At 43.0% G+C, this 72,089-nt stretch overlaps 2 protein-coding genes across 3 annotated transcripts; both read right to left on the bottom strand.

Moving 5' to 3' along the window:
- Positions 1-12,028: 12,028 nt before the first annotated feature.
- Positions 12,029-20,355, bottom strand: LOC133420687 (alpha-tectorin-like). Its single transcript, XM_061710451.1, has 12 exons — positions 20,105-20,355; positions 19,791-19,950; positions 19,616-19,694; positions 16,855-16,917; positions 16,514-16,713; positions 15,405-15,536; positions 15,131-15,315; positions 14,376-14,530; positions 14,045-14,284; positions 13,751-13,922; positions 13,515-13,637; positions 12,029-13,188 (listed from the first exon to the last, which is right to left on the bottom strand). The coding sequence occupies exons 1-11, from the start codon at positions 20,246-20,248 to the stop codon at positions 13,515-13,517; spliced, it is 1,653 nt and encodes a 550-aa protein (XP_061566435.1). The 5' UTR covers positions 20,249-20,355; the 3' UTR covers positions 12,029-13,188.
- Positions 20,356-20,648: 293 nt separating this feature from the next.
- On the bottom strand, positions 20,649-50,214 carry LOC133420688 (uncharacterized). 2 transcript variants are annotated; one of them, XM_061710452.1, is made up of 8 exons: positions 25,780-25,878; positions 25,032-25,063; positions 24,710-24,776; positions 22,891-23,012; positions 21,515-21,727; positions 21,289-21,366; positions 20,924-21,023; positions 20,649-20,812 (listed from the first exon to the last, which is right to left on the bottom strand). In XM_061710452.1, exons 3-8 carry the CDS (start codon positions 24,753-24,755, stop codon positions 20,685-20,687), a joined length of 687 nt encoding a protein of 228 aa, XP_061566436.1. In that variant the 5' UTR covers positions 24,756-24,776; positions 25,032-25,063; positions 25,780-25,878; the 3' UTR covers positions 20,649-20,684. The 2 variants fall into 2 exon arrangements, 1 of the variants encoding a protein (XP_061566436.1); XR_009770614.1 differs by lacking the exons at positions 20,649-20,812; positions 20,924-21,023 and adding an exon at positions 50,180-50,214 and having other exon boundaries at positions 25,780-25,914.
- Positions 50,215-72,089: the final 21,875 nt, after the last annotated feature.

The raw sequence follows: 72,089 nt of genomic DNA, 5'->3' as shown, positions 1-72,089 counted from the left end.
ATGGATGATGGAAGGATGGAGGGATGATGGATGGATGATGGATGGATGGATGATGGATGGATGATGGAAGGATGGATGATGGATGGATGGATGGATGGATGATGGATGGATGATGGATGGATGGATGGATGGATGGATGGATGGATGGATGGATGGATGATGGCTGGATGGATGAGTGATGGATGGATGATGGATGGATGATTGATGGATGGATTGATGGATGGATGGAGGGATGGATGGATGGAGGGATGGATGGATGGATGGATGGATGGAGGGATGGATGATGGATGGATGATTGATGGATGGATGGATGGATGGAGGGATGATGGAGGGATGGAAGGAAGAGGAGGAGGAGGAGGAGGAGGAGGAGGAGGAGGAGGAGGAGGAGGAGGAGGAGGAAGAAGAGGAGGAAGAGGAGGAAGAAGAGGAAGAGGAGGAGGAGGAGTAAGAGGATGATGAAGGTCAGGGTTCAGATTTCTCCATTTTCCAGGTTATACTATGAAGTCTGTACTGAATGGGTCATGTGACCAGTTCTGGGTCAGCCTAATCAGTCAACAGCTGAGCTCCGGTTGCCGGGCAACAAAACCTTAAAAAAAAGCTTACTACTGTATACAGAGAATATACAGAGATTTTTGGTTTTGACAAGCCTGAAATAACTTCACCTTGTAATCAAACCGTAGCTCTTAGCAGAAAAACGAAAACATTTTGAGAAACAGAGAACCTACCAGATTATCTAAATGTTATTTTCATACAGATATTCCTTAAAATGTGTTAGTAACGGCAATTCGAAAACAAAAGTGAGATTTTTTTTAAGAAAACTTCATTTAACATGGGAGTGAATGGAGAGCGATACAGGATTTGGCGTGTCTGTTGGGCCCCCCGTTAAAATTGTGTGCACACCACGCCTGTCAAAGTCACATTTTATGAATCTCAACATCTATGTCTACATTCTGACCAAAAAATATCTTTCTAGCTTTTACGGTTTGCCCGTGAGCTCGAGTTACAAATAAAAATTATGATCATTTTTCGAAAGTCTCTCCACTCTAATGAATTAGAAGCGCACTGAAGATTTGACAAAAAAGTGATTTCCAGTCCTCGCTTGAGCGCTCATATCTTGAAAAGTGTACATTTTAGGAAAAAACAGTTCCAGGTTCAGAGAGAGAAGACAAGTTTTCCTCCGTTTTGAAGTTTGAATGACATTTCTACGTGCAACTATGAGGAAGATACGTGACTGAGAAAAAAGGTGAATTTCGTCTTTTTTCTCCCATCCGCTTTGAATGGCGCCATAGGAATACATGGGAGAATGATCTCCCCATTAGTTTGGAAATTTGGAAATGTTTTTGCACTTCGTGCAAAAACTATTTGTGCCATCGCTCTGAAAATCCACAGGACTGTAGTTAAATTCAGGGCCTACAACTTTCTAATTTGGTTCAGAATTTTTCGAGTAACGGTGTGCGAGTGGTGAGGCCCCAAAGTTCACGCAATGCATTCCGGATGGGGCAAAAAGCGCACGTTTGTGCACGTTGCACAAAAACGTGCACGTCAATCGCTTATAAAAGTCATAGCACACGATTCCCGCTTAAGCCGCACGTTTCTACGTTTTTACTTTTTGCGTTTTCTCAAAGCTCTAGGAGGAGTAGCAAACCGAAAGTTGTCCGGAAGATGAGGAATAATAAACCCGCAGAATAACAATAGTGCCTCTGGCCTCCGGCCAGAGGCCAACTCCTCCTTGCTATTGCATAGCTTTGGAGGAGTCGTGCCTCTGGCCGGGGGCTGTGTCACTAACTAGACAAAATTCCCGGGAAATTTTGAAGTGCCACGGACTACTGCCGGATGATCGCGGGGCTTATTTGCACCCATGAAGGTCAAGGACTCGATATTGATTAATATGACATCATCCATGACTCTGTATGTCAAACCATTCAAAAGTTATTACAGAAAATATGTAATAGGCTAATAGAACCGCTAACAAAACCACTAACGGGACCGCTAACGGGACAGCTAACAGAACCGCTAACGGAACCGCTAACGGGATCGCTAACTGAACCGCTAACGGGACTGCTAACGGGATCGCTAACGGGATTGCTAACGGGACCGGTAACGGGGCCGCTAACCGAGCCGCTAACGGGATGGCTAACCGAGCCGCTAATGGGATCGCTAACGGGACCGCTAACGGGGCCGCTAACGGGACCGCTAATGGGATCGCTAACGGAACCGCTAACGGGGCCGCTAACGGGACCGCTAACAACCGCTAACAGAACCGCTAACGGGACCGCTAACAGGATCGCTAACGGGATCGCTAACTGAACCGCTAACGGGGCCGCTAACAGAACCGCTAACGGAACGGCTAACGGGACCACTAACGGGACCGCTAACGGGATCGTTAACGGGACCGCTAACAACCGCTAACAGAATCGCTAACAGAACCGCTAACGGGACCGCTAACAGGACCGCTAACGGGATCGCTAACGGGATCGCTAACTGAACCGCTAACGGGACTGCTAACGGGAACGCTAACGGGATCGCTAACGGGATCGCTAACGGGACCGCTAACGGGACCGCTAACAACCGCTAACAGAATCGCTAACAGAACCGCTAACGGGACCGCTAACAGGACCGCTAACGGGATCGCTAACGGGATCGCTAACGGGACCGCTAACGGGACCGCTAACAGAACCACTAATGGGATCGCTAACGGGACCGCTAACAACCGCTAACGGAACCGCTAACGGGACCGCTAACAGAACTGCTAACGGGACTGCTAACGGGAACGCTAACGGGATCGCTAACGGGATCGCTAACGGGACCGCTAACGGGATTGCTAACCGAGCCGCTAACGGGATCGCTAACGGGATAGCTAACAACCGCTAGCGGAACCGCTAACAGGACCGCTAACGGGATTGCTAACGGGACCGCTAACGGGGTCGCTAACTGGACCGCTAACGGGATCACTAACGGAATCGCTAACTGAACCGCTAACGGGACCGCTAACGGTACCGCTAACCGAGCCGCTAACGGGATCGCTAATCGAGCCGCTAACGGGATCGCTAACGGGATCGCTAACAACCGCTAGCGGAACCACTAACGGGACCGCTAACGGGATTGCTAACGGGACCGCTAACGGTGTCGCTAACTGGACCGCTAGCGGGATCGCTAACTGGACCGCTAACGGGACCGCTAACACCGATAACATTACCATCCTATAAAAACACCTTCCATCCCATAATAACACTAACATCCTATAAAAACACCTGCCATCCCATAATAACACTAACATCCTATAAAAACACCTGCCATCCCATAATAACACTAACATCCTATAAAAACACCTGCCATCCCATAATAACACTAACATCCTATAAAAACACCGGCCATCCCATAATAACACTAACATCCTATAAAAACACCTGCCATCCCATAATAACACTAACATCCTATAGTAACACCTGCCATCCCATAATAACACTAACATCCTATAAAAACACCTGCCATCCCATAATAAAACTAACATCCTATAATAACACCTGCCATCCCATAATAACACTAACATCCTATAAAAACACCTGCCATCCCATAATAACACTAACATCCTATAGTAACACCTGCCATCCCATAATAACACTAACATCCTATAATAACACCTGCCATCCCATAATAACACTAACATCCTATAAAAACACCTGCCATCCCATAATAACACTAACATCCTATAAAAACACCTGCCATCCCATAATAACACTAACATCATATAAAAACACCTGCCATCCCATAATAACACTAACATCCTATAAAAACACCTGCCATCCCATAATAACACTAACATCCTATAAAAACACCTGCCATCCCATAATAACACTAACATCCTATAAAAACACCTGCCATCCCATAATAACACTAACATCCTATAAAAACACCTGCCATCCCATAATAACACTAACATCCTATAGTAACACCTGCCATCCCATAATAACACTAACATCCTATAAAAACACCTGGCATCCCATAATAACACTAACATCCTATAAAAACACCTGCCATCCCATAATAACACTAACATCCTATAAAAACACCTGCCATCCCATAATAACACTAACATCCTATAAAAACACCTGCCATCCCATAATAACACTAACATCCTATAATAACACCTGCCATCCCAGAGTAATATGACATCCCCCATGACTCTGTATGTCAAACCATTCAAAAGATATTGGAATATAACGTATCGGCCAATCAGAAGAAGGGGCGGGGCTAATGTGCATTGACTGGGTCATGTGACCAGTTCTGGGTCACATGACCTGGAAGCCTGTATACTGTATTGGAATTACTCAGCTAGATTTTCGGTTTTGACAAGCCTCAAATAACTTCACCGTGTGATGAAACCGTAGCTCTTAGCAGAAAAACGAAAACATTTTGAGAAACAGATAACCTAGCAGATTCTCTAAATGTTATTTTTATACAGATATTCCTTAAAATGTGTTAGTAACGGCAATTCGAAAACAAAAATGAGATTTTTTTGAAGAAAAGTTTTTTTAACATTGGAGTCAATGGAGAGCGAGACAGGAATTGGCGTGTCTGTTGGCCCCCCCGTTCAAATTGTGTGCACACCACGCCTGTCAAAGTCACATTATTTGAATCTCAACATCTATGTCTACATTCTGACCAAAAATTATCTTTCTAGCTTTTACGGTTTGCCCGTAAGCTCGAGTTACAAATAAAAATTATGTTCATTTTTTCAGTCTAACTTACACTCTAGCAACTGACTCCCGTGCTCTAAATTTGACAAAAAAGTGATTTCCAGTCCTCGCTTGAGCGCTCATATCTTGAAAAGTGTACATTTTAGGAAAAAACAGTTCCAAGTTCAGAGAGAGAAGAGAAGTTTTCCTCCGTTTTGAAGTTTGAATGACATTTCTACGTGCAATTATGAGAAAGATACGTGACTCAGAAAAAAGGTGAATTTTGTCTTTTTTCTCCCATCCGCTTTGAATGGGGCCATACAAATACATGGGAAAAAAGTTCCCCATTAGTTTGGAAATTTGGAAATGTTTTTGCACTTCGTGCAAAAACTATTTGTGCTATCGCTCTGAAAATCCACAGGACTGTAGTTAAATTCAGGGCCTACAACTTTCGAATTTGGTTCAGAATTTTTCGAGTAACCGTGTGCGACTGGTGAGGCCCCAAAGTTCTCCCAATGCATTCCGGATGGGTTTTAGCGCGCACGTTTGTGCACGTTACGCAAAAACGTGCACGCCAATCGCTTATAAAAGTCACAGCACACGATTCCCGCTTAAGCCGCACGTTTCTACGTTTTTAGTTTTCGCGATTTCCCGCTAACGGGACTGCTAATAAAACCGCTAATGGGACCGCTAATGGGACCGCTAACAAAACCGCTAGTCATCTAACTTGCTCATACTTGCACGTAGAACTGTCATTCAAACTTCAAAATGGAGGAAAACTTCTCTTCTCTCTCCAAACCTAAAACCGTTTTTTCCTAAAATTTACACTTTTCAAGATATGAGCGCTCAAGCGAGGACTGGAAATCATTCATTAATGAATTCATTCATTTATTCTTTCATTCATTAATTCATTCATCCATTACCAGCTTCAGCTTCAGGGGCGGCAGTAGCTCAGGTGGTAGAGCGGGTCGTCCAATGATCGGAAGGTCGGCGGTTCGAATCCTGCTCTGTCCCAGTTTGCTGTCGTAGTGTCCTTGGGCAAGACACCTTACCCACCTTGCCCCGTGTGAATGTGTATGAAAGTGTATGAATGTTGGTGGTGGTCAGAGGGGCCGTTTGGCGCGATATGGCAGCCACGCTTCTGTCAGTCTGCCCCAGGGCAGCTGTGGCTACAGATGTAGTTTACCACCACTGGTGAGAATGTGTATGAATGAATAATGATTTCTGTAAAGCGCTCTGGGTGCCTAGAAGGGCGCTATATAAATCCAAGTCATTATTATTATTATTATTATTATTCAGCATCCAGCAGCATTCATTCATTTATTCATTACCAGCTTCAGCATCCAGCAGCATTCATTCATTCATTACCAGCTTCATTCATTCATTCATTCATTCATTCATTCATTCATTCATTCATTCATTCATTCATTCATTCATTCATTACCAGCTTCAGCATTCATTCATTCATTCATTCATTCATTCATTCATTCATTCATTCATTACCAGCGTCAGCATTCATTAATTCATTCATTCTTTCATTCATTACCAGCTTCATTAATTAATTAATTAATTAATTACCAGCGTCAGCATTCAGTCATTCATTCATTACCAGCTTCAGCATCCAGCATCATTCATTCATTCATTCATTCATTTATTCATTAATTCATTCATTCATTACCAATTTCAACATCCAGCATCTCCCCCCACAGGTGGCGATTATATATATATATATATATATATATATATATATATATATATATATATATATATATATATATATATATATACATATACATATATATACCATGAACCTGTTCCCAGCAGGACTGGGGATCATCTAAGGTCAAGAGGTCAGGGTTCAGATTCCTCCATTTTCCAGGTTAAAGTATATGAAGTCTGTACTGACTGGGTCATGTGACCAGTTCTGGGTCAGTCTAATCAGTCAACAGCTGAGCTCTGGTTGCTAGGGGCAACAACAACCTAGAAATGAGGAAGGTTCCGGACTGGCTGTGAGAAAACCCCAGCTTTCCTCAAATAACTGTCATTTGTGAGAAAACCATAGCTCCTAGCAGAAAAACAAAGACATCGTGCGGGAGACAGAACCCGGCAGATTCTGACAATCTTTATTTTATTCAGATATTCCTTAAAATGTGTTAGTAACGGCAGTTCGAAAACAAAAATGAGATTTCTTTGAAGAAAACTTTTTTTACATTGCAGTCAATGGAGACAGAGGCAGGAATTGTCGCTGCTTTAGCCATCGCCGTTTAAATTTTGTGCATACCTTGCCTGTCAAAGTCACATTATATGAATCCCAACACCTATGTCTACATTTTGACCAAAAATTATTTGTCCAGCTTTTACGGTTCGGCCATGAGCTCGAGTTACAAGTAAAAATTATGGTCATTTTCTGAATCTTTTGCTCACTCTAAACAATTAGAACTTCACTCTAGATTTGACAAAAAAGTGGTTTCCAGTCCTCGCTTGAGCGCTCATATCTTGAAAAGTGTACATTTTAGGAAAAAACAGTTCCAGGTTCAGAGAGAGAAGAGAAGTTTTCCTCCGTTTTGAAGTTTGAATGACATTTCTACGTGCAAGTATGAGAAAGATACGTGACTCAGAAAAAAGGTGAATTTAGTCATTTTTCTCCCATCCCCTTTGAATAGGGCAATACAAATACATGGGAAAATAGTTCCCCATTAGTTTGGAAATTTGGAAATGTTTTTGCACTTCGTGCAAAAACTATTTGTGCCATCGCTCTGAAAATCCACAGGACTGTAGGTAAAATAAGGGCCTACAACTTTCTAAATCAGCTCAGAATTTCTCGAGTAACGGTGTGCGAGTGGTGAGGCCCCAAATTTCTCCCAATGCATTCCGGATGGCGCTAAAAGCGCACGTTTGTGCACGTTGCACAAAAACGTGCACGCCAATCGCTTATAAAAGTCTTAGCACACGATTCCCGCATAAGGCGCACGTTTCTACGTTTTTACTTTTCGCGTTTTCTCAAAGCTGTAGGAGGAGTAGCGAACCGAAATCTGTCCGGAAAATGAGGAATAATAATAAACCCGCAGGATAACATTAGTGCCTCTGGCTTCGCCAGAGGCATTCCTCCTCCTTGCTATTGCATAGCTTTTGAGGAGAAGTGCCTCGTGCTGCGCACGAGGCACTCCTCCTCCATTGCGGAGCTATGGAGGTGTCGTGCCTCGTGGCGCAGCCGTGGCACTAACTAGACAAAATTCCCGGGAAATTTTGAAGTGCCACGGGACTACTGCCGGATGATTGCGGGGCTACTTTGCACCAATTAAGGTCAAGGACTCGATACTGAGTCCAATGACACCACCCATGACTCTGTATGTCAAACCGTTCAAAAGATATTGGAATATAACATATTGGCCAATCAGAAGAACGGGCGGGGCTAATTTGCACCAATGAAGGTCAAGGACTCTATACAGAGTCCAATGACACCACCCATGACTCTTTATGTCAAACCATTCAAAAGATATTGGACTATAACATATCGGCCAATCAGAAGAAGGGGCGGGGCTAATTTGCACCAATGAGGGTCAAGGACTCGATACTGAGTCCCATGACACCACCCATGACTCTTTATGTCAAACCATTCAAAAGATATTGGACTATAACATATCGGCCAATCAGAATAAGGGGCGGGGCTAATTTGTATATATAATATACAAATGTATATATTTATATATATATAGTTACTGACTGGGTCATGTGACCAGTCATGCTCAGTCTAATCACTCAGCAGCTGTGCTCTGGTTGCACCGGTAACAAGAACGTCGAACCTGAGGAAAGTTCGCCGTGAGAAAACCCTAGAGTTTTGCCTTGTGAAAAGTTGTCAAAGAACTCAGATTTGTGAGAAAACCGTAGCTCCTAGCAGAAAAATAAAGACATTGTGAGAGACAGAGAACCCGGCAGACTCTGACAATCTTATTTTTATTCAGATATTCCTTAAAATGTCTGAGTAATGGCAGTTTGAAAACAAAGTTTTTTTGAAGAAAAGTTTTTTTTACATTGCAGTCAATGGAGACTGAGGCAGGAAGTGGCATGGCTGTTAGTCCTCCAATTTAAAATTTGTGCATACCCCGCCGGTCATCCCAACACCTATGTCTATATTCTGACCAAAAATTATCTGTTTACCTTTTACGGTTTGGCCGTGAGCTCGAGTTACAAATAAAAAATCATGTTTTTTTTTCAGTCTAACTACACTCTAGCTTCTGAAAGTCGCACTGTAAATTTGACAAAAAAGTGATTTCCAGTCCTCGCTTGAGGGCTCATATCTTGAAAAGTGTACATTTTAGGAAAAAACAGTTTGGAGAGAGAAGAAAAGTTTTCCTCCGTTTTGAAGTTTGAATGATGTTTCTACGTGCAAGTATGACAAAGATACGTGACTCAGAAAAAAGGTGAATTTTGTCTTTTTTCTCAACATTTTCCCATCCGCTTTGAATGGCGCCATAGAAATACATGGGAAAATGATCTCCCCATTAGTTTGGAAATTTGGAAATGTTTTTGCACTTTGTGCAAAAACTATTTGTGCCATCGCTCTGAAAATCCACAGGACTGTAGTTAAATTCAGGGCCTACAACTTTCTAAATCGGTTCAGAATTTTTCAAGCAACGGTTTGCGAGTGGTGAGGCCCCAAAGTTCTCGTAATGCATTCCGGATGGGGCAAAAAGCGCGCCAATCGCTAATAAAAGTCATACCCATCGATTCCCGATTAAGGCGCACAAGGCACTCCTCCTCCATTGCGGAGCTATGGAGGAGTCGTGCAGCCGTGGCACTAATAATCTTTACGATTTCAATAGGGCTTCGCACAAGCCTTGCTGGTGCTCGGTCCCTAATAATAATCTTTACGATTTCAATAGGGCTTCGCACAAGCCTTGCTGGTGCTCGGTCCCTAATAATAATAATAATAAACATCATAGATACAATAGGGTCCTCGCACTTTCAGTGCTCGGGCCCTAATTAAAGCTGCAAGCAGCGATTAACGGGCCCTCGCACTCATGGCCACCGCCCCCATAAGCATATCAGAAATGACACCACCCACGACTTTCTATGTCAAACCATTCAAAAGTTAAAGCAGAAAAATGGGACAACCAATCAGAAGAAGGGGCGGGGCTAATTTGCACCAATTATGGCCAAGGACTCAAAACCATGTCCGATGACACCACCCACGAGTCTTTATGTCAAACCATTCAAAAATTATGGCAGAGAAAAGTTTTCTAGAGGGCGCTGTTCAGCCGTTAGGCCACGCCCATTAATGTAAACCATGAAATATCAAATTTATCGCCGGGCCTGGCTTGGTGCAAAATTTGGTGACTTTTGGAGAACTATCAAATATATAATATGGACCAATCAGATGAAGAGGGGGCGCGCTTTTTGGCGTCTAGCATCGCCACGGTAACACTTTTGAAAGAGAAAAGTAATGCTCGTAGTTGCAAGATACAGACGCACATTTTGATGTATAACACACCTGGGTGCACGTTACGATTCGGGCCGTATTAATTGCCAAAGGAATGGCATAATTTGCGCCAAAATTACACGATTAATTCAAAATGGCTGACTTCCTGTTGGGTTTCGGCCATGGCACCAAGAGACTTTTCTTTAAGTTGCGAAATGATACAGGTGGGTACCGATTTTCATTCATGTACGTCAAACCGTATTGTGGTGCTTGAGGCACAAAGTTTTCCGGGGGGCGATGTTGAGCCGTTAGGCCACACCCATTAATGCAAACCATGAAATATCAAATTTATCGCCAGGCCTGCCTTGCATGCAAAATTTGGGGACTTTTGGGGAACTATCAAATATGGATCAATCAGATGAAGGGGGGCGTGCTTTTTGGCGTCTAGCGTCGCCACGGTAACACTTTTGAAAAAGAAAAGTAATGCGCGTATTAGCAAAATGGAGACGCACATTTTGATGTATAACACACCTGGGTGCACGTTACGGTTCGGGCTGTATTAACTGCCGAAGGAATGGCATAAATTCCTTCCTGTTCGGTTTCGGCCATGGCGCCAAGAGACTTTTCTTTAAGTTGCGACATGATACAGGTGTGTACCGATTTTCGTGCATGTACGTCAAACCGTATCGTGGGGCTTGATGCACAAAGTTTTTTCTGTCTGAACCAATCAGATGAAGGGTGCAATTTATGCACTTTCAGGGCTCGGGCCCTAATAAGAATAATAAACATCACAGATACAATAGGGTCCTCGCGCCTTCAGTGCTCGGGCCCTAATAATAATATCCCTAACTTATTGTGAGTAGTGTATATCAAAACAAGTGTGTGTTTAGATCTTGTCTATCAAGTCTGGTGACGTAACTGTAGTTTGTCCAAGTGGTGTTGCCGTACGTTGCTTTCCAAGATGGCCGACGATGTTGGACGCGACTGCGCATGTGTGACTCAAATCGGGTAGCGACTCACATCAGGTAATGACAAGGATACATGTATATGGTTTTACCCAGAATCCCCTGCAGCAGCTCCATGAAGGAAGAGGAGACATGTCTATGGTTTTACCCAGAATCCCCTGCAGCAGCTCCATGGGAGGAGGAGGAGACATGTCTATGGTTTTACCCAGAATCCCCTGCAGCAACTCCATGGGAGGAGGAGGAGACATATCTATGGTTTTACCCAGAATCCCCTGCAGCAGCTCCATGGGAGGAGGAGGAGACATGTCTATGGTTTTACCCAGAATCCCCTGCAGCAGCTCCATGGGAGGAGGAGGAGACATGTCTATGGTTTTACCCAGAATCCCCTGCAGCAGCTCCATGGGAGGATATGGATACATGTCTATGGCACTGGCGCCCGGGTGCTCTGCGTTTATGTAGCTAAACTTGAGCTGCTTCGGTGGGAAGCAAAGTCCTTAGTAATGAGTCCTACAGACTCGTTACTCCGGCACTTTAAAACCAACATGTTGTACATTTTTTCTTTTAATATAATTTGTTCTTTTGTATTGCACCAATCACCACAACAAATTACTTGTGTGTGTTCAACTACTTGGCAATAAAATTCTTTCTGATTCTCGTTCTGATTTCCACAAAGAACTTATATCAGTCTGCCTTCACCAATGCTGCCGTTGGAGCATTTTAGAAATGTAAATTCCCCGTTCACTGGACCGACAACTTTCACATGCTCCTCCATTTCCACTTCTCTTCTACAACCAGAAAACGGTTAGAAGTAATAATATTAGATTAGATGCGGAGAAGGCTTTTGATTCAGTCGGATGGGACCTTTTATATATTTAGCTCTGGAGCGATTCGTTTCCATGATACATTTATAAAATGTAAAAACAAAAACAGAACACATGTGAGAGGCAACACAAGAAGGAGCAAAACTCTTTGAATTTTACCACCACCTTTTTATTTCTTTTTTTGGTCTTTGGATACAGAACAAACAATAAAAATGATAAAGAAAAGTAAAAGCGTGAAGAAACAGTGACATGTTTCAGCTTCAACTGAACTGTAACAGAGGCTCCTGTTTCAAAACACCAGAATATGTAAACTACTGCTAAAAAAGCACCTTGAAGTTTCTCTGAGAATCTTTCTGAGAAGAAGGACTGAACTTGTGTTCCAGATGAATCATTCAATGATCGCTGCACGGCTGCAGATTAAAGTCTTGCTGAGCAGAAAATGTATGTCACAAATGATGAATGTCCTTTTATGCAGACGACACCCCACTAAATCTTTCTGGTCTAAAAGTCTGTCCACCTTAAGAAGCTGACAGTTTTGCGGTTCATGCAGCGAGTATCTCTGTCCCTGGACATCAGAACACTCACTTCTACAGTTTGTGGTTCAGTCTGTTGGAATGAATTGATCTGTACTTAATTAGACTATAATGAACTGGTCTGTGTTTACTGTAAAGTGTCTTAAAACTTGGAAGAACTTCTTTTACTACCCTTTTTAATAGTTTCACCCTGAACAACACCTTTCTAAAAGCTGATTAATATGAAGGTATTGATTAATAAGATATGATAATCAATCTCATATCAGATTAATATCTGTTTCTTAATTAGACTATAATGAACTGGTCTGTGTTTACTTTAAAGTGTCCTAAAAGTAAGAAGAACTTGTATTACTACCCTTTTTAATAGTTTCACCCTGAACAACCCCTTTCTAAAAGCTGATTAATATGAAGGTATTGGTTAATAGGACATGATAATCAATCTCATATCTGATTAATATCTGATTCTACCTGGATGTTAGAATGTAGATTTGGTTTAAATCAAATGTAACACACTTCCCTTCACCAATTACGACTAAAAGAGATAAAAGAGGGTCTGTGACATGTGTCTGATGACAGTTTGGTCCTGTTCTCATAATTCTGTGTCTTTCGTTGCTGCTTTTTGTTGCTTTACGAGTTAACAAAACTTCACGGCAGCAGCAGGATCTGAGCTCTTCCTTTCACACGTCCGTGATCAGGATCAGGACCAGACACGAGTCGGGGATCCAGACGGGGGTCGGCAGCCTGTCAGTCAGTCCGTATCACCGTGGTAACCACCTGTGAAGACAGAATTAAATGACAGGATGAAAATGTGACTCGTGTCTCTTCTACAAACCCTCCGGTCTTCTTCACATCTCTGGCTTCTTTCCAATCACTCAGCTCCCTTTTCTGAGACTGGGAGCTTTTGTTGTCCCTGATCTGCGACTGTCCGGCTGCAATAATGATTACAATCATCTTATCTGAACCACGCATGCTTTTGTCTGATTTTATAGCTCAGGCCAGTCTGGTCTTCTTGAAACACAAACACCACTGAAAGTCAGCACACAAAACAAATAAACGTCATTACAAGTTGCACAACGATGTCACCACCGGCAGAGACTCACCTATTTAGTCCATGCCATGCTGATGAAGGCGGGAGCCACAGCTCTGCCAGCTGACCTGCCGTATCTGGATCTGGACAAGGCAGATCTGCGCTTTCTTTTCTTATCATCTTTCTCAGAACAATCCTGGAAGTTAGAGATGGAGAGACTTTAGACGACAAACATGGGTTCTTTTATTTGGAGTGAAGCTGCCGACAGCAAAACTTGACCAAGTTTAGAAGCTTTGCAGTGAGGCGTACCGGCAGGCATTTGTCGCTGTCGGTGTCGTCTTTGACGCACAGGTGGATTTGGCAGTGCAGGTAGACGTCAGTGGAGCTGGCCGTGAACTCAAACATGCTGAAAGAGAAAGAGCTGGAGGTTCCTTCTCCGTTTCCCTCCACCTGCACCGTCTTGTCGGCTTTGTTTGCACAGCTGTCCAAAAACAAGAAAAACACCCTTTGGTCAGCAGTGGCCGACAGCCAGCAGAAAGATGGTCCATGAATCCGCCCCGGGGAGTCTCAGCGCAGCAGCTGCCTCTTCAGAACACCACTCACCCATCCTTGATCAGGTCGTATTTCACGTCACTGTCGGACTCTTCCTGGCCGGTGGCCCAGCAGGAGTCGATCTCCATGACGACCAAGTTTTCATCCAGCCCGTCGCTCGTCAGCTTCACCCAGATCGTCTGGTCCAGCAGCACCTCGGAGTCCACAGCTTGTGTGTGGTCAGCGTCCGTGTAGGCGTTCATCGTCACCTTGTAACTAAAAGTACCGGATGTGACCTCCTGGGAGACGGAGCTGCAGAGCAAACACAAGCACAACGTCAGCCCGTCGGCCTCACAAACCAGCCGACAACAGAAGTAGAACCCAACCGGCAGCCGGGACACACCTGTCCTTGATTGTGAAGCTCATAGTCTTGACGTCTGGTTCAACGTGGACGCAGGAGAAGTCAATATTGACCTCGTTGTGGCGAGTGATGACATTGGAGGAGGAGCTGGACGTGGATTGGATGGTGTTCTTGTACGACACTTTGCCTTCTTCTTTCTGCAGGATCACATTCAGATGTTTGAGTGAAGCGGCTCATTTATGTTTCCACCTCCGTCATGTTGCGGTTAATCTATCTGTTAACAGTCTGTCATGAACTCGGAGCCGCTTCTACCTGTATGTGACGACACAGATGTAGAAGCCACCTGCAGCCACTAGAGGGCCCCGGAGCTCCCCTTTCATTTAAATATTCAGTATTTAGCAAAAATAACAACCTGGTTTATTTATAGACACCTAAATGCAAACATTAGAGAACTGCACTTTGAAATACCTAAATTATTCCTCAGATGTGTCGTCTGTTTATGATCTAAGAGTGTTTTCTTCTTCATAAATCCAGAATGTTTTTCAACCACACTTTGTTTTTATCTCAAAAGGCCCTCGTACATTGTTGTGCTAGCGTAGCTAGCGTCAGCAGGATTTATGTCAGTTACTGTATCTGGGTTTATTTTTGTAGCTCAGCTTGAATGTTAAAGTTGTACAGGTCCCTAAATGTGTTGAGCAGACAACCAACATGACTGCAAACATCTGTAGATCCTAAAGTGGAGGAGCCAGAGAAGCAGCCCAGCTGTGGCTGGAGGAGACTGTGGAGAGGGAACCCACCTCCACCTCCGTCCCGCAGTTGTCGTTGTCGAAGCTGAAGGTCACCATGTGGCTGTCCTCGTCCATGTCACCAGTGCACTCCGGGTTGTTGAGGTGAAAGACGGAGTAGTCGAGACCTTTCTCCGCCAGGAGACAACCCACCAGAGTGAGTGAAGCAGATTCACCTGTGCAGATCGTCGCATCACCTGAACATGAGAATATTGTGTTAAAAGAACAGTTAAATGTTGTTCTCCAATCCCTCGCTCCTGTTTGGTCGTTATAAAAGCTGCATTACCCAGTTTGTTGCTTGATTGTCTGTATTTGGAGGCAAAAATGCTTCTACAGAGGCAGGTGGGGATACCGCTGACCAGTCCACAGAACTCATGATCACTGCAGGGATTGTCTTCACAAGAGATCTGAGGCGTAGCTGCAGGGGGGGCACAAAGTTAGTTCAAACACATGCACGTTACTAATTATAACATGAACTACAAAATTTCAGGAAATTTTGATATGGGCATGCCCTACTGCCCATTCGTCCCCTCTCGCTGCTTTGGTTTGGGGCTGTAGTGGTTGTGTTTATGGTGGTTTTGGTTGTGTTTAAGGTGGTTCTGGTTGTGTCGGAGGTGGTTCTGGCCGAGTCAGATAAGCGTCCAAATTTCCGTTAGCTTAAAAATTAGAGAAGTTAAATATCTCAAAAACTGTGAATGAAATATGTTTTAGTACAACGCCTCCCAGGTTTTTCGATGTCGTAATGATGTCTGTACAATAAACCGTTGCCTAGCAACAAGCGTCCAAGTCCAAACTAAAATTTAAATTTAAATAGAAAAATGAAAATAAGAAAAAATAGAACGTTAAATATCGCAAAAAACGTAATAATTAGCATGATGAGGTTGTACGATCCGTTAGAGCCAATTGGGTCGAGTGTTTCTAAATAAACACAGATAAAGTTCCGCCGAGCAGTAAGTGTCCAAATTTTCGCCATTTTTTTTTTGTTTTTTGGCATCTAGCGTTGCCACGGTAACACTTTTGACTGACAAAAGTAAAGCCCATCGAGGCACGATGGAGACTCATCCAATGATGTAGGGCATGCGTGGGTGCACGTTGCGGTTCGGGCCGCATTAACAGACGAAAAAAGCGTGCGGAATAACAAGAAGAAGAAAAGGGCAACCTTTTCTGTATACTATTATATCGCCTTCATTTTCATGTTTTATTTTTTGGGGATTTTTTTTTTCCACATCAGAGCGGGGTCATGCTGTTCACCCGCTGATGAGCAGTGGGACTTGTGCGACTTTAGCTTGTTAGCAAAATGCTAGCAACATTGCCCTGGACGATTGCAATAGTGGCATGCCCATAATAAAAGGGAAAAGACGGATATGAGTTTTGATGCAGAAGGCTGAGTCTTACAGCACTGCTTGTCGGACCTCCATTCCCCCAGTTCGATCTCAGCCAGGCTGCAGGCTCTGGCGTAGGCCTCCAGGTACTGACACATGACGCCGTCCTCATCAGGATAGTAACACATGGTTTCCTTGCAGGCAGCTATGTAGGGGTCTGGGGTGACGGCGGCGTTACAGGAGGTGAAGGGTTCCTTCGTCAGGATGTCGCAGCTGCTCCAACAGAGAAGACGAGACAGAATGTGAGGTTTATCTTCCATCGGATGTCACAAGACCCAACCGGTGATTAATAGGAAATGTAGATCAGATCTCCACATAGACCGAGTGTCCCCTTGTCTGGAAGAATCTGCTCACCGTTCCTTCATCTCCTCACAGTTGTCTGTCGGGTCATTGGATCTTTTGGCCATAATATGACAGCTAGGGGGCGACAAACACCAGGACATTTTTGTAAGTTTTCCTCAGACATCCATTCATGTCAGACACGACACTCACAGGACTTTCACCTTCCTTTATGCCGGACTTTAAAATACAGAGGACCATCTATGGAACAATTTACCTACATCACTAAAATCAATATCTTCACTGACTTTGTTAAAAAAAAAAACTTGAAAAAAATCATTCTTTAGTTCAGATCAGAAACACTTCTGGAGTTGTTAAATTGTACTTTTTTCATGCAATTAACCTACATCTTCTTCATTTTTCCTATCTTTCAATAATTCAGTATTATTTTTCTTTTTCATGCTAAATTGTCTTTTTCTGTTTTATATTATGCATTTCTATATTGTGTTTTTGCTTTGAAGTCAGCTGTTACTAATACTAATACTACTATTATTACTACTGCTACTACTACTAATACTAATACTACTACTACTACTACTACTACTACTGCTACTGCTACTACTACTAATACTAATACTACTACTACTACTACTACTACTGCTACTGCTACTGCTACTGCTACTGCTACTGCTACTGCTACTACTAATACTAATACTACTACTACTACTGCTACTGCTACTGCTACTACTACTACTACTACTACTACTACTACTACTACTATTACTACTAATACTAATACTACTACTACTGCTACTGCTACTACTACTACTACTGCTACTGCTACTGCTACTACTAATACTTCTACTACTACTACTATTACTACTACTACTACTACTACTACTACTGCTACTACTACTACTACTGCTACTACTACTAATACTAATACTACTACTACTGCTACTGCTACTACTACTACTACTACTACTACTACTACTACTGCTACTACTACTAATACTAATACTACTACTACTACTACTACTACTACTGCTACTGCTACTACTACTAATACTAATACTACTACTACTACTACTACTACTGCTACTGCTACTGCTACTGCTACTGCTACTGCTACTACTAATACTAATACTACTACTACTACTGCTACTGCTACTGCTACTACTACTACTACTACTACTACTACTACTACTACTATTACTACTAATACTAATACTACTACTACTGCTACTGCTACTACTACTACTACTGCTACTGCTACTGCTACTACTAATACTTCTACTACTACTACTATTACTACTACTACTATTACTACTAATACTAATACTACTACTACTGCTACTGCTACTACTACTACTACTACTACTACTGCTGCTACTACTACTACTACTACTATTACTACTACTATTACTACTACTACTGCTACTACCCGTACTCGAGTTGTAAAATAAAATCAGGGGGATGGTGGATTTTATCAAATGGGGACAGATAATTTGTGCTGATTACAAATAATTTAATATATTACAAATAATAGCAGTGACCAAAACACCTGCAGAAATACTGCAGGAATGACATAGCAGCAGTTAAATGCAGCCTTCTGTAAGCTTTAAATATCCACTGGGCTTACATCAAATACATCAAAACACAACAATAAAAAACACTTTTCTGAACTTATCAATATGACTCTGTCCTTCACAGGATAAGTAACATGGATCACTGCAAAAACTCACAATCTTAACAAGAATATTTGTCTTATTTCTAGTTAAAATGTCTCATTTTAGTAAAAAAATCTCATTACACTTAAAACAAGACTCATCACTGGAAAAAACAACAATTTTCACCTGTTTCAAGTAGATTTTCACTTAGAATAAGTAGAAAAATCTGCATGTGGAACAATATTTTTTTTCTTGTAATAAGAAGATAAATCTTGTCCCAAATTGTTCTACTTATTTCAAGTGAAAATGTACTTGAAACAGGTGAAAATGGTCAAATAAGTTATTTTTCTGGTGTTATTTTTCTGGTGATGACTCTAAATGTTGAAATAGCATTAAAACCACATTCATTGATGAAATGACATAAGGGATGGAAAGGGGGGATGGCAGTTTTACAGGGGGGATGATTTGGACCGTTTTTATTTCAGGGGGGATGATTTGGACCGTTTTTATTTCAGGGGGGATGATTTGGACCGTTTTTATTTCAGGGGGGATGATTTGGACCGTTTTTATTTCAGGGATGATTTGGACCGTTTTTATTTCAGGGGGGATGATTTGGACCGTTTTTATTTCAGGGGGGGATGATTTGGACCGTTTTTATTTCAGGGGGGATGATTTGGACCGTTTTTATTTCAGGGGGGATGATTTGGACCGTTTTTATTTCAGGGGGGGATGATTTGGACCGTTTTTATTTCAGGGGGGATGATTTGGACCGTTTTTATTTCAGGGGGGGATGATTTGGACCGTTTTTATTTCAGGGGGGATGATTTGGACCGTTTTTATTTCAGGGGGGGATGCCATCCCCCCTCATCCCCCCTCAATTTGAGTACTGACTACTACTACTATTACTATTACTACTACTACTGTTGCTGTTTGTTTTATAAAGGGGAGGCATTTTCATGAGCCTTTTTGGCTTCCACCTTTCCTGCACAAATGCTTTATTTGACCATTGTTTTTACTGTTTATACGGGTTCTGTTTTATGTGCAACTAAACTAAACTAAACTGAAATCGGGACCGCCTCAGTTCTGGTTGTTTTCATACCACACACACTGTTTTTCTGCGAATCATTGATCAGACAGCGTCAGAGTCGCTCAGAGGGACATGGTACCTGCTGCCCTCGGTCTTGTTGGTTGAAGATGCTTTGTCGTCGTCTCCACACAAACCACCTGGTGGATGATAATCTCCTCCTGAAATAGTTCAGGAAAGAACGTGTGAGAAGAGCAGGAACATTCAGACTCACTAAAGTAAACCATGTGTCCTGAATGACACGTTTAACTTGATACCTGTAGTTTGCAGCTGCGCAGTGTTTCCATCAAAGAACAGAGTCACTTCTACCGAATCGTTCAGTTTCAGTTTGGCAAAGACTCCAGCTTGGGTCTTGCGGAGATCAAACCCACTATTAACCGAGAAAGGGCTGCTGAGAGACGTCACCACATCGTCCACCTGCATCACAGTGGAGGTGAAAGGTGAAGGACACAAATGAGTTCACAAATGTGTACTTAATGTGACCGTGTGGATGCATGGGAGCAGAGAACTTGAGGAGGATTTCTGATAAAACCCCGCTCCGGATCCAGGACTGTGCTGGAAGACAGCTTACCTTGACTGTCCCACCTTGTTCCAGGAGAACCTCAACACCATTGTTTTTCAGTGTCACACTGTCCAGAAAGCTCACATCTGCGAGACGTCGGTCCTTGTAGCTGGCCAGAACTTCAAATTCTGAGAATTCAACTCCATCTGACATCAGAGTGTACGTGCAGCGATCCTCCACAGAGGTGACGTCGCCGTCGACGTTGATCACAGTGGGTCCGGTCAACGTGCAGATCCTGTACGGGATGCACCTGATGGAGAAGGAGCACAAACATCAGGAGCTGCTGTTGAGGAACGTGTCCACCAGGAGGTTCTACCTCCCTGAAAACAGGGACCATCAGCAGCTTTATATAAGCAGAACGTACTTTATTTGTTCCTAATTCATACAAGTATTTATTGAAGGCACTTGTGAGAATAATTTATCTTCTCTGTGTACTGATCTCCATCTCTTCAGAGGTGGAACTCACTGATGAGATCAACTAACACCTCCATCTGCTGCTGCTTCACCACAATAGTGTCTTCTAAAGAGACTACGATGCTCACTGAATCTCTGCTCAATAACATTTGATTTTAGTTCACAGTCAGAATACTTACGTGAGATCAATATCACAATGTTTATTTGCAGGACAACCTTTAACTGATAAGACGCTGTCAACACTGCAAGTGTAATATCCACACTCTAGATCGTACTCATCCTCTCCAGCCATGAGATAAACACCTGAGGAGAAAAGTTTGTATTAATTTAAAAAAGATGAAAACACAAACTAACCAAAAATATTAAATATCTGACTCACGGAACCCTTAAATGTTATTTTGAGCCAACATTTACCATTCTCCATTCTGCATCCAGTGAGGATTCTGAAGTTGGTGGCACCTTTACCAATGGTAGTATATTTCTCCAGAGCGTTGGAGATATAAGCATTAATTTTCTAAACGGGAACAAACACAATCAATTAATCACAACCATGAAGCTGAATCAACAGATTGGAGACAAATGAAGATGAGAAGAGACAAAAGTTTTAATTACATTCAGAAAGTAAATTGTTATGATCTCCTGTTAACTGCAGTGTAAAGAAGACCAAATAAATCTAAAGAGTCTAATCTAAAGAGTCAACTTTGGATTAGACTTAAATATTCACATGTTCGTCATTGCATCATTTTGAAAGACTGAAACTGCTTATTCACACAACTCACATATTGACCATCAGAGGTCAAATCGTTCTGAATTCCCAGAACTGCTCGGGTCTCGTATTGCACAAGAAACACAGTTACCTGAAACGAGTGAAGAGAGAGTTTGATCTGAAGTGTTTCAGGAAGCAGTCACAGTTTCTTCTTTTTAGCTTTTTTAAAATATTAAACAGTGGAAACTAAAAATACTTAATAAGTGTGATAAAAGTTACAACCAAACAACAAAACTTACCGAACCTTCTCCCTTGGCAGCAGTCATTTGCACAGAGCACGTCATTTGTTCATCCATATCGGATATCGATTCATTTAATTTTCCCTCAAGCTCAGTATCACGTTGTGTAATTTGAAAAGTAACTCCTCCAGTGTTGTCAGGTAATTCAATGAAATCATTGCACTCTAAGTCGAAACATAACATTATGCGCCCATTGGGCCTGTCGAGCCTCGCCTGTTGAAAATCAAAGACACAAATCAAATCAAGAAGTTTCGTCTGAAAGTTTCCTGCAGAGACTAATTGGATCCATGTCTGCTGCACACAAAACGGAACAGTCCTGCAAGTTATAAATGTACTTTCAAACGTGTGGATAATTGAAGGCCACGCCTCCGGCTGATGTGAGGGGAGTTGCTTGTAGTTTTGTGGAGTTGAATATATGTGTGGTGATCGCAGGACCTTCATGGGTGGAAACATGTGCACGTGGCGGTTTGAGCATCTTTAATCTCTAATGAGACGCGGTTTCAACTCTGAATCCACGATGTTACAAAAGAATTGATGAATCAGCATTTACTGTATGAACTATTTTTATTGTTCTGATGTAACTTGAACTAGTTTCCTCAGCAACAGTTACGATCTTTACATTCCCTGCTGTCATGTTTTATGACGAGTTAAGACTTGAGAAAATGAATGTCTAAAAAAATGTTTTAAATAATTTCATGCGGAGATTATGTGTATAAGTTTAAAAATGTAAACTTGATGCAACAGTTGAACCTGACATTGAATTTTTGATGATTTGAGATGCACTTAAGTGATTTAAGTAATATTTATTTGTTTTGTCTGCACAACATGTGTAGACCGTTGTTCTTTTAGACTGGCCAGCTGCTGCAGGGATTGGCAGGGAGATCGTCTTGATCCCAGCTAAGGAAATACACCTACACTTACACCTACCCGGGGAGTGTACATGAGACACGGAACAGCACAAGGAACACAAAACAACACTTACCAGTAAAATAAGAACTGAACAAGTGTTAGAACGGAATTATTCTTTATTTTATTTTATCTTTGAAGAAAAGAGCTCTATTTTATTTTCCAGTCACTGTAATTGTGATAATATATATACTGTATTTTGTGTGTTTAGTTACTACAATAAAATTGTCAGTTGTTTACTATAACCATATTCTTTCTTGCTCCTGAGAAGCCAGGTCTTAGTAGCCTATACTCTTTTGCAGTTTTCTAAGTACAAGTGCTACAACTACTTTTATTGTTCTGATGTAACTTGAACTAGTTTCCTTAGCAACAGTTACGATCTTTACATTCCCACTGTTATCTGCTTGTTAAATCTGGACGCCAGCAGGTGGAAGATTAAAAAGTGCCGAGATCATCTTCATCCTACTCACGGTGAGAGAGGTGTATTTCAGGCCATAGTAGGTGATGGGACAGGAGCTGATGTCGTGCGAAACTGGCAGAGAAGAATACTTAGGAGCACCTGAACCCCCCGCGTCGGGAGGTGATTGGGCACCTGCAGAGACGGAGACACAAACAGGAAGTGGTCTGAGTCTGAGGACGACAAGTAAAGCTGCAGAAACAAAGCTGAGATGATCCGAGGACAGGCAGATGGATGAGATGGAAACAAGTTAAACATGAGAAAAGTTCAAACTATAGCTAACAGAGTAAACCTTCACGTTTATTCTGTTGATGTTACATGAAGTGGAACTGCATGAAGAAAAGAAGACATTTATGAACCAACACCAACCACAAAGGTACAAGAAAAACCTCAATATCTGACTTTAGAAATGGAAAACCTTTTGAAGGAAACGGAAATACAATTTTCTGAATTTCTTGGGTCTTTTACAATAAAAATGTCTTTTAAATGTTTGAAAATTCCTGCGAAAAACTAAAATGTATTGCCATAACTTTGCGAATGTTGAACAAACCCTGAATATGTATTTATTACAAAAACTCAGATTATTCTATTTTTATTAACATAAATTGAAAGAAAGACTCTTGAATCACAAGACAGATGTTAGATATCTGAGTAAAAAGTTAAGCTCTCCACAGGGAAAGACTTTAATGCTCAAATATCATGAAATGAACAGTCATTTTATTTCTTCTCCAAAAGCTGCACATGGAGGTTGGTCTTGTATCTGTATCGCCCCCTAGTGGCTCCAGAGGTTTGATGCATCCAGTACTCGAGTTGTAAAATAAAATCAGGGGGGATGGTGGATTTGATCATATGGGGACAGATAATTTGTGCTGATTACAAATAATATAATATACTACAAATAATAGCAGTGACCAAAACAGCTGCAGAAATACTGCAGGAATGACATAGCAGCAGTTAAATGCAGCCTTCTGTAAGCTTTAAATATCCACTGGGCTTACATCAAATACATCAAAACACAACAATAAAAAACACTTTTCTGAACTTATCAATATGACTCTGTCCTTCACAGGATAAGTAACATGGATCACTGCAAAAACTCACAATCTTAACAAGAATATTTGTCTTATTTCTAGTTAAAATGTCTCATTTTAGTAAAAAAATCTCATTACACTTAAAACAAGACTCATCACTGGAAAAAACAACAATTTTCACCTGTTTCAAGTAGATTTTCACTTGTAATAAGTAGAAAAATCTGCATGTGGAACAAGATTTTATTGCTTGTAATGAGAAGATAAATCTTGTCCCATTGGCAGATTTGTCCTACTTATTTCAAGTGAAAATGTACTTGAAACAGGTGAAAATTGTCAAATAAGTAATTTTTCTGGTGTTATTTTTCTGGTGATGACTCTAAATGTTGAAATAGCAGTAAAACCACATTAATTGATGAAATGACATAAGGGATGGAAAGGAGGGATGGCAGTTTTACAGGGGGGATGATTTGGACCGTTTTTATTTCAGGGGGGATAATTTGGACCGTTTTTATTTCAGGGGGGGATGCCATCCCCCCTCATCCCCCCTCAACTCGAGTACTGGATGCATCTACATCAGAAACATTTGGCTGCAACAGTCACATCCGGCTCTTTTAAGAACGCTGGACCAATGATAGATAATATATGAAATAGCTACATTTACTGTGGGATGCTGACAAACTTTAGTAGAAGTTGACTTTCTCAATGTAAGAATAGTTGCTTTAAAGGAGGACTTGTAGGACTTTTACTGAAGGGAAGTGTTGGATATTTCTGTCTCCAGCAGTGAGCGAGTGTCTGACTTACCTGTCAGGGCCACGAGCAAGCTCAGGTAGAACAGTGGAAGGAGCATGTTGGATCAGCCGATAGAGAGCTGTTGGAAGAAAAAAACAAACTCACTGCATTTTTCTGTCAGTTGGAGAGTGAAGCTCAGTGATGGTCAGATACTGAATTGTTCAGCAGCCAGAAGAAACACGATCAATTGCAGTTTCTGATCTGAACGTCACACTCAAACATCATTAACTGCTTTTGGCAAATCATTAGTAGACAGACGACAGTTACAGCAGTGAAGACTTGACTTTGTGAACTCAGAAACTGTAAAAGACATTAATGTTTCTGTGAAACAAACCTTTGTTGCCGATGAAGGTGAACCTCTTGATTCTGCAGGAAATAAGAACACCGACATCAGTTAATTGTAGCTCTTCATAAAAACCACATTGGCCACGGTTACATGATGTTTTTTAATTCGGAATTAATTATTCCAAATTAAATAATTCCAAATTCCGAAAAACTAACTTAGCCGCTACAACTTTGAAAAGCTCACAATTTTGATGTTTCCTATTTCCATCTGTTCTTTTAATGATTTCTATTTATTAAATAAATGGTCTCTGCTCTTGACCAGCGTTTACTGCGTGCTGCCATCTTGAAACTTTGTTTGGAAAACCAGCCCAGCGTGGAATATAAGCGTCATGGAGACAGACGGGCGAGGGAACGAGCAGAAAGAAAGACCGGAATTAATTTACAGAGGAATGAGTGTAGACATGATTGCAGAATTATTCTATTCAGATTTAAAATCAGAATAAACCAGCTACTTACTTCGGAATTAAGTTTAATTCGGAATGGCCATTTTCATTCAGAATTAGGTGTTTACATGGTAAATTTTACTCATTTTAAATCAGATTTAATTTTAATTCTGAATTAAAGAGGAATTAAACTTCCCATGTAAACGCACTCATTGGACAAAAATGTGACCTGTAGGACAGATTTAAACTTTTTCAACTCTGATCCTGGTTAGAAAATGATTTATTTGTCCAGTGAGCGGATGTTAAGGAAGTTTAACCCACAAACTTGTTTAAGTCAACTTTCAGCAGCCTCACCTAGTGCAGCTCTGATGAAGATGATCTTGCAGCTGTTGGAGAGATGTTTCCGCTGGTATCTTGAGGGAAGATGCCGCTCTGCCTCTCCGTCTCTGCCTGTCTGTTTTTATGTCGATCAGCGCTCCTTTCCACGCCCTAAAGAAGTGACGAGGAGGTTGAGTGACCTATGGAGTTGCCAGGTGGGAACCGCCCTCTGCTGATGAATGGCCTTCTGGCATCTCGTTTTGTGCGGGGAGGGGGGGGGGGGGGGTGTTATGTGAAGCACTTTGTATTGCAATTTTTGTATGAAAAGTGCTCTATATATAAAGTTTGATTTGATTTGATTTGATTTGATTAGATAACCTGGGAGACAGAAGATGTTCAAACAGTTTCTGAATTTAACATGATTTTTAGGGTGAAAAAAGCTTGATTCTTGATTTAAATATTTTCAGAGACACGTCAGCTAGAAAAGTGATATTCTTGTTACGGCTGCATTCCTACACGTAGGAGCAGGTGCCGCAGGCCAGGTATGTAATGTGAATGGGTTTAATGACAGCTTTTGAATTCCGTACATGCCGTTCTTTAGATTGCATCTTGTCACTGGAACATTGTGTAAGTCACTTGGGTCATAGTTAATTATGGTTTACCGAGTAAAACAGAAATGACAATTGAAATTAATATCATTACTTACTTTTATAAATTGTCCTAACTATCATGTTGATTAGGAACCAAACAGTACTTCAGAGTACCGAGACTTTTTGGAGTCTTTGGATGGTGGCTTGAGACTGGCCCTTTTGGGGACTCCCTTGTTGTGCTGGGGGACTTATGTGCAAACGTGGACAATGACAGTGAGACCTATAAGGGTGTGACTGGGAGGAACCAACTCTCTGATATGAACCCCAGTGATGTTTTTCAGAATATAAGGTCGAAAACAGCTGCTTTAATGTTCATGTGCAGAGTTTAGAGGTCAGCTGCTGAAAAACCAGTTTCTGGTTCTGAAAGACTGTCATCCGTTGAGAATTTCTGAAATGTTGTGCAAGTTATTTAGGACACACTTGAGAGCCGGTCATTATTCAAAACCGCCACATTATTTAAGGACACACCGACTGGACCTTGTCAAAGCAGGACCTTGCATGTTTGATTAGCTGCTACAAAGGCTTTTTTAATATGTTTATATACGGTTTTAATTTATATCCTTGTTGCCTCTGCATTCCTTAACGTGGGAGCAGCTGCCTCAGGCCAGGTGTGTACCTTGACGCAGCTGGGGGAGTTATGTGCACACGTAGACAATGACAGTGAGACGTGTACGGATGTGACTGGGAGGAACCAACTCTCTGATATGAACCCCAGTGATGTTCTGTGTTTGGACTTCTGTCCTCATCACTGATGGACAATTTAACGTGTTATTTAGGGTGAAAAAAGCTTGATTTCTGATTTAAAAGTTTTTAGAGACACATCAGCTATGTGGAGGTGGCATTTCCTTTTTTATAATTATAAGGTGGTAGAAGAAATGTCATCTGCGGTAGATAATGTACTTGAATGTCTTACAATAGAAATACGTATGGAAAAAAAGAAAAATGTCATTGTGAGTTGTATATACAGAACACCAGGGTCTAATATAGACACATTTAAAGACTGGATAGAGGAATATTCAACAAAAACAAGACATAAAATCATGTTTATCTGTGGCAATTTCAATATTGATCTTCTAAATGCAAATAATCATAGAATGGCCGAGGAATTTATTAATACATTATATAGTATTAGTCTATATCCCAAAATCACCAGACCAAGCCGGATCACGTCCCACAGTGCTATATTAATTGATAATATATTTACAAATGACATAGACAACAATACAGTGGGAGGAACATTAATAAATGACATCAGTGATCACCTTCCGGTCTTTATAGTTTATAACAGCAACTATGGGAGAAACAAGCAGAACAACAAACCACAACACAGAAGAGTTAGGACAGAAGAGTCTATGGTTGCACTTAAAAACCATCTAATAGCACATCATTGGGAATTAATATATAAAGAAAATGATATTTACAAAGCATATGATGATTTTTTAAGAACATTTAAATCACTATATGATAAAAAATGTCCAATTAAACAATATAGTAGAAAACTAAAGTATAACGATAATCAGTGGATTTCAAAGGGACTGCAAAATGCCTGCAAAAAGAAAAATACATTATACAGAGAATTCCTAAAACACAGAACAAATGAAGCAGAAACTAATATAAGAAATATAAAAATAAGCTAACTAATATTATGAGAAATTGTAAGAAAGAATATTATAACAAACTAATAGATAACAATAAGCATAACATTAAGGGTATATGGAACATATTAAACAGCATAATCAGAAATAACTATAGGCAGATTATTTACCCGTAGTATTTTATATAAAATGATAAGATCATACATAACATGGATGAAGTTGTTAATAAATGTAATACATTTCTTGTAAATGTTGAACCAAATTTAGCAAAACAAATCCCAGATCCAGTAACACCTAATGATAATCTCATTGAAACAAATCCTAACACAATGTTCCTCAAACCTGTGGAGGAAAAGGAGATTATAGATATTGTGAATAAATGCAAAAACAAAACATCAACAAATATAATGAAATAGACATGAAAATAGTAAAAAAGGTTGTTGACGGGATCTCCAAACCTCTGACGCATATTTAGGGCCCGAGCACCTTCAGTGCGAAGGCCCTATTGTATCTGTAGGAATTTTTTTTTTTCTTTTTCTTTTTCTTTTTCTTTTTCTTCTGACGAAAGGAGGGCCTTTTTGTCCCCCTAAACGTGCCCAAAAAGTCACCAAATTTTGCATGCAAGTCAGGCCTGGCGAAAAATTTGATATTTAATGGTTTACATTAATGGGCGTGGCAAAATGGCTCAACAGCGCCCCCCGGAAAACTTTGTGACTCAAGCCCCACAATACGGTTTGATGTACATGCACGAAAATCGATACACACCTGTATCAGTACACAACTTAAAGAAAAGTCTCTTGGCGTCATGGCCGAAACCGAACAGGAAGTCAGCCATTTTGAATTAATCGTGTCACTTTGGCGCAATTTATGCCATTCCTTCGGCAGTTAATACGGCCCGAACCGTAACGTGCCCCCAAGTGTGTTATACATCAAAATGTGCGTCTCCATCCTGCGACAACACGCATTACTTTTCTCTTTCAAAAGCGTTACCGTGGTGACGCTAGACGCCAAAAAGCGCGCCCACCCTTCATCTGGTTGGTTCAGACAGAAAAAACTTTGCGCCTCAAGCCCCACAATACGGTTTGATGTACATGAACGAAAATCGGTACACACCTGTATCATGTCGCAACTTAAAGAAAAGTCTCTTGGCGCCATGGCCGAAACCGAACAGGAAGTTGGCCATTTTAAACATTCTGAATTAATCGCGTAATTTTGGAGAAATATGAGCCATTTCTTTGAGAATTAATACGGCCCGAACCGTAACGTGCACCCAGGTGTGTTATACATCAAAATGTGCGTCTCCATCCTGCGACTACGCGCATTACTTTTCTCTTTCAAAAGTGTTACCGTGGCGACGCTAGACGCCAAAAAGCGCGCCACCCTTCATCTGATTGGTCCATATTTGATAGTTCCCCAAAAGTCACCAAATTTTGCATGCAAGGCAGGCCTGGCGATAAATTTTATATTTCATCGTTTGTATTAATGGTCGTGGCAAAATGGCTCAACAGCGCCCCCCGGAAAACTTTGTGCCTCAAGCCCCATACTACGGTTTGACGTACATGCACAAAAATCGGTACACACCTGTATCATGTCGCAACTTGAAGAAAAGTCTCTTGGCGCCATGGCCGAAACCGAACAGGAAGTCAGCCATTTTGAATTAATTGTGTAATTTTGGCGCAATTTATGCCATTCCTTCGGCAATTAATACGGCCCGAACCGTAACGTGCACCCAGGTGTGTTATACATCAAAATGTGCGTCTCCATCTTGCGACTATGCGCATTACTTTTCTCTTTCAAAAGTGTTACCGTGGCGACGCTAGACACCAAAAAGCACACACCCCTTCATCTGATTGGTCCATATTTGATAGTTCTCCAAAAGTCACCAAATTTTGCATGCAAGCCAGGCCTGGCGATAAATGTGATATTTCATGGTTTGCATTAATGGGCGTGGCCTAACGGCTCAACAGCGCCCCCTAGAATACTTTTCTCTGCCATAACTTTTGAATGGTTTGACATAAAGCGTCGTGAGTGGTGTCATGAGACTCGGTATGGAGTCCTTGACCATAATTGGTGAAAATTAGCTCCGCCCCTTCTTCTGATTGGTTGTCCCGATTTTCTGCTATAACTTTTGAATGGTTTGACATAGAGAGTCGTGGGTGGTGTCATGGGACTCTTTATGAAGTCCTCGACCTTCATTGTCCTGAATTAGCCCCGCCCCTTCTTCTGATTGGTTGTCCCTTTTTTCTGCTATAACTTTTGAATGGTTTGACATAGGAAGTCGTGGGTTGTGTCATAGGACTCGGTATTAAGCTATTAAGCTTCGTTGGCCTTAATTAGCCCCGCCCCTTCTTCTGATTGGTTGTCCCGATTTTCTGCTATAACTTTTGAATGGTTTGACATAGAGAGTCGTGGGTGGTGTCATGGGAATCTGTAATGAGTCCTTGAGCTTCGTTGGCCTTAATTAGTCCCGCCCCTTCTTCTGATTGGTTGTCCCGATTTTCTGCTATAACTTTTGAATGGTTTGACATAGGAAGTCGTGGGTGGTGTCGTTTCTGATATGCTTATGGGGGGCGGTGGCCGTGAGTGCGAGGGCCCGTTCATCGCTGCTTGCAGCTTTAATTTTAACTTATCATTACTAACTGGTCAATTCCCCAATGGCATGAAAATAGCTAAAGTTATGCCGTTGTACAAAACTGGAGACAAACACCACTTCACAAATTACAGACCTGTCTCTCTTCTCCCACAATTCTCAAAAAATTTGGAAAAACTATTTAATAACAGATTAGACAATTTCATAGATAAAGACAATTTACTCTCTGACAGTCAGTATGGATTCTGAAAAACCCGAACAACAGCACAAGCTTTAACTGAACTCACTGAAGTAACCACAAGTTCCATAGATGAAAAGAAATACGCAGTTGGTTTATTCATTGATCTAAAAAAAGCTTTCGATACAATAAATCACAACATATTATTCAATAAATTGGAACTATATGGGATAAGGGTGTGTGCATTACAGTGGGTTAGAAGCTACTTGATGAACAGGAAACAATTTGTGAAGATGGGAGAAAATCAGTCCCAATGTTTGGACATTGAGTGTGGCGTCCCCCAGGGGTCAGTGTTGGGTCCTCAACTATTTATCATCTATTTCAATGACATATGTAAAGTATCACAAATACTGAATTTCATATTATATGCCCATGACACAAACATATTTTATTCTGGTGAGAATTTACAGCAACTCTTGGACAATATTACCTCAGAATTTGACAACATTAAGGAATGGTTTGACAATAACAAGTTATCATTAACAAAAAGGATGGTATTTGGAAACAATAAAAACAATCAAGCACAGGTACAAATTGAGGGTGTAAACATTGAAAGAGTACATGAAACTACATTTCTTGGGGTAATTATAGACGACAAGATTTGCTGGAAATCTCATATTAAACATCCACAACAAAATATCTAGAGGCGTCTCAGTTCTGGCCAGAGCAAAGCAATTCCTGGATAGCAAATCACTCCGCATCCTGTTCTGTTCCCTAGTTTTACCTTATCTAAGTTACTGTTTAGAGGTTTGGGTAAATACGTATAAAAGTTCACTGCAACCACTATTCATACTGCAGAAAAGAGTCATAAGGATAATTCATAAGGCTATAAAGCTAGGAACAACTTATTACCATCTCACTTGCAGGAAATGTTTTATGACAGAGAGGGGGGTACAATTTAAGGGGTTCTCTAAATTTTAAGACTTGTAGAACACGAACAACTATGAAAAGATTTTCTATATCAGTCAGTGGAGTTAAACTATGGAACAGAATGGATTCAGAATTAAAACAATGTCCAAACATTAACCAGTTTAAAAACAAATATAAAAACATGATTCTCACGTGGTACAAAGAGGAAGGGGTTTAGCGGCTTTTACGGGCCTGAATATAACACTGTTGGATGAAGGTATATCTGTGTATAGTTATGTTCAGAAATGGGAAGCAAATATACATATATATATATATATATATATATATATATGCAGTCTTTATATTGGCATGTGTGTAAAAGTATATAGAAATATTCAAATATGTGTATGTTTGTATGCATGTATAAGTATGAGTGTGAGTATAATTACAGTATATAATAATAATAATAATAATAATAATAATAATAATAATAATAATAATAATAATAATAATAATAATAATAATAATAATAATAATAATAATAATAATACTAAGCAGTGTGAGTACAGTGTGTGCATGTTTATAAATACAGGTTAAATGATCAGTGAATGGGGGTAGGACTAAATAAGTTTACACTTCTTCCTACTCCTTTTTTGGCACATGTAAATCAAGACAGCAAGTTTTAAAGGATGAAATTCTTTGTTTTGTTGTTGTTTTCTTAAACTTCTCATGAAGTGTTGTTTCTTTTTTTACAAGTACAAAAATAAAATAAATCAAATCAAACCAAAGAGTCTTATAGCTTGACTGGATGTCGTGATTAGGAAGACATTCTTTTGAATTATTCGTGTTATTGTTCAGAATATAAGGTTGAAAACAGCTGCTTTAATGTTCATGTGCAGAGTTTCGAGGTCAGCTGCTGAAAAACCAGTTTCTGGTTCTGAAAGACTGTCATCCGTTGAGAATTTCTGAAATGTTGTGCAAGTTATTTAGGACACACTTGAGAGCCGGTCATTATTCAAAACCGCCACATTATTTAAGAACACACCGACTGGACCTTGTCAAAGCAGGACCTTCCATGTTTGATTAGCTGCTACAAAGGCTTTTTAAATATGTTTATATACGGTTTTAATGTATATCCTTGTTGCTTCTGCATTCCTACACGTGGGAGCAGATGCCTCAAGCCAGGTATGTACCTTGACGGAGCTGGGGGAGTTATGTGCACACGTAGACAATGACAGTGACATAAGGGTGTGACATCTGAACTTAGCACCAGGAAACCCAGAGTCCACAATGGTCAGAGTACCCGGGATCCGCATGTCAGCAGAGTCCACCCTGGTCAGGATACCGGGCTCCCACTACTCAGAAAAATGGCGGGGGTTTTATCCAGGAGATGGAACCTCTTCCTGGGTGTTAAAAATGTTACTGCAGCAAGACAGACCGAGGCCATAAGTTGGCTGTCTGTAGCCTGGAAATGAAGCCTTCCTTCTAGGCATTAGTGGTGAAACAGATCTTGGTGGTACATGGTGGCTGGAGGTCCAGATCCAGGGAGGGGCAGTTAATATTAGTACTAAGTTGGTACAGTATATTTTTAAATGGTGCAAAAATCTCTCACTAGATAGTCAATGGCTGGATTCAGAACAAGTGCTTTGCAATGATTTGGAAATCTCAGATTTACCATTTATCGGTCAAAACACCAAGTATCATAAATGCTTTAAAATGATTAATATTAGCTCTTCTCTGACAGCCTGGTTGGGACTTCCTTAAAATAACCCAAATCTCACTTCATCCACCTGATCGCACACTCATCTGGAACTACCCATACATTCTAAAAAATGATGAAAAGACAGTAAAATGTACTCAGTGGAGAGACCAAGGAATAAAGAATCCAAAACATAAGATAATATAAGATAAGATAAGAGCCGTATATATACAGTAGAATGAAAGAAAATAAACAGTGCAAAAAAAGCAGGTGGAGTGTTGTTAGGTAGACTGGCAGATTGGCAGATATTGCACATCTTATGTTATTGCACATATTATTGTCCACTGGCTACTGAGAGCAGTCCTGGTTATAGAGTCTGATGGCAGCGGGGAGGAAGGACCTGCGATGCCTCTCAGTGGTGCATCGTGGGTGACGAAGCCGGTCACTGATGGAGCTCCAGGGCTCTGACAGTCTCATGAAGGGGGTGGGAGACATTGTCCATGATGGAAGACAGCTTAGCCACCATCCTCCTCTCCCCCACCACCTCCACCCTGTCCAGACTGCAGCCCAGGACAGAGCCGGCTTTCTTCACCACCTTGTCCAGTCTCTTCCTCTCTGCTGCTGTGATGCTGCTGCTCCAGCAGACCACCCCATAAAAGATGGCCGACGCCACCGCAGAGTCATAGAAGGTCCTCAGGAGGCCGTCCCTCACTCCAAAGGACCTCAGTCTGCGCAGACTGGAATTAATATGGAATTAGCAGTAACACAATTTTAGAATACCAACAATTCAAGTCCATAATAAGTAAAAAATATAAACTCAACCAACTGGATCTGCAACTTCCTATTAAGGTAAAATAATTACTTGATCTAAACACCCCAAAACTACGATCAAAACTCTACAGGTTAATGTCCATAATAGGTAACTCAGTCTCTCTTCCGATCTCAATATGGGAGGCTAACTTATCTCTTAATACTAATCAAATTTCTTGGTCACAAATATGTTTAAATACTTTCAATATGACCAAGAATCTAAAAATAACACTTATATAATACAAGTGTCTTTACATAACACATTATACAGGGCAAAGGATGTTCCAGATGGGTTTTGCACCCTCTAAAATCAACTTGCAGTGAACATAGAACACCCCTGATGATTATATGCATGCTTTATGGTTTTGTGCACCTGTGCAGAAATTCTGGCTGGAGGTATGTGAAGATTTATCCACATGGCTTGAGCGTTTCTCCGGACCATTCCCGGATGGGCTGGGATGTGGGCCTGGACCTTCCGCATCGGGTGGCTGGCCTCTTCCTGGGTGGGGGGTGGCTGCCTGCGCTGGGGGGGGCAGGGCCGGGTTCGAGGGCCGACTGTCCCCCAGTGGGGGTACTCGGATGGGCGTGGCAGCTGGCGGACTCATTCTCAGGTATTATGTTTTTTTTTTGTGAGTGTGAATGGAGAACTGTTTGTACCATCTCCCGCTCTGCACTGGGGGCCCTGACGGCAGCGGGGGCCCACTCCTCGGGGAGCGGCATGGTGCTTGATGGTGGTGCCTGAAGCCAGGTATGTACTGTGCATTTTAATTGTTTTTAATGGGTTTAATGACAGCTTTTGAATTCCGTACATGCCGTTCTTTAGATTGCATCTTGTCACTGAAACATTGTGTAAGTTACTTGGGTCATAGTTAATTATGGTTTACCCAGTAAAACAGAAATGACAGTTGAAATTGATGTTATTACTTGCAATTATAAATTGTCCTAACTATCATGGTGATTGGGAACCAAACAGTACCTCAGAGTACCGAGACTTTTTGGAGTCTTTGGATGGTGGCATGAGACTGGCCCTTTTGGGGACTCCCTTGTTGTGCTGGGGGACTTATGTGCAGACGTGGACAATGACAGTGAGACCTATAAGGGTGTGACTGGCAGGAACCAACTCTCTGATATGAACCCCCGTGATGTTTTTCATAATATAAGGTCGAAAACAGCTGCTTTAATGTTCATGTGCAGAGTTTAGAGGTCAGCTGCTGAAAAACCAGTTTCTGGTTCTGAAAGACTGTCATCCGTTGAGAATTTCTGAAATGTTGTGCAAGTTATTTAGGACACACTTGAGAGCCGGTCATTATTCAAAACCGCCACATTATTTAAGGACACACCGACTGGACCTTGTCAAAGCAGGACCTTCCATGTTTGATTAGCTGCTACAAAGGCTTTTTTAATATGTTTATATACGGTTTTAATTTATGTCCTTGTTGCTTCTGCATTCCTACACGTGGGAAAAGATTCCTCAGGCCAGGTATGTACCTTGACGGAGCTGGGGGAGTTATGTGCACACGTAGACAATGACAGTGACATAAGGGTGTGACATCTGAACTTAGCACCAGGAAACCCAGAGTCCACAATGGTCAGAGTACCCGGGATCCGCATGTCAGCAGAGTCCACCCTGGTCAGGATACCAGGCTCCCACTACTCAGAAAAATGGCGGGGGTTTTATCCAGGAAATGGAACCTCTTCCTGGGTGTTAAAAATGTTACTGCAGCAAGACAGACCGAGGCCATAAGTTGGCTGTCTGTAGCCTGGAAATGAAGCCTTCCTTCTAGGCATTAGTGGTGAAACAGATCTTGGTGGTACATGGTGGCTGGAGGTCCAGATCCAGGGGGCCCAGTTACTATTAGTTAATAAGTTGGTACAGTATATTTTTAAATGGTGCAAAAATCTCTCACTAGATAGTCAATGGCTGGATTCAGAACAAGTGCTTTGCAATGATTTGGAAATCTCAGATTTACCATTTATCGGTCAAAACACCAAGTATCATAAATGCTTTAAAATGATTAATATTAGCTCTTCTCTGACAGCCTGGTTGGGACTTCCTTAAAATAACCCAAATCTCACTTCATCCACCTGATCGCACACTCATCTGGAACTACCCATACATTCTAAAAAATGAGGAAAAGACAGTAAAATGTACTCAGTGGAGAGACCAAGGAATAAAGAATCTACAAGATAAGATAATATAATATAAGAGAAGAGAAGAGAAGAGAAGAGAAGAGAAGAGAAGAGAAGAGAAGAGAAGAGAAGAGAAGAGAAGAGAAGAGAAGAGAAGAGAAGAGAAGAGAAGAGAAGAGAAGAGAAGAGAAGATAAGATAAGATAAGATAAGAGAAACCTTTATTTTCTCCTTCAGTGGGGAAACTTACTTTGTTTGCAGCAGTACACTTAGCACACACATGCAGGGGAGGGAGGGGGGGGGGGGCAAAAAGAGACTAAAAAGTACAAATAAAAAAAAATATATATAAAATATGTATAATTACAGAAATATGAGCCGTATATACAGTAGAATGAAAGAAAATAAACAGTGCAAAAAAAGCAGGTGGAGTGTTGTTAGGTAGACTGGCAGATTGGCAGATATTGCACATCTTATGTTATTGCACATATTATTGTCCACTGGCTACTGAGAGCAGTCCTGGTTATAGAGTCTGATGGCAGCCGGGGAGGAAGGACCTGCGATGCCTCTCAGTGGTGCATCTTGGGTGATGAAGCTGGTCACTGATGGAGCTCCAGGGCTCTGACAGTCTCATGAAGGGGGTGGGAGACATTGTCCATGATGGAAGACAGCTTAGCCACCATCCTCCTCTCCCCCACCACCTCCACCCTGTCCTGGGCTGCGGTCTGGACAGAGCCGGCTTTCTTCACCACCTTGTCCAGTCTCTTCCTCTCTACTGCTGTGATGCCGCTGCTCCAGCAGACCACACCATAAAAGATGGCCGACGCCACCGCAGAGTCATAGAAGGTCCTCAGGGGGCCGTCCCTCACTCCAAAGGACCTCAGTCTGCGCAGACTGGAATTAACATGGAATTAGCAGTAACACAATTTTAGAATACCAACAATTCAAGTCCATAATAAGTAAAAAATATAAACTCAACCAACTGGATCTGCAACTTCCTATTAAGGTAAAATAATTACTTGATCTAAACACCCCAAAACTACGATCAAAACTCTACAGGTTAATGTCCATAATAGGTAACTCAGTCTCTCTTCCGATCTCAATATGGGAGGCTAACTTATCTTCTTAATACTAATCAAATTTCTTGGTCACAAAAATGTTTAAATACTTTCAATATGACCAAGAATCTAAAAACAACACTTATATAATACAAGTGTCTTTACATACATGGGCGCAATTTCCACTGGGGACAGGGGGGACATGTCCCCCCCACTTTTCAAAATCATCTTTTTGTCCCCCCCACTTTTTTATAGTTTAAAAACTAACGGTAGGCTCAGCCTGTAATTGCGAATCATCAAGACACCCAAAGGTACTGACGGCACGGCGGCACGGCAGCCCAGCTCCCCCTCCCCCTCCTCCCTCCGCTCTCCCCCTCACTGCTGCTCAAGGCTGATTTATGGTTCTGCGTTAAATCGGACGCAGACCCTACGGCGTAGGTTACGCGGCGACGCGCACCGTACAGTGCGCGTCGCCGCGTACGCCGTAACCCGTACGACGTAGGTTCTGCGTCGATTAACGCAGAACCCATAAATCAGCCTTCACAGACAGACATGCCAGGACGCGGCGCAGAAATGAAGAGGAGCCGGCAGCTCAGTTTAAAATCCATTTTTGCTATTAGTATTGTTACTTTAGAACAATATTACTCCAGTAAAAGTAAAAAGAACTTTGCATTAAAACTACTCTTAAAAGCACAATTTATCCAAAACCTTACTCAAGCAAATGTAACTGAGTGCTACCCACCTCTGGTTTTGTGTGTTGTATAGAGTATGGAAGCAAGTTCACTAACTGTAATGTCGGACTTACACCACCAGGCTCAAACTCAGAGAGAGGCAGGGGAAAGCAGCAGCACTGTAGTGCAGGTAGGTTAATATGTTTGTAAATGGTTAGGTGATTTTGGTTTGTTTATAAGGAAAGAAGGAATGAACATGATCTATTTTCATATTTCATAGGAGAAATATGTGGAGACAGGCGCAAGTGAAGAGGTGCAGGCAGGCAGGAACCCAACCATGTTAGCCCAAAAGTGATTGTAGAACAGCATCTCAGCAACAAAACCTTAAGATCAAGAGAAGTGGTACTGTGAATTTCCTTGGCTCCATTATAGACAAGGAGTCAATGGAATCCTATGTTTTTTCTGTTCCCAAGCTTTTGAAAATGAAAAATCAAGCCTGGCCAAGAATGCAGACCCAGCATTTTCCAAAAGGGGAAAAAAAAATAAATAATTAAATTGTCTAAAAAAGTAAATGCATATTAAAATTGTTTGATTGTTCGCATTCACGACACACATAGTCTTACAAAGCCACACTTGCACATCCACGCTACAGCTACACGCACAAATTTGCCGTTCCTACTTGTGTCCCCCCCCACCTCTGAAACTAAAGTTTCGCCCTTGGTTCCCCCACACTTCCACAAAGTAGCTCATATATGGAAGTATGAAGGAGCAGTACAAGGTGTCATAGTGATGATTGATTAAGAAGGTGTTTGACTTTGTGTAATATTGCAATTGATTTGGATATTTTGGCTTTAATGTACTGTATATAGGCTTCCAGGATAGTTTGTTGTCTATTATGACTCCAAGAAATTTTACTTCATTTACTTTCTCTATTTCTATGTCATTTATCATAAGTTTCTTTTGTGAGTTTATCAATCGTTTTCCAAATATTATGAACTTGGTTTTATGAAGGTTTAACGTGAGTTTATTTGAATCAAACCAACTCTTCACTCTTTTTAATTCAGTTGCCACAGTGTCCAAAAGCTGTTGTAAATTATCTCCACAGCATAGCAGGTTAGTGTCATCCGCAAATAAAATCATTTTCAGTGTATTTGAAACCTCACATATATTGTTGATGTATAGGATGAACAGCAATGGTCCCCCAGCACAACAAGGGAGTCCCAAAAGGGCCAGTCTCACGTGACCATCCAAAGACTCCAAAAGGTGTCGGTACTCTGAGGTACTGTTTGGTTCATAATCACCATGATAGTTAGGACAATTTATAATTGCAAGTAATGACATAAATTTATTTTTTTTTAAATATTTTTATCCCCGATTTTTTCCCATTTTCACCCCGTGCTCCTACCTAACAGTCCTGTGCATTGCCATCCTCTACCAACCCCGGGGAGGGGCCCTGCACTGAGCTGAGGTCTCCTCCTTAACCTGAGGAGTGAGCAGGCCGCATCTTTTCACCAGACAGGGTGGGGCTTCTCCGGCCGGACGTAGCGCGTGGAAGGATCACGTTTTTCCGGCCAGATCCCCCCCACTGGTTGGCCATAGGGGGGCATGTACAGTCAGTCCGGAAAGTATTCAGAACGCTTCACTTTTCCCACATTCTTTTATGTTACAGTCCTATTGATAATACGAATACATTCTTTTTTTTTTCTCAGAATTCTACACAAAATACCCCATAATGACAACATGGTCTTGGTCTGTTTGTTCATGGCTCACTTGGGAAAACCCTTCCCCCTTTCTTCCATAATATTTTTAATCACAACTCACTACTCAATTTAACCAGGTGTGTACCCAATCTTATCTTTTTATTGATTTTTGTTTAATGTTTCTGTATTTAGTTATACTGCCCCCCCCCCCCCCCCCTCATTGTTATAAATTGTATCTGCTTTCCAATGATCTGGATGGATGTAAATGGAGAAAGCCACTTCTCAAGCCCCTGGAGGGTTTTTAGGCTTTCTCCTTCACATTTCTTTCTACTTTTATATTGTGTTACAAATGTTTTTTTAATCTGTGAAAACAAATAAACAAACAATAAACATGTAACCCTTTTACCACCGGCTCGTGTATTAAAACCCACTTTATGCTGGAAAATTAAGCTTTAACTCTTGTCAGACACTTTATGGTAAAAGTCACATCTCAAATTCTAAATATCAGTCTAGGATACTGTATGATTCTTGCTTCTAAATTACCCTTTAGAGGCTATGAGAAATTACACTAGGCCTTTAAACTCTTATGCAGTACTCTGATAATAAACACAAAACAATTAAAACCAACACAGAGATCTCAGTTTTAGAAAATGTATTAACAAGAAACACACCAAACCAAACTTTTCTCAATAGAAATACAATAGAGAAGTAAAACCCAAAAAAGTACCCCGGGGTATGGTTTTCTTACTTTAGTTCAAACGTCTAAGTTTGATTTGAGTGCACTCTTTTTTAAACTCTCGTTGGCGCGCTTTAGTTGGAGCTCATGAAAATGGTACCTCCATGTGTAGATGAAAACAGCAAGACCAAACCGCATCTGATAGATCCCTCGCTCATCTGGCAGCCTCCGTCTCCGACCACAGCAGCACTCCAGCTTCCCCGGCAGCCAGGACGCGTCCTCCGTCACCCTCGTCGCGGCAGCCTCCGTCTCCGACCACAGCCACGCAGCACTCCGTTTCCCGCAGCAGCAGCGAACTCCCGCAGCAGCAGCGAACTCCCGTCTCCCGCAGCAGCAGCGTTCTTCCCCCAGCGAGGACGGCAGGTGTTCACCCGGCTCCGACCAGCCAACAGAACGTTGTCACCAAACTCAAGCGACCGATGTGAATCCGACCCCACAAACTCTGAGCTGGCAGCTCAGCTACAGTTCGCAGTCTTATTCACGGATAACACTGACGGCGCACGCAGTCCCCAGAGTCTCCGCCATTAACACACTGCTGCTCTCTTTTTTCTTTCTCCCGTTCCTCTCCGGAAGTGTAAAAAAAACCCAAATGTCATGAACTCACGCATGTAACAGAATTACTTTTAACATATTTTTAAACATTCACACCCCATGAAATGATGTTTTTTCGTTTTGTTTTTAAGTCAATAATTTTTAAACATAAATTATTATACACTTAAACATCTTATCTGTATGAAATAACCATTCATATAAATTAAATACCACTGATATTTATCAGAGTATTACACTCTCCTCCCACCAAAATAAAAGCATGCCCTCATGACTTTGTACCTCTAAACATAAACAATCATGGCACATCTGGTGAGTAAACACACAATTAAGCAATGATAGGTGTACCTATCCATTTGTACATACAAGAAACAAACTTCACTGTAGGGGCTGCTATGACACTAGGATAACCTGGGGTGTCATAAGTTAACCTTAAAGGAGCCCTCTTTAATCTCTGAGGTCGAGTCTTAGTGTCAGAGTCAGACTCAACGTCTGTTTCATGTGAGCGAATGTCTTCAATCAGCAGTCCGTCACTTTCAGTCTCAAGTTCATTTCCACTGTCCATTTCAGGTTCCTCCCCACACTCTTGCGTTATCTCTGGCTCGACTGCTTTTGGAGGTCCAGTCACGTCGCTTAGAGAAATACCCAAATCCGGACTGAATGGTTCCAGAGTATCATCACCCATGTTGTTCCTGAGAGGTTCAATCATGGAGTCACACCATAGTCCATAATCCTCATCCTCAGAATCAGTATACACTTTTTCAACAGTATCACTGGGTTGAACTTCTCTTCTCTCACAGTCTTTATCCGGCACTTTCCGTGATGGTGACTTTTCCTTCTCAAACTTGTCTTTATGTTCCTTCCGTTCTCTCTGTTGAAGAACCCTCTTTGCAGGTGGAACATCTGTGTTAAATCCAAGATCTGAACTTATCCTCTTCCCAAGAGGCAGGAGGTGATTCCGATGGAGGATTTTGATTGGCCCATCACCATCTACAGGTTTCAACCGGAACACTGGTACGTTCGGCATCTTGCTTTCCACAACATATGGTTTTGATGCCCAGCGATCTGCCAGTTTATGCTTCCCTTGTAATCCAAGGTTCCGTAGCAAGACTCTGTCTCTCAGGCAACAACAGTGCAAATCTGATTCTTTTGTCATACCTCTGCTTGTTGTTATCATTTTGCTTGGCAGCGCTGGACTCTGCTAGTTCATAGGCAGCCTTCAACTCCTTCCTCATGTCAGAAACGTACTTGAGGTAAGTTTTCTGTCCTGTGCCGTCACTGGAAGTCTTGAAACATAGATCCACGGGCAACCTGGCTTCACGCCCAAACATAAGAAAATAGGGAGAAAATCCCGTAGCTTCATTTGGAGTGCAATTATAAGCATGAACCAAATGTACAATATGCTGACTCCATTTTTTCTTCCGGTTTGGTTCCAGAGTTCCTAACATGTCCAACAATGTCCTATTAAACCTCTCAGGTTGAGGGTCTCCTTGAGGATGATAGGGTGTTGTTCTTGATTTTTCAACCCCGAGTGAACTCAACACTTCGTGAACAAGGCGACTTTCGAAGTCTCTGCCCTGATCACTGTGCATCCGCTTGGGCAATCCATAATGGACAAAATATTTCTCCAGTAACACTTTTGCTACTGTCGAGGCTTTTTGGTCCTTTGTTGGAAAGGCTTGAGCATAGCGAGTGTAGTGATCAGTGATGACCAGGACATTTTCTGTATTGCTCGAATCGGGCTCAATAGACAGAAAGTCCATACAAACGAGGTCAAATGGTCCATCACTTTGCAGATGAGACAAGGTGCAACCCTCTTGGGGTAAAGTCTTTCTTTTTATGCACCTCTCACAAGATTTGCAATATTCTTCAATCTCTGACTTCATCCGAGGCCAGTAGAACCGATCTTTGATCAGGCCGTATGTCTTGTCGAGGCCCAGATGACCTGAATCATCATGCAGCGACTTCATTACTGTGTTTCTGTACTTTTCTGGTAGTACCAACTGAGAACAGGATGATTTTCCTGGTGGATTTATAATGCGATACATTACTCCTTGCTGCATCTTCAACCTGTCCCCACTCTCTCAACAATAAAGAGTAGGTTTGATGTTTCGACTTGTCAACTTGGTTGATGTTGCCATTACTCAGAGCCGACCACACTTGCCCTATACCAGGATCTTCCTGCCTGAGCAATTGACAACTCAGTGGCACTCACAACAGGCATATTTTTGACACTCAAAGAAGCCAAATTACAATAAGCTTGTGGGATTGCATTCGGAGAAAATCCCCACAAGGTCGATGGCTCTTCCAGACAGTGGGGTGTCTGTGTTCTGTCACCGCAGACATCTGACACATTGCTCTCACCCCTGCTGTAGGATGTCTTTCCACTCTGATTTTTGTACTGGACTGGGATGTGGGCGACGAGAAAGAGCGTCGGCATCAATGTTTTGAACACCTGATCTGTACTTGAGACTAAAATCATATGTGGATAGAGCAGCAAGCCAAACGGTGACCCGTTGCGTCCAGGCTTGGCAGACGTCAACACATATGTCAGAGGATTGTTGTCTGTCCTCACCTCAAACTTAGTCCCATACAGATAATCGTGCAGTTTGTCCACTACTGCCCACTTCAGCGCCAGAAATTCCAACTTGTGGGCTGGATAATTCCTTTCTGAAGGGGTCAAGCTTCGACTGACGAAAGCCACAGGTCTCAATCCTTCCCCCTGATCCTGGTACAACACTCCTCCTAGCCCTTCTTGGCTAGCGTCCACATGAAGCACATAAGGTAGCTGAGGATTTGCAAAAGCTAACACAGGAGCTTGAGTAAGCCGTCGCTTCAGTTCCTCGAAGGCTGTGTCACATTTCCCATCCCACCGACTACCAAAAGGCTCTGAGGGTTTAAGGTAAGTGCTCTCCTTTTTACCTTTGTATTTCTTTGCAGCTGGTGGGTAACCAGACAACAGTTGGTTCAACGGGTGAGCCACCTTGGAATAATCCTTCACGAAGCGCCTGTAGTATCCACAGAATCCAAGAAATGACCGCAAAGCAGTCAAAGTGTTGGGTCTCGGCCAGGTGGTTACAGCTTCGGTCTTCTTGGGATCGGTAGACACCCCATCTTGTGATATGATGTGTCCAACATAGGTTACAGATGGCTGACAAAACTGGCATTTATCCAGTGATAACTTCAGTCCTTCATCGCTCAAACGGTCAAGCACCTTTAACAATCGGGTTTCGTGCTCTTCAAGTGTTGCTCCAAACACAATGAGATCGTCGAGATAAAACCAATACCTCCAGCAAATTCATGTCTCCAACAGTCTGTTCCATTATCCGCTGGAATGTAGCAGGAGCCCCTGTCACTCCCTGTGGCATTCTTTCAAATTGGAAGAATCCAGCTGGGCAGATGAAAGCTGTCTTGTCTTTATCAGAATCTGCCATAGGCACTTGATAGTACCCACTACGAAGGTCGAGCACGCTAAACCATTTACTTCCACTCAGACAAGCCAAGGCATCTTCAATTCTTGGCACTGTGTATTGGTCTGGAACAGTGCGACGGTTCAGAGTCCTGAAATCTACACACATCCTTATTTTCCCATTCTTTTTCTTCACAACTACAATGGGCGAAGCGTAAGGACTGCGTGACTCTGTAATAACACCAGCATGTTTTAACTGCAACAGATGCTCTCTCAATGCTTCCACATCTGCAGGCGGCAGCCGACGAGACCTCTCACGAAATGGTTTGTCATCGGTGGTTCTGATAGTGTGCTGGGTGCTTTTACTGCATCCCACATCAAACTCATGCAGAGAGAAAACCTCGTTCCGTTCCATCATTTTTGTCACCAACCTCTCTTTCCACTCCTTAGGTACTGGTGAGTCTCCAAAATTGAAAGAGGAGGGTGTCAATTTTTCAGGTGACTCCACATCAGACTTTGTTTTCCCAGGTGGAGATGACACGATGTCGACTGGAAACAAATGAGCTATCGACATTCCTCTGGTCAAGGTGATTTCTCGGGCGGACATGTTTCTGACTAGAACGGTGATTTTCTTATCCATCACACCAGTAGACATCTGTAACTCTGGTCTAACCAGGAGTTCCTCTGGAAACCGTAACTCATTCGCAGGGTCCTCAGGTGAGTCCACGAGGATGGTCTGAGTGTTCAGCACTCCCGGAAACCTTGGTGTACCAGTCACCTTGGCAACTCCCCCAGGCCGTAGAGTGACAGGTTTGGTTTGGGTGAACCACACAGTTCCTCTCTCATTATTGTCAGTGACAGGTGGCAGGAGTGAAATCTCACTGAAAACTTTCCTGAAAACTGGGTGAATGTACATAGTTCTCAGCAAGTTTTCTCCTCCCTTTTCTCTACATTGACTAAGCAGTCGTCTCACAGTGGGTGTGTTAGTGCCTATGAGCATGGAAGCTTCGCTTCTCACAACTGGGTCGGGACAAACCAACACAAGTGCATCTATGGTCTCACTCACTCCTACGTCCATTTCCGAAAACTCCAGCCTAAGTGACAAATAGCCATCATAAGGGTACTCAGCAGGACTAAGACCCCATATCTGCAGATTGCTGATAGGTGTCAATGGCAAGTGTGTCAAATATCTGTTGTAGAAGGATCTGTACAACAAAGTTACTTGAGAACCAGAATCGAGTATGGCTTGAAACTCTTCATTTCCTGCCTGAGCAGTGGGCAATTTAGCAGGCCATGGACCAGCTTCACCAGGAAGTCCAACAACGTCAGGTAGGGTTTGGTTAGTCAAGTCAGCGGAAGTCTTGATCAGTATAAACTGCATTTTAGAATCTACATCAAGACAACGATCGACTATCTCAGACTTCCCAAACACTTTAACCAGACTTAAAGCTCTTAGCAGAACTGCATCTGTGACATCTGGATCAACATCACTCAAAACAACTGCATTTTCAAAGGCCAACTGTTTCCTTTTGCACCAGGCATCAATTTCAACTACTTTCATTTTTTTTTTTTTTTTTTTTTTGTGAAAAAATTTTTTTTCTTCTTTTTTTTCTTTTTTTTTTTTTTTATAATATGAAAAACAGGCCAGTTATAACAAAATTAAACAATCCCGGACGAGCCCCCAAAAATGTAACCCTTTTACCACCGGCTCGTGTATTAAAACCCACTTTATGCTGGAAAATTAAGCTTTAACTCTTGTCAGACACTTTATGGTAAAAGTCACATCTCAAATTCTAAATATCAGTCTAGGATACTGTATGATTCTTGCTTCTAAATTACCCTTTAGAGGCTATGAGAAATTACACTAGGCCTTTAAACTCTTATGCAGTACTCTGATAATAAACACAAAACAATTAAAACCAACACAAGATCTCAGTTTTAGAAAATGTATTAACAAGAAACACACCAAACCAAACTTTTCTCAATAGAAATACAATAGAGAAGTAAAACCCAAAAAAGTACCCCGGGGTATGGTTTTCTTACTTTAGTTCAAACGTCTAAGTTTGATTTGAGTGCACTCTTTTTTAAACTCTCGTTGGCGCGCTTTAGTTGGAGCTCATGAAAATGGTACCTCCATGTGTAGATGAAAACAGCAAGACCAAACCGCATCTGATAGATCCCTCGCTCATCTGGCAGCCTCCGTCTCCGACCACAGCAGCACTCCAGCTTCCCCGGCAGCCAGGACGCGTCCTCCGTCACCCTCGTCGCGGCAGCCTCCGTCTCCGACCACAGCCACGCAGCACTCCGTTTCCCGCAGCAGCAGCGAACTCCCGTCTCCCGCAGCAGCAGCGTTCTTCCCCAGCGAGGACGGCAGGTGTTCACCCGGCTCCGACCAGCCAACAGAACGTTGTCACCAAACTCAAGCGACCGATGTGAATCCGACCCACAAACTCTGAGCTGGCAGCTCAGCTACAGTTCGCAGTCTTATTCACGGATAACACTGACGGCGCACGCAGTCCCAGAGTCTCCGCCATTAACACACTGCTGCTCTCTTTTTTCTTTCTCCCGTTCCTCTCCGGAAGTGTAAAAAAAACCCAAATGTCATGAACTCACGCATGTAACAGAATTACTTTTAACATATTTTTAAACATTCACACCCCATGAAATGATGTTTTTTCGTTTTGTTTTAAGTCAATAATTTTTAAACATAAATTATTATACACTTAAACATCTTATCTGTATGAAATAACCATTCATATAAATTAAATACCACTGATATTTATCAGAGTATTACAAACAAACAATGAAAGAAGTTTTGTTATGATTTTTGTAAATTTATAAAAAATAAAAAACTATAAATATCACCTGTGCATAAGTATTCAGAACGTTTGCCATGAAGCTCAAAATTGAGCTCTGGTTCATTCTGTTTTCACTGATCTCTCTCAAGTTGTTTCTACAGCTTAATCGGAGGCCACCTGTGGTGAATTCAGTTGATTGGACTTGATTTGGAAAGACACACACCTGTCTATATAAGCTCTCACAGTTGGCAGTGCATGTTGCAACACCAACCAAACATGAAGTCAAAAGAATTGTCTTCAGACTTCCCAAACAGGATTGTTTCGAGGCACAAATCTGGGGAAGGGTACAGAAAAATGTCTGCTGCTTTGAAGGTTCCAGTGAGCACTGTTGCCTGCATCATCTTTAAATGGAAGAAGTTTAGAACCACCAGGAATCTCCCTAGAGCTGGCCGCCCGCCTAAGCTGAGCAATCCGGGGAGAAGGGCCTTAGTCAGAGAGGTGACCAAGGACCCGACGGTCACTCTGTCAGAACTCCAGCGTTCCTCTGTGGAGAGAGGAGAAACTTCAAGAAGGACAACCATCTCTGCAGCAATCCACCAATCAGGCTTGTATGGTAGAGTGGCCAGGCGGAAGCCCCTCCACTAAAAAGCACATGGCAGCCCGACTGGAGTTTGCCAAAAGGCACCTGGAGGACTCTCAGACCATGAGAAAAAAAATCCTCTGGTCTGATGAGACAAAGATGAACTATTTGGCATGAATTCCACGCGTTGTGTTTGGAGGAGACCAGGCACCGCTCATCACCTGGAGAACACCATCCCTACAGTGAAGCATGGTGGTGGCAGCATCATGCTGTGGGGGTGTTTTTCATCAGCAGGACCTGGGCGACTAGTCAGGATGGAAAGGAGGGAAAGATGAATGCAGCCATGTACAGAGACATCTTGGATGAAAACCTGATCCAGAGTGCTGTTGACCTCAGTCTAGGACGACGCTTCATCTTTCAGCAGGACAACGACCCAAAGCACACAGCCAAAATATCAAAGGAGTGGCTTCAGAACAACCATGTGAATGTCCTTGAGTGGCCCAGCCAGAGCCCAGACCTGAATCCCATCCAACATCTCTGGAGAGATCTGAAAATGGCTGTACACCGACGCTCCCCATCCAACCTGATGGAGTTTGAGAGGGTCCGTAAGGAAGAATGGGCCAAACTGCCCAAGAATAGGTGTGCCAAACTTGTAGCAACCTATTCAAAAAGACTTGAGTCTGTAATTGCTGCCAGAGGAGCTTCTACAAAGTATTAAGCAAACGTTATGAATACTTATGTTCATATGATTTCTTGTTATTTTTAATACATTTACAAAAGTCGCATCAAAACTTATTTCATGTTGTCATTATGGGGTGTTTTGTGCAGAAGTCTGAGGAAAAAAAAACTAATTTATTCCTATTATCAATAGGGCTGTAACATAAAAGAATGTGGGGAAAAGTGAAGCGTTGAATACTGAATACTTTCCGGACTGACTGTATAGCCCAGAACTGCTGCATGTTTTTGTGAGGGTAGCTCACATTAGCTACCCAAGGGAACACGGGGAGAACATGCAAACTCCACACAGAAAGGCCCTTTCGCCAACCCCACCCAGGGTGTGGGCACTGAAGTCACGGGGAAACTAACACAAACTTCAGCGTCCACAGCATCCCTGGTGGGAACCGAACCCAGGACCTTCTTGCTGTGAGACGGCTGCACTACCAGCTGCGCCACCGTGCCCCTGTAATGACATAAATTTCAACTCTCATTTCTGTTTTACTCGGTAAACCATAATTAACTATGACCCAAGTAACATACACAATGTTTCAGTGACAAGATGCAATTCTAAAGGACGGCATGTACGGAAGAAAAAGCTGTTGTTAACCCCATTCTCAGTACATTCCTGGCCTGAGGCATCTGTTCCGACGTGGAGGAATGCCACAGCAACAAGAATATAACTTAAAACAGTATATAGACATATTAAAAAAGTCTTTCTAGCAGCTGATCAAACATGGAAGGTCCTGCATTGACATGGTCCTAGTCGGTGTGTCCTGTAGATCACAGGTTGGGGTCGTTTACCAAACAAGGACTACCTCACTGTTTGACATCTCCACTCCCTCAAGCCTCTTTTCCTGTCCGTAACCTCATGCTACCCAATAAAGGACCATATGGTACAAAATAGCTAGCCAGCTTGCCCCCCCTGGCTCTGGACCTCCAGCCACCATGTACCACCAAGATCTGCTTCACCACTAATGCCTAGAAGGAAGGCTTCATGTCCAAGCTACAGACAGCCAACTTATGGCCTCGGTCTGTCTTGCTGCAGTAACATTTTTAACACCCAGGAAGAGGCTCCATTTCCTGGATAAAACCCCCGCCATTTTTCTGAGTAGTGGGAGCCCGGTATCCTGACCAGGGTGGACTCTGCTGACATGCGGATCCCGATCTACCCATTCATCCAATAGTGTTATATTCAGGCCGCTAAACCCCTTACTCTGACCATTGTGGACTCTGAGTTTCCTGAGTTGTTTCCTCCCAGTCACACCCTTACAGGTCTAACTGTCATCGTCCACGTTTGCACATAACTCCCCCAGCTCCGTCAAGGTACATACCTGGCCTGAGGCATCTGCTCCCACGTGTAGGAATGCAGAAGCAACAAGGACATAAATTAAAACCGTATATAGACATATTAAAAAAGCCTTTGTAGCAGCTAATCAAACATGCAAGGTCAATCACCATGATAGTTAGGACAATTTATAATTGCAAGTAATAACATCAATTTCAACTGTCATTTCTGTTTTACTGGGTAAACCATAATTAACTATGACCCAAGTAACTTACACAATGTTTCAGTGACAAGATGCAATCTAAAGAACGGCATGTATGGAATTCAAAAGCTGTCATTAAACCCATTAAAAACAATTAAAATGCACAGTACATACCTGGCTTCAGGCACCACCATCAAGCACCATGCCGCTCCCCGAGGAGTGAGCCCCCGCTGCCGTCAGGGCCCCCAGTGCAGAGCGGGAGATGGTACAAACAGTCCTCCATTCACACTCACAAAAAAAAAACATAATACCTGAGAATGAGTCCGCCAGCTGCCACGCCCATCCGAGTACCCCCACTGGGGGACAGCCGGCCCTCGAACCCTGCCCTGCCCCCCCCAGCGCAGGCAGCCACCCCCCACCCAGGAAGAGGCCAGCCCCCCGATGCGGAAGGTCCAGGCCCACATCCCAGCCCATCCCGGAATGGTCCGGAGAAACGCTCAAGCCATGTGGATAAATCTTCACATACCTCCAGCCAGAATTTCTGCACAGGTGCACAAAACCATAAAATATGCATATAATTATCAGGGGTGTTCTATGTTCACTGCAAGTTTATTTTAGAGGGTGCAAAACCCATCTGGAACATCCTTTGCCCTGTATAATGTGTTATGTAAAGACACTTGTATTATATAAGTGTTGTTTTTAGATTCTTGGTCATATTGAAAGTATTTAAACATATTTGTGACCAAGAAATTTGATTAGTATTAAGAGATAAGTTAGCCTCCTATATTGAGATCGGAAGAGAGACTGAGTTACCTATTATGGACATTAACCTGTAGAGTTTTGATCGTAGTTTTGGGGTGTTTAGATCAAGTAATTATTTTACCTTGATAGGAAGTTGCAGATCCAGTTGGTTGAGTTTATATTTTTTACTTATTATGGACTTGAATTGTTGGTATTCTAAAATTGTGTTACTGCTAATTCCATGTTAATTCCAGTCTGCGCAGACTGAGGTCCTTTGGAGTGAGGGGTGGCCTCCTGAGGACCTTCTATGACTCTGCGGTGGCGTCGGCCATCTTTTATGGTGTGGTCTGCTGGAGCAGCAGCATCACAGCAGTAGAGAGGAAGAGACTGGACAAGGTGGTGAAGAAAGCCGGCTCTGTCCAGACCGCAGCCCAGGACAGGGTGGAGGTGGTGGGGGAGAGGAGGATGGTGGCTAAGCTGTCCTCCATCATGGACAATGTCTCCCACCCCCTTCATGAGACTGTCAGAGCCCTGGAGCTCCATCAGTGACCGGCTTCGTCACCCACGATGCACCACTGAGAGGCATCGCAGGTCCTTCCTCCCCGCTGCCATCAGACTCTATAACCAGGACTGCTCTCAGTAGCCAGTGGACAATAATATGTGCAATAACATAAGATGTGCAAAATCTGCCAATCTGCCAGTCTACCTCACAACACTCCACCTGCTTTTTTTGCACTGTTTATTTTCTTTCATTCTACTGTATATACGGCTCTTATCTTATCTTATATTATCTTATCTTTTGGATTCTTTATTCCTTGGTCTCTCCACTGAGTGCATTTTACTGTCTTTTCATCATTTTTTAGAATGTATGGGTAGTTCCAGATGAGTGTGCGATCAGGTGGATGAAGTGAGATTTGGGTTATTTTAAGGAAGTCCCAACCAGGCTTTCAGAGAAGAGCTAATATTAATCATTTTAAAGCATTTATGATACTTGGTGTTTTGACCGATAAATGGTAAATCTGAGATTTCCAAATCATTGCAAAGCACTTGTTCTGAATCCAGCCATTGACTATCTAGTGAGAGATTTTTGCACCATTTAAAAATATACTGTAACAACTTATGAACTAATGTTAACTGGGCCCCCTGGCTCTGGACCTCCAGCCACCATGTACCACCAAGCTCTGTTTCACCACTAATGCCTAGAAGGAAGGCTTCATGTCCAGGCTACAGACAGCCAACTTATGGCCTCGGTCTGTCTTGCTGCAGTAACATTTTTAACACCCAGGAAGAGGTTCCATTTCCTGGATAAAACCCCCGCCATTTTTCTGAGTAGTGGGAGCCTGGTATCCTGACCAGGGTGGACTCTGCTGACATGCGGATCCCGGGTACTCTGACCATTGTGGACTCTGGGTTTCCTGGTGCTAAGTTCAGATGTCACACCCTTATGTCACTGTCATTGTCTACGTGTGCACATAACTCCCCCAGCTCCGTCAAGGTACATACCTGGCCTGAGGAATCTTTTCCCACGTGTAGGAATGCAGAAGCAACAAGGACATAAATTAAAACCGTATATAAACATATTAAAAAAGCCTTTGTAGCAGCTAATCAAACATGGAAGGTCCTGCTTTGACAAGGTCCAGTCGGTGTGTCCTTAAATAATGTGGCGGTTTTGAATAATGACCGGCTCTCAAGTGTGTCCTAAATAACTTGCACAACATTTCAGAAATTCTCAACGGATGACAGTCTTTCAGAACCAGAAACTGGTTTTTCAGCAGCTGACCTCTAAACTCTGCACATGAACATTAAAGCAGCTGTTTTCGACCTTATATTATGAAAAACATCACTGGGGTTCATATCAGAGAGTTGGTTCCTCCCAGTCACACCCTTATAGGTCTCACTGTCATTGTCCACGTTTGCACATAAGTCCCCCAGCACAACAAGGGAGTCCCCAAAAGGGCCAGTCTCATGCCACCATCCAAAGACTCCAAAAAGTCTCGGTACTCTGAGGTACTGTTTGGTTCCCAATCACCATGATAGTTAGGACAATTTATAATTGCAAGTAATAACATCAATTTCAACTGTCATTTCTGTTTTACTGGGTAAACCATAATTAACTATGACCCAAGTAACCTACACAATGTTTCAGTGACAAGATGCAATCTAAAGAACGGCATGTACGGAATTCAAAAGCTGTCATTAAACCCATTAAAAACAATTAAAATGCACAGTACATACGTGGCTTCAGGCACCACCATCAAGCACCATGCCGCTCCCCGAGGAGTGAGCCCCCGCTGCCGTCAGGGCCCCCAGTGCAGAGCGGGAGATGGTACAAACAGTTCTCCATTCACACTCACAAAAAAAAAAACATAATACCTGAGAATGAGTCCGCCAGCTGCCACGCCCATCCGAGTACCCCCACTGGGGGACAGCCGGCCCTCGAACCCTGCCCTGCACCCCCCAGCGCAGGCAGCCACCCCCCACCCAGGAAAAAAAAGAAAAAAAAGCTTAAATGTGGAGAAAACAGTCAAAATCTGCAGAGAAAAGTCAAAATGTTGATAGAACAATCGAAATGTGGAGAAAAAGGTCCAAATTTGGAGAAAAAAGTTTAAATTTTGAGAAAAAAGTCAAAATTTCGAGAAAAAAGACGAAATGTGGAGAAAAGAGTCAAAATTTGGAGAAAAAAGCTTAAATGTGGAGAAAACAGTCAAAATCTGCAGAGAAAAGTCAAAATGTTGATAGAACAATCGAAATGTGGAGAAAAAGGTCCAAATTTGGAGAAAAAAGTTTAAATTTTGAGAAAAAAGTCAAAATTTCGAGAAAAAAGACGAAATGTGGAGAAAAGAGTCAAAATTTGGAGAAAAAAGCTTAAATGTGGAGAAAACAGTCAAAATCTGCAGAGAAAAGTCAAAATGTTGATAGAACAATCGAAATGTGGAGAAAAAGGTCCAAATTTGGAGAAAAAAGTTTAAATTTTGAGAAAAAAGTCAAAATTTCGAGAAAAAAGACGAAATGTGGAGAAAAGAGTCAAAATTTGGAGAAAAAAGCTTAAATGTGGAGAAAACAGTCAAAATCTGCAGAGAAAAGTCAAAATGTTGATAGAACAATCGAAATGTGGAGAAAAAGGTCCAAATTTGGAGAAAAAAGTTTAAATTTTGAGAAAAAAGTCAAAATTTCGAGAAAAAAGACGAAATGTGGAGAAAAGAGTCAAAATTTGGAGAAAAAAGCTTAAATGTGGAGAAAAAAGTCAAAATTTCGAGAAAAAAGACGAAATGTGGAGAAAAAATTCCAAATTTGGAGAAAAAAGTCAAATTGCTGAGAAAAAAGAGGTAATGACCGACACATTTTACCTTTGTCATTTATTTATTTAAAACATTTTTTATTTACACAGTTTCAACACAATTTGAGACGGAAAATACATCTGAAATGTCACGCAGCTCCATCCGGGATTTAGAGCAGCAGAACCTGCAGAAACCCAGCGTAGATTTACGCAGCTCCATCCGGGATTTAGAGCAGCAGAACCTGCAGAAACCCAGCGTAGATTTACGCAGCTCCATCCGGGATTTAGAGCAGCAGAACCTGCAGAAACCCAGCGTAGATTTACGCAGCTCCATCCGGGATTTAGACCGGGTGAACCTGCAGAAACCCACCGCAGAATCCCGCAGCTCCATCCGGGATTTACACCAACTGATGCTGCAGAAACCCAGCCGAGCATCCCGCAGCTCCTTCCGGGTTCCGCCCCCCCCCCCCCCGATCCCCGAGTTCCCGTCCCGCTGCAGCCTCCCGTCGTCCCGAGGAAAAAGTCAGCACTGCCAGCCATGTAGCCCCACACCAGCCCCGCACCAGCCCCGCACCAGCCCCGCACCAGCCCCGCACCAGCCCCCCATGAGCCCCGCGGCTCCGGCCCCCGAGACAGAACCTCCATCCCGGCTCACCGGGAGCCGGCCAAACACCTCGCTCTCCGTGCGTGCCTTGGGAGCCCACGCTTAAGCCCCCCCACCATCCACGACTGAGCTTCTTTAAAGCCAGCTGCGCCCCAAAAGACCCCGCGGTCCTGGTACCATGGAGGATTTTTGGCTGGTGGCCGAGAACGGTACTGCACCGGATTTTCTGGTCCGCGATTTGGCTCCATCTGGTGGACGAAAAAAAGTACTACAAGTAATGAGATTTAAAAAATCTCATTTATGATCACACTAAAACCTTTGGTTTCAGAGGGTGAGGGGTGTCATGTGAATGTCCTTGAGTGGCCCAGCCAGAGCCCAGACCTGAATCCCATCCAACATCTCTGGAGAGATCTGAAAATGGCTGTACACTAACGCTCCCCATCCAACCTGATGGAGTTTGAGAGGGTCTGTAAGGAAGAATGGGCCAAACTGCCCAAGAATAGGTGTGCCAAACTTGTAGCAACCTATTCAAAAAGACTTGAGTCTGTAATTGCTGCCAGAGGAGCTTCTACAAAGTATTAAGCAAACGTTATGAATACCCTGTGGGACATTTGAGCCTGTAATAAAGTTTATATATATAATACTTATGTTCATATGATTTCTTGTTATTTTTAATAAATTTACAAAAGTCGCATCAAAACTTCTTTCATGTTGTCATCATGGGGTGTTTTGTGCAGAATTCTGAGGAAAAAAAACGAATTTATTCCTATTATCAATAGGGCTGTAACATAAAAGAATGTGGGGAAAAGTGAAGCGTTGAATACTTTCCGGACTGACTGTATAGCCCAGAACTGCTGCATGTTTTTGTGAGGGTAGCTCACATTAGCTACCCAAGGGAACACGGGGAGAACATGCAAACTCCACACAGAAAGGCCCTTTCGCCAACCCCACCCGGGGTGTGGGCACTGAAGTCACGGGGAAACTAACACAAACTTCAGCGTCCACAGCATCCCTGGTGGGAACCGAACCCAGGACCTTCTTGCTGTGAGACGGCTGCACTACCAGCTGCGCCACCGTGCCCCTGTAATGACATAAATTTCAACTCTCATTTCTGTTTTACTCGGTAAACCATAATTAACTATGACCCAATTAACATACACAATGTTTCAGTGACAAGATGCAATTCTAAAGGATGGCATGTACGGAAGAAAAAGCTGTTGTTAACCCCATTCTCAGTACATTCCTGGCCTGAGGCATCTGTTCCGACGTGGAGGAATGCAGAAGCAACAAGGATATAACTTAAAACAGTATATAGACATATTAAAAAAGTCTTTCTAGCAGCTGATCAAACATGTGCTTGCCCCCCCTGGCTCTGGACCTCCAGCCACCATGTACCACCAAGCTCTGTTTCACCACTAATGCCTAGAAGGAAGGCTTCATGTCCAGGCTACAGACAGCCAACTTATGGCCTCGGTCTGTCTTGCTGCAGTAACATTTTTAACACCCAGGAAGAGGTTCCATTTCCTGGATAAAACCCCCGCCATTTTTCTGAGTAGTGGGAGCCCGGTATCCTGACCAGGGTGGACTCTGCTGACATGCGGATCCCGGGTACTCTGACCATTGTGGACTCTGGGTTTCCTGGTGCTAAGTTCAGATGTCACACCCTTATGTCACTGTCATTGTCTACGTGTGCACATAACTCCCCCAGCTCCGTCAAGGTACATACCTGGCCTGAGGAATCTTTTCCCACGTGTAGGAATGCAGAAGCAACAAGGATATAAATTAAAACCGTATATAAACATATTAAAAAAGCCTTTGTAGCAGCTAATCAAACATGGAAGGTCCTGCTTTGACAAGGTCCAGTCGGTGTGTCCTTAAATAATGTGGCGGTTTTGAATAATGACCGGCTCTCAAGTGTGTCCTAAATAACTTGCACAACATTTCAGAAATTCTCAACGGATGACAGTCTTTCAGAACCAGAAACTGGTTTTTCAGCAGCTGACCTCTAAACTCTGCACATGAACATTAAAGCAGCTGTTTTCGACCTTATATTATGAAAAACATCACTGGGGTTCATATCAGAGAGTTGGTTCCTGCCAGTCACACCCTTATAGGTCTCACTGTCATTGTCCACGTTTGCACATAAGTCCCCCAGCACAACAAGGGAGTCCCCAAAAGGGCCAGTCTCATGCCACCATCCAAAGACTCCAAAAAGTCTCGGTACTCTGAGGTACTGTTTGGTTCCCAATCACCATGATAGTTAGGACAATTTATAATTGCAAGTAATAACATCAATTTCAACTGTCATTTCTGTTTTACTGGGTAAACCATAATTAACTATGACCCAAGTAACCTACACAATGTTTCAGTGACAAGATGCAATCTAAAGAACGGCATGTACGGAATTCAAAAGCTGTCATTAAACCCATTAAAAACAATTAAAATGCACAGTACATACGTGGCTTCAGGCACCACCATCAAGCACCATGCCGCTCCCCGAGGAGTGGGCCCCCGCTGCCGTCAGGGCCCCCAGTGCAGAGCGGGAGATGGTACAAACAGTTCTCCATTCACACTCACAAAAAAAAAACATAATACCTGAGAATGAGTCCGCCAGCTGCCACGCCCATCCGAGTACCCCCACTGGGGGACAGCCGGCCCTCGAACCCTGCCCTGCCCCCCCCAGCGCAGGCAGCCACCCCCCACCCAGGCAGAGGCCAGCCACCCGATGCGGAAGGTCCAGGCCCACATCCCAGCCCATCCCGGAATGGTCCGGAGAAACGCTCAAGCCATGTGGATAAATCTTCACATACCTCCAGCCAGAATTTCTGCACAGGTGCACAAAACCATAAAGCATGCATATAATTATCAGGGGTGTTCTATGTTCACTGCAAGTTGATTTTAGAGGGTGCAAAACCCATCTGGAACATCCTTTGCCCTGTATAATGTGTTATGTAAACAAGGGCGAAACTTTAGTTTCAGAGGTGGGGGGGACACATATAAAACAAACACAGATACAATATTCAAACTTCAAAAATGAGCAATAAGAATTGTAAATTAAAGCTGCAAGCAGCGATGAACGGGCCCTCGCACTCACGTTCACCGCCCCCCATAAGCATTTCAGAAATTACACCACCCACGACTCTCTATGTCAAACCATTCAAAAGTTATAGCAGAAAAAAGGAACAACCAATCAGAAGAAGGGGCGGGGCTAATTCAGGCCAATGAAGGTCAAGGACTCCATACAGAGTCTGATGACACCACCCACGACTCTCTATGTCAAACCATTCAAAAGTTATGGCAGAAAATCGGGACAACCAATCAGAAGAAGGGGCGGGGCTAATTCAGGCCAATTATGGTCAAGGACTCAATACCGAGTCCCATGACACCACCCACGACTCTTTATGTCAAACCATTCAAAAGTTATGGCAGATAAAAGTTTTCTAGGGGGCGCTGTTGAGCCGTTAGGCCACGCCCATTAATGCAAACCATGAAATATCACATTTATCACCAGGCCTGGCTTGCATGCAAAATTTGGTGACTTTTGGAGAACTATCAAATATGGACCAATCAGATGAAGGGGACACGCGCTTTTTCGCATCTAGCGTCGCCACGGTAACACTTTTGAAAGAGAAAAGTAATGTGCGTCATCGCAGGACAGAGGACATTTTGATGTAAAAAAAACACAAAAATTGCTGACAAAAAATTTCGTCATGCAGCCTGCAGGCTCGAACTCTCGAACTCTGGCACCAAAGACCGCAATATTGAGGCTGAGCTATGTCTCAGCTATACCTTTAGCTTTGACTTACTGGCTTAGGAGAGACCAACATGGCGATAAAATGTCTGGAACTTTTTTTTCCTAATTTTTTAAATATTTGTAAGGTATAAATATTAGTAAAACACTACTATTTTTATTACTTTTTCTGTAACCATTCCACCAAGGTTCTAACCGGGCTGAGCACGGGTCTATTTCTGACGTCACCATATTACAGGCAGCTGATCGGTCGGGGAGAGGGACCGTCATCACCCTACTCGCCACTGATTGGTCGGGGGGGCGGGGCCGTCATCACCCTACTCGCCACTGATTGGTCGGGGGGCGGGGCCGTCATCACCCTACTCGCCACTGATTGGTCGGGGGGCGGGACCGTCATCACCCTACTCGCCACTGATTGGTCGGGGGGCGGGGCCGTCATCACCCTACTCGCCACTGATTGGTCGGGGGGCAGGGCCAGCAGACGTTTGAATCAGGAAGCGGGACTCTCTATGTCAAACCATTCCAAAGTTATAGCAGAAAATCGGGACAACCAATCAGAAGAAGGGGCGGGGCTAATTCAGGCCAATGAAGGCCAAGGACTCCATAAAGAATCTGATGACACCACCCACGACTCCCTATGTCAAACCATTCCAAAGTTATAGCAGAAAATCGGGACAACCAATCAGAAGAAGGGGCGGGGCTAATTAAGGCCAACGAAGCTTAAGGACTCTTTACAGAATCCCATGACACCACCCACAACTCTCTATGTCAAACCATTCAAAAGTTATGGCAGATAAGAGTATTCTAGGGGGCGCTGTTGAGCCGTTAGGCCACGCCCATTAATGCAAACCATGAAATATCACATTTATCACCAAGTCTGTCTTGCATGCAAAATTTGGTGACTTTTGGAGAACTATCAAATATGGACCAATCACATGAAGGGGGGGCGCGCCTTTTGGCGTCTAGCGTCGCCACGGTAAAACTTTTGAAAGAGAAAAGTAATGCGTGTTGTCGCAGGATGTAGCCGCACATTTTGATGTATAACATACTTGGGTGCACGTTACGGTTCGGGCTGAATTAACTGCCGAAGGAAGGGCATAAATTTCGCCAAAATGACACAATTTATTCAAAATGGCCGACATCCTGTTAAGTTTGGGCCATGGCTCCAAGAGACTTTTCTTTAAGTTGTGCCATGATACAGGTGTGTAGCGATTTTCGTGCATGTACGTCAAACCGTATTGTGGGGCTTGAGGCACAAAGTTTTCCGGGGGGCGCTGTTGAGCCATTTTGCCACGCCCATTAATACAAACCATGAAATATCAAATTTATCGCCAGGCCTGGCTTGCATGCCAAATTTGGTGCCTTTTGGGGAACTATCAAATATGGACCAATCAGATGAAGGGGGGGTGCGCTTGTTGGCGTCTAGCGTCGCCACGGTAACACTCTTGAAAGAGAAAAGTAATGCGTGTAGTCGCAGGATGGAGACGCACATTTTGATGTATAACACATCTGGGTTCACGATACGGGTCGGGCTGAATTGATTCTCGAAGGAATGGCATATATTGTTCCAAAATTACGCGATTAATTCAGAATGTTCAAAATGGCTGACTTCCTGTTTGGTTTCGGCCATGGCTCCAAGACACTTTTCTTTAAGTTGCGACATGATACAGGTGTGTACCGATTTTCGTTCATGTACGTCAAACCGTATTATGGGGCTTGAGGCACAAAGTTTTTTCTGTCGAACCAATCAGATGAAGGGTGGGCGCGCTTTTTGGCGTCTAGCGCCGCCACGGTAACGGTTTTGAAAGAGAAAAGTAATGCGTGTTGTCGCAGGATGGAGACGCACATTTTGATGTATAACACACTTGGGGGCACGTTACGGTTCGGGCTGAATTAACTTTCGAAGGAGTGGCATAAATTTCGCCAAAATGACACGACTAATTCAAAATGGCCGACTTCCTGTTCGGTTTCGGGCATGACGCCAAGAGACTTTTCTTTAAGTTGTCCCATGATACAGGTGTGTAGCGATTTTCGTGCATGTACGTCAAACCGTATCGTGGGGCTTAAGGCACAAAGTTTTCAAGGGGGCGCTGTTGAGCCATTTTGCCACGCCCATTAATGCAAACCTCTAAATATCAAATTTTTCGCCATGCCTGACTAGGGTGCAAAATTTGGTGACTTTTTGGGCATGTTAAGGGGGGCAAAAAGGCCATCACTTTGTCAGAAGAAAAAAAAAAATAATAATAATAATAATAATAATAATTAAAGCTGCAAGCAGCGATGAACGGGCCCTCGCACTCACGGCCACCGCCCCCCATAAGCATATCAGAAATGACACCACCCACGACTTCCTATGTGAAACCATTCAAAAGTTATAGCAGAAAAAAGGGACAACCAATCAGAAGAAGGGGCGGGGCTAATTCAGGCCAATGAAGGTCAAGGACTCCATACAGAATCTGATGAAACCACCCACGACTCTCTATGTCAAACCATTCAAAAGTTATAGCAGAAAAAAGGGACAACCAATCAGAAGAAGGGGCGGGGCTAATTAAGGCCAACGAAGCTTAAGAACTCATTACAGAGTCCCATGACACCACCCACGGCTCTCTATGTCAAAACATTCAAATGTTATAGCAGGAAAAAGGGACAACCAATCAGAAGAAGGGGCGGGGCTAAGAGACTTTTCTTTAAGTTGTGCCATGATGCAGGTGTGTACCGATTTTCGTGCATGTACGTCAAACCGTATTGTGGGGCTTGAGGCACAAAATTTTTCCGGGGGGCGCTGTTGAGCCATTTTGCCACGCCCATTAATACAAACCATGAAATATCAAGTTTATCGCCAAGCCTGCCTTGCATGCAAAATTTGGTGACTTTTGGGGAACTATCAAATATGGACCAATCAGATGAAGGGTGGCGCACTTTTTGGCGTCGAGTGTTGCTACGGTAATGCTTTTGAATGACAAAAGTAATGCGCGTCGTCGCAGGACGGAGACGCACATCTTGATGTTAAAAAAAACAAACAAGTTGCTGACAACCTTTGCATTGAGCTGGAATCGAACCCTCGATCTCTCACATGAAAGACGGCGACGCTACCCCTCAGCCACGAATCAGCTTGGCCGTTTTCTGACTGACTGATAGAGGAGACCAACATAGCGATATAATATGAGTCCCGAATTGTTTTTTCGTATTTTTTAAAATATTTGTAAGATATAAATATTAGTAAAACCCCACTATTTGTGCTTTTGTGATAGCATGTTCCAGTCTTTACTTCCTAGACACACACACTGCATGGAAGGGAGCGTTTGATTTATTGTTCACGTAACGTTACTTTTATTTTTCACAACCAAACCACGCACTTTATTTATGTCATTTGCACCGGGCAAGGACAAAAAATAAATGATTCCAAAAAAAATTCCAGAGATTTTTGTGGTTGGCTGACACATCACCAGCATATTTCAAATATGTCAAACCATTCAAAAGTTATAGCAGAAAAAAGGAACAACCAATCAGAAGAAGGGGCGGGGCTAATTCAGGCCAATGAAGGTCAAGGACTCCATAAAGAATCTGATGACACCAGCCACGACTCTCTATGTCAAACCATTTCAAAGTTATAGCAGAAAATCGGGACAACCAATCAGAAGAAGGGGCGGGGCTAATTAAGGCCAACGAAGCTTAAGGACTCATTACAGAGTCCCATGACACCACCCACAACTTCCTATGTCAAACCATTCAAAAGTTATGGCAGAGAAAAGTATTCTAGGGGGCGCTGTTGAGCCGCTAGGCCACGCCCATTAATGCAAACCATGAAATATCAAATTTATCGCCAGGCCTGGCTTGCATGCAAAATTTGGTGACTTTTGGAGAACTATCAAATATGGACCAATCAGATTTCAAAATGGCCGACTTCCTGTTCGGTTTCGGCCATGGCTCCAAGAGACTTTTCTTTAAGTTGTGCCATTATACAGGTGTGTAGCGATTTTCGTGCATGTACGTCAAACCGTATTGTGGGGCTTGAGGCACAAAGTTTTCCGGGGGGCGCTGTTGAGCCGTTAGGCCACGCCCATTAATGCAAACCATTAAATATCAAATTTATCGCCGGGCCTGGCTTGCGTGCCAAATTTGGTGACTTTTGGGGAACTATCAAATATGGACCAATCACATGAAGGGGGGCGTGCCTTATGGCGTCTAGCGTCGCCACGGTAACACTTTTGAAAGAGAAAAGTAATGCGTGTAGTCGCAGGATGGAGACGCACATGTTGATGTATAACACATCTGGGTTCATGATACGGATAGGGCCGTATTAATTGCCGAAGGAATGGCATATATTGCTCCAAAATTACGCAATTCATTCAGATTGTTCAAAATGGCCGACTTCCTGTTCGGTTTCGGCCATGGCACCAAGAGACTTTTCTTTTAGTTGCGACATGATACAGGTGTGTACCGATTTTCGTCCATCTACGTCAAACCGTATTCTGGGGCTTGAGGCGCAAAGTTTTTTCTGTCTGAACCAATCAGATGAAGGGTGGGCGCGCTTTTTGGCGTCTAGCGTCGCCACGGTAACGCTTTTGAAAGAGAAAAGTAATGCGTGGTGTCGGAGGATAGAGACGCACATTTTGATGTATAACACACTTGGGGGAAAGTTACGGTTCGGGCCGTATTAACTGCCGAAGGAATGGCATAAATTTCGCCAAAATGACACGACTAATTCAAAATGGCCGACATCCTGGTCGGTTTCGGGCATGACGCCAAGAGACTTTTCTTTAAGTTGTGCCATGATACAGGTGTGTACCGATTTTCGTGCATGTACGTCAAACCGTATCGTGGGGCTTGAGGCACAAAGTTTTCAAGGGGGCGCTGTTGAGCCATTTTGCCACGCCCATTAATGCAAACCATTAAATATCAAATTTTTCGCCAGGCCTGACTTGAATGCAAAATTTGGTGACTTTTTGGGCATGTTTAGGGGGGCAAAAAGGCCTTCCTTTTGTCAGAAAAATAATAATAATAATAATTAAAGCTGCAAGCAGCGATGAACGGGCCCTCGCACTCACGGCCACCTCCCCCCATAAGCATATCAGAAATGACACCACCCACGACTTCCTATGTCAAACCATTCAAAAGTTATAGCAGAAAAAAGGGACAACCAATCAGAAGAAGGGGCGGGGCTAATTCAGGCCAATGAAGGTCAAGGACTCCATACAGAATCTGATGACACCACCCACGACTTTCTATGTCAAACCATTCAAAAGTTATAGCAGAAAATCGGGACAACCAATCAGAAGAAGGGGCGGGGCTAATGAAGTCCAACGAAGCTTAAGAACTCATTACAGAGTCCCATGACACCACCCACGACTTCCTATGTCAAACCATTAAAACGTTATAGCAGAAAAAAGGGACAACCAATCAGAAGAAGGGGCGGGGCTAATTCAGGCCAATGGAGGTCAAGGACTCCATAAAGAATCTGATGGCACCACCCACGACTCTCTATGTCAAACCATTCCAAAGTTATAGCAGAAAATCGGGACAACCAATCAGAAAAAGGGGCGGGGCTAATTAAGGCCAACGAAGCTTAAGGACTCATTACAGAGTCCCATGACACCACCCACAACTTCCTATGTCAAACCATTCAAAAGTTATAGCAGAAAAAAGGGACAACCGCTCAGAAGAAGGGGCGGGGCTAATTCAGGCCAACGAAGCTTAAGGACTCATTACAGAGTCCCATGACACCACCCACAACTTCCTATGTCAAACCATTCAAAAGTTATGGCAGAGAAAAGTATTCTAGGGGGCGTTGTTGAGCCGTTAGGCCACGCCCATTAATGCAAACCATGAAATATCAAATTTATCGCCAAGTCTGGCTTGCATGCAAAATTTGGTGACTTTTGGAGAACTATCAAATATGGACCAATCAGATGAAGGGGGGAGCACTTGTTGGCGTCTAGCGTCGCCACGGTAACGCTTTTGAAAGAGAAAAGTAATGCGTGGTGTTGCAGGATGGAGACGCACATTTTGATGTATAACACACCTGGGTGCACGTTACGGTTCGGGCTGAATTAACTGCCGAAGGAATGGCATAAATTTCGCCAAAATGACACAATTTATTCAAAATGGCCGACATCCTGTTCGGTTTCGGCCATGGCTCCAAGAGACTTTTCTTTAAGTTGTTCCATAATACAGGTGTGTAGCGATTTTCGTGCATGTACGTCAAACCGTATTGTGGGGCTTGAGGCACAAAGTTTTCCGGGGGGCGCTGTTGAGCCATTTTGCCACGCCCATTAATGCAAACCATGAAATATCAAATTTATCGCCAGGCCTGGCTTGCATGCCAAATTTGGTGCCTTTTGGGGAACTATCAAATATGGACCAATCAGATGAAGGGGGGGTGCGCTTGTTGGCGTCTAGCGTCGCCACGGTAACACTTTTGAAAGAGAAAAGTAATGCGTGTAGTCGCAGGATGGAGACGCACATTTTGATGTATAACACATCTGGGTTCACGATACGGTTCGGGCTGAATTAACTCTCGAAGGAATGGCATAAATTGCGCCAAAGTGACACGATTAATTCAAAATGGCCGACTTCCTGTTCGGTTTCGGGCATGACACGAAGAGACTTTTCTTTAAGTTGTCCCATGATACAGGTGTGTACCGATTTTCATGCATGTACGTCAAACCGTATCGTGGGGCTTGAGGCACAAAGTTTTCAAGGGGGCGCTGTTGAGCCATTTTGCCACGCCCATTAATGCAAACCATTAAATATAAAATTTTTCGCCAGGCCTGACTTGGGTGCAAAATTTGGTGACTTTTTGGGCATGTTAAGGGGGGCAAAAAGGCCATCACTTTGTCAGAAGAAAAAAAAAAAAAATAATAATAATTAAAGCTGCAAGCAGCGATGAACGGGCCCTCGCACTCACGTCCACCGCCCCCCATAAGCATATCAGAAATGACACCACCCACGACTCTCTATGTCAACCCATTCAAAAGTTATAGCAGAAAAAAGGAACAACCAATCAGAGGAGGGGGCGGGGCTAATTCAGGCCAATGAAGGTCAAGGACTCATTACAGAGTCCCATGACACCACCCACAACTTCCTATGTCAAACCATTCAAAAGTTATGGCAGAGAAAAGTATTCTAGGGGGCGCTGTTGAGCCGTTAGGCCACGCCCATTAATGCAAACCATTAAATATCAAATGTATCACCAGGCCTGGCTTGCATGCAAAATTTGGTGACTTTTGGAGAACTATCAAATATGGACCAATCAGATGAAGGGGACGAGCGCTTTTTCACGTCTAGCGTCGCCACGGTAACACTTTTGAATGAGAAAAGTAATGTGCGTCGTCGCAGGAAAGAGACGCACATCTTGATGTAAAAAAAACACAAAATTTGCTTACAAAAATTTCAGCATCCTGCCAGGCTCGAACTCCCAACCACCGGCACCAAAGATCGCAATGATCTGGTTGAGCTATATCTCAGCTTATACCTCACATTGACTTACTGGCTTAGGAGAGACCAAGATAGCGATATAATGTCTGGAACCTTTTTTTCCTAATTTTTTAAATATTTGTAAGGTATAAATATTAGTAAAACACTACTATTTTATTATTACTTTTTCTGTAACCATTCTACCGCGGTTCTAACCGGGCTGAGCACGGGACTATTTCTAATGTCACCACATTACAACAGCTGATTGGTCGGGGGGCGGGGCCGTCATCACCCTACTCGCCACTGATTGGTCGGGGGGCGGGGCCGTCATCACCCTACTCGCCACTGATTGGTCGGGGGGCGGGGCCGGCAGACGTTTGAATCAGGAAGCGGGAGTCAAACCATTAAAAAGTTATAGCAGAAAAAAGGGACAACCAATCAGAAGAAGGGGCGGGGCTAATTAAGGCCAACGAAGCTTAAGGACTCATTACTGAGTCCCATGACACTACCCACAACTTCCTATGTCAAACCATTCAAAAGTTATGGCAGATAAAAGTATTCTAGGGGGCGCTGTTGAGCCGTTAGGCCACGCCCATTAATGCAAACCATGAAATATCAAATGTATCGCCAAGTCTGACTTGCATGCAAAATTTGATTACTTTTGGAGAACTATCAAATATGGACCAATCACATGAAGGGGGGGCGCGCATTTTTTGGCGTCTAGCGTCGCCACGGTAACACTTTTGAAAGAGAAAAGTAATGCGTGTAGTCCCAGGATGGAGACGCACATTTTGATGTATAACACACCTGGGTGCACATTACGGTTCGGGCCGTATTAATTGCCGAAGGAATGGCATATATTGCTCCAAAATTACGCGATTAATTCAGAATGTTCAAAATGGCCGACTTCCTGTTCGGTTTCGGCCATGGCGCCAAGAGACTTTTCTTTAAGTTGCGAGATGATACAGGTGTGTACCGATTTTCGTTCATGTACGTCAAAGCGTATTATGGGGCTTGAGGCGCAAAGTTTTTTCGGTCTGAACCAATCAGATGAAGGGTGGGCGCGCTTTTTGTCGTCTAGCGTCGCCACGGTAACGCTTTTGAAAGAGAAAAGTAATGCGTGGTGTCGGAGGATGGAGACGCACATTTTGATGTATAACACACTTGGGGGCACGTTACGGTTCGGGCCGTATTAACTGCCGAAGGAAGGGCATAAATTGCGCCAAAATTACACAATTAATTCAAAATGGCCGACTTCCTGTTCGGTTTCGGGCATGGCTCCAAGAGACTTTTCTTGAAGTTGTGCCATGATACAGGTGTGTAGCGATTTTCGTGCATGTACGTCAAACCGTATCGTGGGGCTTGAGGCACAAAGTTTTCAAGGGGGCGCTGTTGAGCCATTTTGCCACGCCCATTAATGCAAACCATTAAATATCAAATTTTTCGCCAGGCCTGCCTTGCATGCAAAATTTGGTGACTTTTTGGGCACGTTTAGGGGGGCAAAAAGGCCCTCCTTTCGTCAGAAAAATAATAATAATAATAATAATTAAAGCTGCAAGCAGCGATGAACGGGCCCTCGCACTCACGGCCACCGCCCCCCATAAGTATCAGAAATGACACCACCCACGACTTCCTATGTCAAACCATTGAAAAGTTATAGCAGAAAAAAGGGACAACCAATCAGAAGAAGGGGCGGGGCTAATTCAGGCCAATGAAGGTCAAGGACTCATTACAGAATCTGATGACACCACCCACGACTCTCTATGTCAAACCATTCAAAAGTTATAGCAGAAAAAAGGGACAACCAATCAGAAGAAGGGGCGGGGCTAATTAAGGCCAACGAAGCTTAAGGACTCATTACAGAGTCCCATGACACCACCCACGACTTCCTATGTCAAACCATTCAAAAGTTATAGCAGAAAAAAGGGACAACCAATCAGAAGAAGGGGCGGGGCTAATTAAGGCCAACGAAGCTTGAGGACTCATTATAGAGTCCCATGACACCACCCACGACACTCTATGTCAAACCATTCAATAGTTATGGCAGATAAAAGTATTCTAGGGGGCGCTGTTGAGCCATTTTGCCACGCCCATTAATGCAAGCCATGAAATATCAAATTTATCGCCAGGCCTGGCTTGCATGCAAAATTTGGTGCCTTTTGGGGAACTATCAAATATGGACCAATCAGATGAAGGGGGGGCGTGCTTTTTGGCGTCTAGCGTCGCCACGGTAACACTTTTGAAAGAGAAAAGTAATGCGTGTAGTCGCAGGATGGAGACGCACATTTTGATGTATAACACATCTGGGTTCACGATACGGTTCGGGCCGTATTAATTCTCGAAGGAATTGCATATATTGCTCCAAAATTACGTGATTAATTCAGAATGTTCAAAATGGCCGACTTCCTGTACGGTTTCGGCCATGGCGCCAAGAGACTTTTCTTTAAGTTGCGACATGATACAGGTGTGTACCGATTTTCGTTCATGTACGTCACACCGTATTCTGGGGCTTGAGGCGCAAAGTTTTTTCGGTCTGAACCAACCAGATGAAGGGTGGGCGCGCTTTTTGGCGTCTAGTGTCACCACGGTAACGCTTTTGAAAGAGAAAAGTAATGCGTGTTGTCGCAGGATGTAGACGCACATTTTGATGTATAACACACTTGGGGGCACGTTACGGTTCGGGCTGAATTAACTGCCGAAGGAATGGCATAAATTGCGCCAAAGTGACACGATTAATTCAAAATGGCCGACTTCCTGTTCGGTTTCTCGACATGACGCCCAGAGACTTTTCTTTAAGTTGTCCCATGATACAGGTGTGTACCGATTTTCGTGCATGTACGACAAACCGCATTGTGGGGCTTGAGGCACGAAGTTTTCAAGGGGGCGCTGTTGAGCCATTTTGCCACGCCCATTAATGCAAATCCTTAAATATCAAATTTTTCGCCAGGCCTGACTTGCATGCAAAATTTGGTGACTTTTTGGGCACGTTTAGGGGGGCAAAAAGGCCTTCCTTTTGTCAGAACAATAATAATAAGAAGAAGAATAATTCCTGCAATTACAATAGGGCCTTCGCACTGCAAGTGCTCGGGCCCTAATAATTAAAGCTGCAAGCAGCGATGAACGGGCCCTCGCACTCACGGCCACCGCCCCCCATAAGCATATCAGAGACACCAAAAAAGACACGACCCACGACTTCCTATGTCAAACCATTCAAAAGTTATAGCAGAAAAAAGGGATAACCAATCAGAAGAAGGGGCGGGGTTAATTCAGGCCAATGAAGGTCAAGGACTCCATACAGAATCTGATGACACCACCCACGACTCTCTATGTCAAACCATTCCAAAGTTATTGCAGAAAATCGGGACAACCAATCAGAAGAAGGGGCGGGGCTAATTAAGGCCAACGAAGCTTAAGAACTCATTACAGAGTCCCATGACACCACCCACGACTTCCTATTTCAAACCATTCAAAAGTTATACCGAAAAAAGGGACAACCAATCAGAAGAAGGGCCGGGGCTAATTCAGGCCAATGAGGGTCAAGGACTCCATAAAGAATCTGATGACCCCACCCATGACTCCCTATGTCAAACCATTCCAAAGTTATAGCAGAAAATCGGGACAACCAATCAGAAGAAGGGGCGGGGCTAATTAAGGCCAACGAAGCTTAAGGACTCATTGCAGAGTCCCATGACACCACCCACAACTTCCTATGTCAAACCATTCAAAAGTTATGGCTGATAAAAGTATTCTAGGGGGCGCTGTTGAGCTGTTAGGCCACGCCCATTAATGTAAACCATGAAATATCAAATTTATCGCCAGGCCTGGCTTGCATGCAAAATTTGGTGACTTTTGGAGAACTATCAAATATGGACCAATCAGATGAAGGGGGCCGCGCCTTTTGGCGTCTAGCGTCGCAACGGTAACACTTCTGAAAGAGAAAAGTAATGCGTGGTGTCGCAGGATGGAGACGCAAATTTTGATGTATAACACACCTGGGCTCACGTTACGGTTCGGGCCGTATTAATTGCCGAAGGAATGGCATAAATTGCGCCAAAATTACACAATTAATTCAAAATGGCCGACTTCCTGTTCGGTTTCGGCCATGGCGCCAAGAGACTTTTCTTTAAGTTGTGACATGATACAGGTGTGTACCGATTTTCGTGCATGTACGTCAAACCGTATTGTGGGGCTTGAGGCACAAAGTTTTCCGGGGGGCGCTGTTGAGCCATTTTGCCACGCCCATTAATACAAACCATGAAATATCAAATTTATCGCCAGGCCTGCCTTGCATGCAAAATTTGGTGACTTTTGGGGAACTATCAAATACGGACCAATCAGATGAAGGGGGGCCGCGCCTTTTGGCGTCTAGCGTCGCTACGGTAACACTTTTGAAAGAGAAAAGTAATGCGCGTAGTCGCAGGATGGAGACGCACATTTTGATGTATAACACATCTGGGTTCACGTTACGGTTCGGGCCGTATTAATTCTCGAAGGAATGGCATATATTGCTCCAAAATTACGCGATTAATTCAGAATGTTCAAAATGGCCGACTTCCTGTTCGGTTTCGGCCATGGCACCAAGAGACTTTTCTTTAAGTTGCGAAATGATACAGGTGTGTACCGATTTTCGTTCATGTACGTCAAACCGTATTGTGGGGCTTGAGGCACAAAGTTTTTTCTATCTGAACCGATCAGATGAAGGGTGGGCGCACTTTTTGGCGTCTAGCGTCGCCACGGTAACGCTTTTGAAAGAGAAAAGTAATGCGCGTAGTCGCAGGATGGAGACGCACATTTTGATGTATAACACACCTGGGTGCACGTTACGGTTCGGGCCGTATTAACTGCCGAAGGTAGGCATCAATTTCGCCAAAATGACGCGATTAATTCAAAATGGCCGACTTCCTGTTCGGTTTCTCGACATGACGCCCAGAGACTTTTCTTTAAGTTGTGTACTGATACAGGTGTGTACCGATTTTCGTGCATGTACGACAAACCGCATTGTGGGGCTTGAGGCACAAAGTTTTCAAGGGGGCGCTGTTGAGCCATTTTGCCACGCCCATTAATGCAAACCGTTAAATATCAAATTTTTCGCCAGACCTGGCTTGCATGCAAAATTTGGTGACTTTTTGGGCACGTTTAGGGGGGCAAAAAGGCCTTCCTTTTGTCAGAACAATAAGAAGAAGAAGAAGAAGAAGAAGAATTCCTGCAATTACAATAGGGCCTTCGCACTGCAAGTGCTCGGGCCCTAATAATAACGCGAAGAATTCCTACAGATACAATAGGGCCTTCGCACTGAAGGTGCTCGGGCCCTAATAAAAATTCCTGCAAATACAATAGGGCCTTCGCACTGCAAGTGCTCGGGCCCTAATAATAATAAAAATTCCTGCAAATACAATAGGGCCTTCGCACTGCAAGTGCTCGGGCCCTAATAAAGCGGCCTTTAGAGAATCAACAAAACCCACTCTTCATCAAACTGAGAACACTCAAATTCAAGGATCTGGTCGACTTCAAAACTTTACAAATCATGCACAAAGCAAATCATCATCAGTTGCCACAAGACATCCAGAAGTTGTTTCAAATAAAAGAAAATAAACACAATCTCAGGGGAATATGCAATTTTAAAAAACAGCATGTACGAACAAACATCAAAACCCATTGTGTATCAGTGAAGGGAGTTAATCTGCGGAACAACTGCAAAGATGAAATGAAATCATGCAAATTACTAAGTAAGTTTGAACAAATCTTTTAAATCAATACTCTTTATGGATACAAAACGGAAATGGAGACATGAACTGACAGCCAGTGACCAAAGTGCCTTGCTCAGCTGAACCACTTTTTCTTTTCTTTTATGCTTTTCTTTTAGAAGTTCTGTGAAATGAAGAAATTGTAAAAACAGAACAATAGAAGGGGTAGGACTAGAAAAGTTTTTTGAAACTTCATCCTACACCCTTTCAAACAGGAAATATTTATCTACATATAGATTTGTCTCTTTAATTTGCTTTGTTGTGCTTATGTTTTTTTTTTTTTTTTCGGTATATACGGTATATTTGATGTATTCTGATTATTTTTTTGTTTTTGTTTTAACCTGTTTGAATAAATAATTAAATTAAATGAAAAATGAAATGACTTATGTGCAAACGTGGACAATGACAGTGAGACGTGTACGGATGTGACTGGGAGGAACCAACTCTCTGATATGAACCCCAGTGATGTTCTGTTTTTGGACTTCTGTCCTCATCACTGATGGACAATTTAACGTGTCATTTAGGGTGAAAAAAGCTTGATTCCTGATTTA

This window comes from Cololabis saira, chromosome 20 (genome assembly GCF_033807715.1).
Source record: "Cololabis saira isolate AMF1-May2022 chromosome 20, fColSai1.1, whole genome shotgun sequence".
Lineage (NCBI taxonomy): Eukaryota > Metazoa > Chordata > Actinopteri > Beloniformes > Belonidae > Cololabis > Cololabis saira.
Note: the sequence above shows the minus strand (reverse complement) of the source record. Positions and strands in the feature narration are given on the sequence as shown.

What these genes read in the sequence shown, in the direction of transcription:
- LOC133420687 (XM_061710451.1), bottom strand. Translation starts at nt 20,248, where the DNA reads ATGTCAGATGGAGTTGAATTCTCAGAATTTGAAGTTCTGGCCAGCTAC. An exon ending in ACTGCGGGACGGAGGTGGAG is followed by an intron (nt 14,531 to 15,130) that starts GTGGGTTCCCTC and finishes GTGATCCTGCAG; the next exon opens with AAAGAAGAAGGCAAAGTGTC. An exon ending in ACAGCGACAAATGCCTGCCG is followed by an intron (nt 13,638 to 13,750) that starts GTACGCCTCACT and finishes TCTAACTTCCAG; the next exon opens with GATTGTTCTGAGAAAGATGA.
- LOC133420688 (XM_061710452.1), bottom strand. Translation starts at nt 24,755, where the DNA reads ATGCTCCTTCCACTGTTCTACCTGAGCTTGCTCGTGGCCCTGACAG. An exon ending in CTGCCAAGGGAGAAGGTTCG is followed by an intron (nt 21,367 to 21,514) that starts GTAAGTTTTGTT and finishes CACTCGTTTCAG; the next exon opens with GTAACTGTGTTTCTTGTGCA. An exon ending in TGACCTCTGATGGTCAATAT is followed by an intron (nt 21,024 to 21,288) that starts GTGAGTTGTGTG and finishes GTTCCCGTTTAG; the next exon opens with AAAATTAATGCTTATATCTC.